Genomic DNA, 72089 nt, shown 5'->3' with positions numbered 1-72089 from the left:
CAGTGACATAATGATTTGAAGCAGGACCTCAAATTTATAAAATGAGCAGAAATATTTGCAATATTTTTGATAGAATCAGAAACCATCTAAACCCCAATAAATAAAGTTACCAGGACAATTATGGTTGTTTATATTGTTTGAATTTTCTTTCCCCCCCAAAAAAAAAAAATTGGTATGTTGTAGGTCTTACCACTCTTAACTCAGAATGTGGCCATTCATCATTGGAGATAGGGGCTTTGCAAAGGCAATCCAGTGAAAATGAGCCCTATTTGGTCCCACACCTGTATCCCAGTGTTAAGGGAGGTTGAGGTAGGAGGAACACAAGTTTGAGGTCAGCTGCACAACTTTGAGACACTGTATCAAAATATTTTTTTTAAAAGAAGTGGAAGATTTCTGTTATGTAGCTCAATGGTAGCGTTCCCCTGGATTTAATCTTAGTACTGCAATAAATAAATATATAAATAGGAACCCTAATATATACATGTGCTGTTCTTATGAAAAAGACAAATGTTGACAACAAGACAGACACAAAGGCAGAGACAATTATGGAAACAGATGGTAAAGGAAGATAGCCATCTAATGTCAATATCTGAAAGAGAAAACCAAATCCCAAAATAAGTTGGAGATGGTAGGATACCAAATATCTGCTCTCAGTGAGCTTGTTTCCTGGTTCATATGAGTTATTTCCCAGAGTACTGAGAAAACTCAACACTACTGAATTATTTCTCATGAATTACAGAAACAGACAAGTTTCTGAAAAGTTGGAGATAAATGAATGTACTACTTTGGTTTTTGTATGTATATTTGTTTGTTTGTTTTAATGAGGAGAATTAAATGATAGATATCATCAATGTCAGTGAATGTTTGTGGACAATAAGAACATGATTTAAGAATAAGAAAGGAGGAAATGAGCCATCAAAAATCCCTGAAAAAGTAAAACTTGTCAGATTAGTTTCTAAAACAAGTCTGATTTCAGAGTCATGTACACCATTTTTGATTCTTGAAGTTTATTCATTCAATTTTAATTTTTCCAAAAGTTATTAGAGAGTTCATTCTGTGTATGATATTGTCTAAGAGACTTGACAATATAGATATTTCTTCTACATCTCAGCACATGACCTAAAATTTTTCTCAATTTTTTCATTCAATCAAGAATAAATGATTGTATAATCAGAGATATCACTGGTGGTCATTTCAACCTGGTCTAAAATTAAAGAGTACCAATCCTGGAAACTAGATGCTGAGAGTTGAATCTTCACTCTAACAGAACTGCAATATTTGATCTCAAGTAAAGTATTTCACCTTTCTATACCTCAATATCCTCATTTATAAAAAAAGATTTTTATTTATATTATCCAGAAGGGTTGTTGTGAGAATGTACAAATACATTAAGAGAACTTAGTATAAAGTTTGGCACACAAAAATCACTCAAAATGTCATCATCATTATCAATTTATGTATTATTATCAAAATAATAAGACTGCAAAATTTGGCACATAATACTCATTCAAAATGCTGTGACATTTTTAACTAATTTATGTATCATTATCAATTTGAAAGGACAATATCTCAGGATATATATATATATCTGTGTGTCTGTTGTGTGTGTGTCACTTATTTTATAGAAGATATTAATAATCTATTGAAAATAAAATTAACCCCCTGAGGTATGTATTGGCATTAAAGAAAACTATTGTTTTAAGTTCACAAAGTATCACACTCAATACATACTATATTTCACAAGACAATCTCTCAAAAGTATAGTGGTTAGTAAGAAATTCTTAGATAACAAAAACAGAAAGAGAGCATCTGTAGTTTTGTCATTCAAAAAACTACTAAAAGCATCCTTCAGGATCAGGGAAACGAAACTATAGAGTAATGTGTACCCATCCAAGGAAGAAAAATCAGTAATAAAGAAACTACACAGATAGATATAAAACCAACAATGTTACATTTTTTAATTTGTCATTTTTCTATTTTTTTCTATATTATCTAAAGTCAAATATATACAAATAATTATTAGTCAATATCAATAATCAGAAAATATGTAAAGATATGATTTGTGAGAATGTCAATGTGAGTAGTAGGGATGAAAATGTAAAAGAACAGATATTTCATATTGATAATTTCATATGGATTCCATTTGATGGTAATAAAAATCATTCTAATCCTAAGCCCCAGGGAGTAATTTTAAAAAAGTGAAATATACTTTGAGAAAAAATATGGAGAAGAGAATTAAAATAGTATGCTGGAGGGGACCCTTATGAACTCATGCTATGTAACTAGTATCATCCTGATTCCAAAACTAGGCAAAGACACATCAAGAAATGAAAATTTTAGACCAATAACCCTGATGAACATTGATGCAATATTCTAAATAAAATTCTGACAAATAGCATACAAAAATATATTTAAAAAATAGTGGACCATGATAAGTGGGGTTCTTCCACTGATGCAAGTTTGGTTCAACATATGGAAATCAATAAATATAATTCATCACATCAATAGAATTAAAGATAAGAATCATATGATTATATCAATTGATACAGAGGAAGCACTTGACAAAATACAACACACTTTCATGTTCCAAACACTAGGAAACTAGAGACAGTAGGAACATACCTCAACATTGTAAAAACTGTCTATACTAAACCTAAGGCCAACATCATTCTAAATGGAGAAAAATTGGAAGCATTCCTTCTAAAAACTGGAGCAAGACAGCGATGCCCTCTTTCACCACTTCTATGCAACATAGTCCTTCAAATATTACCAGAGCGGTTAGACAGATGAAAGAAATTAAAAGGATATGAATAGGAAAATGAGAACTAAAACTATCATTATTTGCTGACAACATGATTCTATGCTTAGAGGATCCAGAAAACTCCACCAGGAAACTTCTAGAATTAATAAAGGAATTCAGAAAGTATAGGAATATAAAATCAATACCCATAAATCAAATGCATTTATGTACATACATGACAAATCTTCTAAATGAGATATTAGGAAAACTACGCCATTTACAATAGCCTCAAAAAAAACATAAATAAAATTCTTGGGAATCAACTTACACAAGAGGTAAAAGACCTCTACAATGAAAACTACAGAACACTAAAGAAATAAATTTAAGTAGACTTTAGAAGATGGAAAGATCTCCCTTGCTCTTGGATAGGCAGAATCAACATTGTCAAAATGGCTATACCACCCAAAGCACTATACAGATTCAATGTGATTCCAATTAAAATACCAAAAACATTCCTTATAGAAATAGAAAAAGCAATCATGAAATTTATTTGGAAAAATAAGAGACCCAGAATAGCCAAAGCAATCCTTAGCAAGAAGAGTGAAGCAGGAGGCATCACAATATCAGATCTTAAATTAAACTACCCTACTATAATTAAAAAATGGTATGGTATTGGCACTAAAATAGACATGTAGATCAATGGTACAGAGTAGAAGACACAGAGACAAACCTACATAAATACACTTATCTCATACAAGACAAAGGCACCAAAACCATACATTGGAGAAAAGATAGCCTCTTCCATATATGGTTCTGGGAGAACTAGAAATCCATATACAGCAAAATGAAAATAAGCCCCTGTCTCATCATGCACAAAAATAAACCCAGAGAGCCACCCCTCCCCCCATGCCTACAAGGTAGGCGGAACTGTGACCACCCACAGAACAGGCCCAGCGGCCTGCTGAGGGGCAGAGCCGCCCCCTCCCCCCGCGCCTGCAAGGTAGGTGGAACTGTGACCACCCACAGAACAGGCCCAGTGGCATGCTGAGGGGCAGAGCCGCCCCCTCACCCCGCGCCTGCAAGGTAGGCGGAACTGTGACCACCCACAGAACAGGCCCAGTGGCCCGCGGAGGGGCAGAGCTGCCAGCCACGCCTGCAAGATAGGCAGACCTGTGACCCACTGGCAGAACAGGCCCAGCATCCCACGGAGGGGCAGAGCTGCCCCACGCGCCTGCAAGGTAGGTGGACCTGCAACCACCAACAGAACAGGCCAGACCTGCAACCGACAGACAGAACAGGCCCAGCAGACTGCGGAAGGGTAGAGCCGCCACCACCCCCTGCGCGCCTCCAAAGTAGGCAGAACTGCGACCACCGTCCGAACAAGCCCAGCGGCCCGCAGAGGGGCAGAGCCACCGCCTGCGCCTGCAAGGTAGGCGAACCTGCTACCGAATGGCAGAACAGGCCCAGCGGCCTGCCGGCATGGGAGGCACATTGCCCCAATTGGAGGAGGGGCAGAGCCGCCGCCAGCGCCTGCGAGGGAGACTTTGCAACTATACAAGAGCAATATAAATATATAGGGGGAAAATTCAATAGCACAACAGTTTCACCAAGCAGAAAGAAATGCGAACAGTATGAAGAGACAAGGAAAGAAAGGACCACAAGCAATGCAGGTCAACTCAACGTTAGAAGAGGAAATATCTGTAGCAGATGGAATGTCAGATAAAGAATTCAGGATATACATGCTTCAGATGATCTGGAGTCTCAAGAAAGACATCAGACAGCAAAATCAGACAATGAAAGATCACTTCAACAATGAATTACATAAACAAATCCAAGAAGCAAAAGATCAAATATACAGGGAGATAGAGGTTATAAAAAACAAGCAAACAGAAATCCTAGAAATGCAGGAAGCTATAAACCAACTTAAAAACTCAACTGAGAATACTACCAGCAGAGTAGAACACTTAGAAGATAGAACATCAGACAATGAAGACAAAGTATTTCAACTTGAAAAGAACATAGACAGCTCAGCGAGACTGTTAAGAAACCATGAGCAGAACATCCAAGAAATATGGGATAACATAAAGAGACCAAACTTAAGAGTCATTGGGATACAGGAAGGTATAGACGTTCAAACCAAAGGAATGAGCAATCTATTTAATGAAATAATACGAGAAAACTTCCCAGACTTGAAGAATGAGACAGAATCCCAAATCTTATAAGCCTACAGGACGCTGAATGTGCAAAATCATAAGAGATCCACACCTAGACACATTATAATGAAGATGCCTAACATACAGAATAAGGAGAGAATTTTAAAAGCTACAAGAGAAAGGAAGCAGATTACATTTAGGGGTAAGCCAATCAGGATAACAGCTGATCTTTCAACACAGACTCTGAAAGCTAGAAGATCCTGGAATAACATATTTCAAACACTGAAAGAAAATGGGTTCCAACCAAGAATTGTGTATCCAGCGAAATTAAGCTTCAGGATGGAAGATGAAATTAAAACCTTCCACGATAAACAAAAGTTAAAAGAATTTGCAGCTAGAAAACCATCTCTTCAAAACATCCTCGCCAAAACATTACAGGAAGAGGAAATGGAAAATAACAATGAAAACCAACAGTGGGAGGTAGGAAACTAAAGGGGGGAAAATAATCAAAGAGGAAAACAAACCATGTTAAGTAACATAAATAAACAAATATGGCTGGAAGAACAACCGATATCTCAATAATAACCCTAAATGTTAATGGCTTAAACTCACCAATTAAGAGACACAGGCTAGTAGAATGGATCACAAAACAAGACCCAACAATATGCTGCCTACAGGAGACGCATTTGATAGGAAAAGACATACATAGGCTGAAGGTGAAAGGTTGGGAAAAATCATATCACTCATATAGACTTCGGAAACAAGCAGGAGTGTCCATACTCATATCAAATAAAATAGATTTCAAGCCAAAGTTAATCAAAAGGGATAAAGAGGGACACTACATACTGCTCAAGGGAACCATACACCAACAAGACATAACAATCATAAATATATATGCCCCAAACAATGGTGCAGCTATGTTCATCAAACAAACTCTTCTCAAGTTCAAGAGTCTAATAGACCACCATACAATAATCATGGGAGACTTCAACACACCTCTCTCACCACTGGGCGATCTTCCAAACAAAAGTTAAATAAGGAAACTATAGAACTCAATAACACAATTAATAACCTAGACTTAATTGACATATATAGAATATACTACCCAACATCAAACAGTTACACTTTTTTCTCAGCAGTACATGGATCCTTCTCAAAAATAGATCATCTATTATGTCACAGGGCAACTCTTAGACAATATAAAGGAATAGAGATAATACCATGCATCTTCTCTGATCATAATGGAATGAAACTGAAAATCAATGATAAAAGAAGGAAGGAAAAATCATGCATCACTTGGAGAATGAACAATAGGTTACTGAATGATCAATGGGTTATAGAAGACATCAAGAAGGAAATTAAAAAATTCTTAGAGATAAATGAAAACACAGACACAACATATTGGAATCTATGGGACACATTGAAAGCAGTTCTAAGAGGAAAATTCATTGCTTGGAGTTCATTCCTTAAAAAAAGAAAAAACCAACAAATAAATGATCTCATACTTCATCTCAAAATCCTAGAAAAAGAAGAGCAAAACAACAGCAAAAGAAGCAGAAGGCAAGAAATAATTAAAATCAGAGCTGAAATTAATGAAATCGAAACAAAAGAAACAATAGAAAAAATTGACAAAACTAAAAGTTGGTTCTTTGAAAAAATAAATAAAATCGACAGACCCTTAGCCATGCTAACGAAGAGAAGAAGAGAGAGAACTCAAATTACTAGCATACGGGATGAAAAAGGCAACATCACAACAGACACTTCAGAAATACAGAAGATAATTAGAAATTATTTTGAATCCTTACACTCCAATAAATTAGAAGATAGTGAAGGCATTGATAAATTTCTTAAGTCATATGATCTGCCCAGATTGAGTCAGGAGGATATAGACAACCTAAACAGACCAATATCAATTGAGGAAATAGAAGAAACCATCAAAAGACTACCAACTAAGAAAAGCCCAGGACCGGATGGGTATACAGCAGAGTTTTACAAAACCTTTAAAGAGGAACTAATACCAATACTTTTCAAGCTACTTCGGGAAATAGAAAAAGAGGGAGAACTTCCAAATTCATTCTATGAGGCCAACATCACCCTGATTCCTAAACCAGACAAAGACACTTCAAAGAAAGAAAACTACAGACCAATATCTCTAATGAACCTAGATGCAAAAATCCTCAATAAAATTCTGGAGAATCGGATACAAAAACATATCAAAAAAATTGTGCACCATGATCAAGTAGGATTCATCCCTGGGATGCAAGGCTGTTTCAATATATGGAAATCAATAAATATTATTCAACACATCAATAGACTTAAAAATAAGAACCATATGATCATCTCGATAGATGCGGAAAAAGCATTCGACAAAGTACAGCATCCCTTTATGTTCAAAACTCTAGAAAAACTAGGGATAACAGGAACATACCAATATTGTAAAAGCAATCTATGCTAAGCCTCAGGCTAGCATCATTCTGAATGGAGAAAAACTGAAGGCATTCCCTCTAAAATCTGGAACAAGACAGGGATGCCCTCTCTATCCAATTCTGTTCAACATAGTTCTCGAAACAATGGCCAGAGCAATTAGACAGACAAAAGAAATTAAGGCACAAAAATAGGAAAAGAAGAACTTAAATTATCACTATTTGGTGATGACATGATTCTATATCTAGCAGACCCAAAAGGCTCTACAAAGAAACTATTAGAGCTAATAAATGAATTCAGCAAAGAGGCAGGCTATAAAATCAACATGCATAAATCAAAGGCATTCCTGTATATCAGCGACAAATCCTCTGAAATGGAAATGAGGACAACCACTCCATTAACAATATCCTCAAAAAAAAAAAATAAAACACTTGGGAATCAACCTAACAAAAGAGGGGAAAGACTTATACAATGAAAACTACAGAACCCTAAAGAGAGAAATAGAAGAAGATCTTAGAAGATGGAAAAATATACCCTGTTCATGGATAGGCAGAACTAACATCATCAAAATGGCGATACTACCAAAAGTTCTCTATAGGTTTAATGCAATGTCAATCAAAATCCCAATGGCATTTCTTGTAGAAATAGAGAAAGCAATCATGAAATTCATATGGAAAAATAAAAGACCCAGAATAGCAAAAACAATGCTAAGCAGGAAGTGTGAATCAGGCGGTATAGCGATACCAGACTTCAAACTATACTACAGAGCAATAGTAACAAAAACAGCATGGTACTGGTACCAAAACAGGTGGGTGGACCAATGGTACAGAATAGAGGACACAGAAACCAATCCACAAAACTACAACTATCTTATATTTGATAAAGGGGATAAAAGCATGCAATGGAAGAAGGATAGCATCTTCAACAAATGGTGCTGGGAAAACTGGAAATCCATATGCAACAAAATGAAACTGAATCCCTTTCTCTCGCCATGCACAAAAGTTAATTCAAAATGGATCAAGGAGCTTGATATCAAATCAGAGACACGGCGTCTGATAGAAGAAAAAGTTGGCTACGATCTACATACTGTGGGGTCGGGCTCCAAATTCCTCAATAGGACACCCATAGCACAAAATTAATAACTAGAATCAACAAATGGGACTTACTCAAACTAAAAAGTTTTTTCTCAGCAAAAGAAACAATAAGAGAGGTAAATAGGGAGCCTACACCTGGGAACAAATCTTTACTCCTCACACTTCAGATAGAGCCCTAATATCTAGAGTATACAAAGAACTCAAAAAATTAGACAATAAGATAACAAATAACCCAATCAACAAATGGTCCAAGGACCTGAACAGACACCTCTCAGAGGAGGACATACAATCAATCAACAAGTACATGAAAAAATGCTCACCATCTCTAGCAGTCAGTGAAGTGCAAATCAAAACCACCCAAAAATACCATCTCACTCCAGTAAGATTGGCAGCCATTATGAATTCAAACAACAACAAGTGCTGGCGAGGATGTGGGGAAAAGGGTACACTTGTACATTGCTGGTGGGACTGCAAATTGGTGCAGCCAATTTGGAAAGCAGTATGGAGATTTCTTGGAAAGCTGGGAATGGAACCACCATTTGACCCAGCTATTCCCCTTCGTGGTCTATTCCCTAAAGACCTAAAAAGAGCATGCTACAGGGACACTGCTACATCGATGTTCATAGCAGCACAATTCACAATAGCAAGACTGTGGAACCAACCTAGATGCCCTTCAATAGACGAATGGATAAAAAAAATGTGGCATTTATACACAATGGAGTATTACTCTGCATTAAAAAATGACAAAATCATAGAATTTGCAGGGAAATGGATGGCATTAGAGCAGATTATGCTAAGTGAAGCTAGCCAATCCCTAAAAAACAAATGCCAAATGTCTTCTTTGATATAAGGAGAGTAACTGGGAACAGAGTAGGGATGAAGAGCATGAGAAGAAGAATAACATTAAACTGGGATGAGAGGTGGGAGGGAAAGGGAGAGAGAAGAGAAATTGCATGGAAATGGAAGGAGACCCTCAGGGTTATACAAAATTTTATACAAGAGGAAGTGAGGGGAAAGGGGAAAATAATACAAGGGGGAGAAATGAATGACAGTAGAGGGGGTAGAGAGAGAAGAGGGGAGGGGAGGGGAGGGGAGGGGGGATAGTAGAGGATAAGAAAGGCAGCAGAATACAACAGACACTAGTATGGCAATATGTAAATCAATGGATGTGTAACTGATGTGATTCTGCAATTTGTATACGGGGTAAAAATGGGAGCTCATAACCCACTTGAATCAAAGTGTGAAATATGATATATCAAGAACTATGTAATGTTTTGAACAACCAACAATAAAAAAATTAAAAAAAAAAAACCTCAAAGTGGATCATGGACCTAGGAATTAGTCCAGAGATCCTGTGCCTAATAGAGGAAAAAGTAGGCCCAAATCTTCATCATGTCGGGTTAGGCCCCAACTTCCTTAACAAGACACTGAAAGTGCAAGAAATAAAATCAAGAATTAATAAATGGAATTGACTCAAACTAAAAAGCTTCTTCTCAGCCAAAGAACCAATCAATGAGGTGAAGAGAGTGCCTACTTTTTGAGACCAAATTTTTGCCATATGCACTTCGGATAGAGCACTAATCTCCAAAAACAACTCAAAAAAATTTAACACCAAAAAAAAAAAAAAAAAACAAATAAAAAAAACAATCAATATATGGGCTAAGGAGATGAACAGACTCTTCTCAGAACATATACAATCAACCAACAAGTATATGAAAAAATGTTCAACATCTCTAGTAATTACAGAAATGCAAATCAAAACTACTATCAGATTTCCCCCCATCCCAGTCAGAATGGCAGTTATCAAGAACACAAACAACAATAAGTGTTGAAAAGAATGTGGTGGAAAAGGCACACTCATACATTGCAGGTGGGACTCCAAATTGGTACAACCAATCTGGAAAGCAGTATGGAGATTCCTAACTTGGAATGGAACCAACATTTGACACAGCTATTCCACTCCTCAGTCTATACCCAGAGGAATTAAAATCAGCACATTGTAATAGCACAGTCACATCAATGTTCATAGCAGCTCAATAATTCACAAGGGCTAAACTGTAGAAGCAACCTAGATGTCTTTTAATAGATTAATGGGTAAAAAAAAACTGTCATATATGTACACAATAAAATATTACTCAGTATTAAAAGAGAATAAAATCATGACATTTGCAGGTAAATGGATGGAGTTGGAGAATATGATACTAAGCACAGTAAGCCAATCCCCCCAAAACCAAGGTGGAATGGTCTCTCTGATAAGTGGATGCTCAATCATAATGGGGAGCATGGGAAAAATGGAGAAACTTTGGAAAAGTGGGGGGAGAGGGAAATGTCATGGAGGCCTGAAAGATGATGGAATGAGATGGACATCATTATGCTGTGTACATGTATGACTGCGCATATGGTGCAATGCTACATTGTGTACAACCAGAGAAATGGAATGTTGTTCTGCAATTTTGTACAGTGGATCAAAATGCATTCTGCTTTCATATATACCTAATTAAAATAAATAAATAAAAATTTAAAATAGCATTTTATAAAAACTCAGTTTAACTCAAAAGAAAGTACTAATGAAGAAATTTTTGTTATTTATATATGACAGCATTACAATTCTTATTACACATATAGAGCACTTTTTTTATATCTCTGGATGTATACATAGTATACTCACACCAATTCGTGTCTTCATACCTGTACTTTAGATAATAATGATCATCACATTCCACTGTCATTAATAACCCCATGCCCCATTCCTTCCTCTCCAACCCCTTTGCCCTATCTAGAGTTTGTCTATTCTTCTCATGCTCTCGCTCCATATCCTGCTATGACTCAGCCTCCTTATATCAACGAAAACATTCGGCATTTGGTTTTTTGGGATTGGCTAACTTCACTTAGAATTACCTTCTCTAACTCCATCCATTTATCTGCAAATGCCTTGATGTTATTCTCTTTCATTGCTGAGTAATATTCCATTGTGTATATATGCCACATTTATTTTAACCATTTATCTATTGAAGGGCATCTAGGTTGATTCCACAGTTTAGCTATTGTGAAATGTGCTGCTATATACATTGATGTGGCTGTGTCCCTGTAGTATGCTGTTTGTAAGTCCTTTGGGTATAGACTGAGGAGAGATACAGCTGGGTCAAATGGTGGTTCCATTCCCAATTTTCGAAGAAATCTTTATACTGCTTTCCATATTGGCTGCACCAATTTGCAGTCCCACCAGCAGTGTATGAGTGTACCTTTTTCTCCACATCCTCGCCAACACTTATTGTTGTGTGTATGCATAATAGGTGCCATTCTGACAGGAGTGAGATGAAATCTTAGAGTGGTTTTGGTTTGGATTTCTCTAATTGCTAGAGATGATAAACTTTTTTTCATATATTGGTTGATTGATTGTATATCGCTTCTGAGAAGTGTCTCTTCAGGTCCTTGGCCCATTTATTGATTGGGTTATTTGTGGGGTTTTTTGGTGTTTAGCTTTTTGTGTTCTTTATATACCCTAGAGGTTAGTACTCTATCTTATCTGTGAGGGGTAAAGATTTGCTTCCAACATGTAGGCTTCTTATTCACATCACAGATTATTTCTTTTGCTGAGAAGAAGCTTTTTAGTTTGAATCCATTCCATTTATTGATTCTTGCTTTTAATTATTGTGCCACAGGAGTCTTATTAAGGAAGTTGGAGCCTAATCCCACATAATGGAGATTAGGGCCTACTTTTTCTTCTGTTAGATGATTGTATTCCTAAGTCCTTGATCCATTTTGAGTTGAGTTTTGTGCATGGTGAGAGATAGGGAATTAATTTCACTTTGTTGCATATGGATTTCCAGTCTTCCCAGCACAATTTGTTGAAGAGACTATCTTTTCTCCAATGCATGTTATTGGCCCTTTTGTCTAATATAAGATAATTGTAGTTTTGTGGGTTAGTCTCTGTGTCCTCTATACTGTACCATTGCTCTACCAGTCTCTTTTGGTGCCAATAACAAGGTGTTTTTGTTACTATTGCTCTGTAGTATAGTTTAATGTATGGTATAGTGGTGTCACCTGCTTCACTTTTCCTGCTAGGGATTGCTTGAGCTATACTGTGTCTCTTATTTTTCCTAATGAATTCCATGATTGCCTTTTCTATTTCTATGAGGAATGTCATTGGAATTTTAATCAGAATTGCATTAAATTTGTATAGTGCTTTTGGAAATATGGTCATTTTGATAATATTAATTCTGTCTATACAAGAGCAAGGTAGATCTTTCCATCTTCTAAGTTCTACTTTGACTTCTTTCTTTAGGGTTCTGTAATTTTCATTATATAAATCTTTCACCTCTTTCATTAAGTTGATTCCCAAGTATGTATGTATGTATGTATGTATGTATTTAGAGCCTATTAAGAATGTAGGTAGCAGTTTTCCTCAATTCCCTTTCTGAGGATTTGTCACTGATATACTGAAATGCCTTTGATTTATGGGTGTTGATTTTATATCCTGCTACTTTGCTTAATTCATTTACTAGTTCTAGAATTTTTATGGTGGAACTTTTAGTGTCTTCAGGTATAGAATCATGTCATCATCAAATAGTGCCAATTTGAATTCTTCTTTTCCTAAGGGTATCCCTTTAATTTCTTTCATCTGTCTAATTGCTCTGGCCAGTGTTTCAAGAACTATGTTAAATAGAAGTGGTGAAAGAGTGCATCCCTGTCTTGTTCCAGTTTTTAGAGGGAATGCCTTCAATTTTACTCTGTTTATAATGAGGTTGGCTTAGGACTTAGCATAGATAGCCCTTATGATGTTGAGATATGTTTGTGTTATCCCTAGTTTTTCTAGTGTTTTGAACATAAAGGGATACTCTAATTTGTCAAGTGCATTTTCTGTGTCTATTGAGATGATTCTATGATTTTATTTACAAGTCTATTGATGTGATGCATTACATTTATTGATTTCCATATGTTGAACCAAACATGCATTCCTGGGATGAATCCCACTTGATCATGGTGCATGATCTTTTTTATATGTTTCTGTATTTGATTTGCCAGAATTTTATTGAGAATTTTTGCAACTATGTTCATCAGAGATATTGGTGTGAAGTTGTCTTTTTTTGACATATCTTTGCCTGGTTTTGGAATCAGTGATATTGGCCTCATAGAATGAGTTTGAAAGTGCTGCCTCTTTTTCTATTTCCTGAAATAAATTTGAGAGTACTGGTATTAGTTCTTCTTTAAAGGTCTTGTAGAACTCTGCTGTGTATCCATCTGGTCCTGGGTTTTTCTTGGTTGGTAGACTTTTGATGGCATATGCTATCTCATCACTTGAAATTGATCTAATTAAATTGTGTATATCATCCTGATTCAATTTGGGCAAATTATATGACTCTAGAAATTTATTTTGTATTTTATTTGAGTACAAGTTATCAAAATAATTTCTAATTATCGTCTGTATTTCTGTAGTGTCTGTTGTGATATTTCCTTTTTCATCATGTATGCTAGTAATCTGAGTTTTCTCTTTCCATCTCTTCATTAGCATGGCTAAGGGTCAGTCAATTTTAAATTATTTTTTCAAAGAACCAACTTTTTGTTCTGTCATTTTTTTCAATTTTTTTCTTTTGTTTCAATTTCATTGATTTCAGCTCTGATTTTAATTATTTCCTGTCTTCTGCTGTTTTTGGTATTGATTCGTTCTTCTTTTTCTAGGGCTTTGAGATGTAGTGTTCAGTCATTTATCTGTTAACTTTTTCTTCTTTAAGGAATGAACTCCATGCAATGAATTTTCCTCTTAGAATTGCTTTCATAGCCAGAGATTTTTATATGTTGTATCTGTGTTCTCACTTCCAAAATTTTTAATCTCCTCCTTGATGTCTTCAGTAACCCATTGTTCATTCAGTAGCATATTACTTAGTCTCCAGGTGTTAGGGTGGATTTTATTTCTTATTTTATCATTGATTTCTAATTTCATCTCATTATGATCTGATAGAATGCAGGGCAGTATCTCTACTTTTTTATATTTACTAAGAGTTCCTTTGTGGCATAGTATATGGTCTATTTTAGAGAAAGTATATTCTCTCCATGAAGGTTGGAATATTCTATATATGTCAGTTAAGTCTAAGTTATTGATTGTATTATTGCATCCTACAGTTTCTTTGTTAGCTTTTGTTTGGAAGATCTATCTAGTGATGAAAGAGGGGTGCTGAAGTCACCCAAAATTATTGTGTTTTGGTCTATTTGACTCTTGAACTTGAGAAGAGTTTGTTTGATGAACATAGCTGCTCAGTTGTTTGGGGTATATATATTTATACTTATTAAGTCTTGTTGGTGTATGGTTCCCTTGAGCAGTATGTAATGCCCTTATTTATTCTTTTTGATTGACTTTTGTTTGAAGTCTACTTTATTTGATATGAGGATGAAACCCCTGCTTGCTTCTGCAGTCCATGTGAGTGGTATGATTTTTCCCAACCCGTCACCTTTAGTCTATGAATGTTTTTTATCTATGAGATCAGTCTCTTGGAGGCAGCATATTGTTTTTTGTTTGTTTGTTTGTTTGTTTTTGTTTTTGTTTTTATCTAATCTGCTAATCTATGTCTTTGATGATTTTAGGGTTATTATTGATACATGATTTGTATTTCTAGCCATTTTTGTTTATTTTTGGTATTTAACGTGACTTGGTTTCTCCTCTGATTAGATTTTCCTTTAGTGTAATCCCTCCCTCTGCTGATTTTCATCATTGTTTTTCATTTTCTCTTCATGGAATATTTTGCTGAGGATGTTCTGTAGTGCAGGCTTTCTAGTTGTAAATTTGTTTAACTTGTGTTTATCATGGAAGGTTTTTATTTCATCATCAAATCTAAAACTTAGTTTTGCTAGATATAAGAAACTTGGTTGTCATCCATTTTCTTTCAGAGCTTGGTATATGTGTTCCCAGGATCTCTTGTCATTGAGGGTGTGGGTTGAAAAATCTGCTGAGATACAAATTGGTCTCCTCTTATAATGTGATCTGATTCCTCTCTTGCCGCTTTTAAGATTCTATCTTTATTCTGTATGCTGGAAATTTCCATTATAATGTGACTTGGGTGTAGATCTTTGTAATTTTGTACATTTGGTTTTCTATAAGCCTCTTGTATTTGGTTTCCCAATTCATTCTTCATGCTTGGTAATTTTTCTGATATTATCTCATTGAAGAGATTGTACATTCCTTTGGTTTGAAACTTTGTGCCTTCCTCTATCCCAATAACTCTTACATTTGGTCTTTTGATGCTGTCCCATTATCCTTGGATGTTCTGCCATGGTTCCTAACTTTCTTCACTGTGTGATCAACTTTATTTTCCAGATTGTATACTTTGTCTTTATTATCTGATGTTCTTTCTTTCAAGTAATCTGTTCTGTTGGTTATGCTTTCTATTGAGTTTTTTATTAGATTTATTGTATCCTTCATTTCAAGGATTTCTGACTTTTTTTTGAGAGTCTTATCTCTCTCTTGAAGTAATCTTTTGCTATTTGTATTTGCTCTCTTATCTCACTGTTGGAGTGATCAATTTTTGCTTGTATTTGCTCATTTAGGTGATTCTTTAATTCAAATATTATTTTAATTATGAACCTCTGAACACCTTCTCTGACATTTCATCAACTTTGTTGTCCATGGGTTCTGTTATTATAGTGTCCTGGTTTGTTTGGGGCACTTTCCTCCCTTGTTTTTTTCATGTTGTCTATGTGTCTTCCTTTCTTGCAGTGTGAACCTGAGATATTACAGTTTCTTTCCTGTATTATTGAAGTACCTGTGCAGATTGTCTGTACCTTACCTTGATGTTGGACTTCCAAACTCTGCTGGTATCCCTCAATGGATCCTACTGCATCCTGTGTCTGGGATCTGAGTAAGTTGGAGTAGGTAGATCTGGGCTGCTGGGCTTGACCTCCTGTGGTAGTCTGCTGGAAGGAAGGGGTGGTCCTGCACCAAAGGCTAAGCTTTGGAGTGTCTGCCCTGCTGGGGGAGAGGTGAACTGGGCCTAGTGAAATCCTGGATCCTGTGTGAGCTGTTGTGAGTCATCTGGGATGGATCTCGTCTCCTGCTGTAGTCCACTGGTCTGAATGGGCAGTCCTGCACCAAAGACTAGGCTCTGGTGAGTGTGTGCCCTGCAGGGAAAGGGGTGGATCCGGCCTGCTCTATGCCTGGGCCCTGCAAAGGCAGGTGTGGTTGGATCTACTAATGAAGAAATTGAGACAATAAAAAGTATAAGGCAAATATCAAAGTGGAATAAATAATTCCTTCCTTCTATGTAATTGTTTTAAATATAAGTAGTCTAATCTTTCTAATAAAAAGGCAGAGTTAAAAAAATATTATAATAACTAAGATCTAACTCCATGATACCAGAGATTTCCTTGAGATGCAAATATAAATGAAAGGACAAAAATCCTTCCCAAAACAGTTGAACTGGGAATAATAAAATAGATTTAAAAGTTGTTACAAGCAGCCTGGCTCATTGGCACATGCCTGTAATCCCATCAGCTCAGGAAGCTGAGTCAGGAGCATTGTGAGATCAAAGCCAGCCACAGCACAAGCAAGGTGTTAAGCAACTCAGTGAGATCTTGTCTCTAAATAAAATCCAAAATAGGGCTGGGGATGTGGCTCAATGGTGGAGTACCCATTAGTTCAATCCCTGGTACCCAACCCCCAAAAACGGTTGTTATGGAAGACAAAGAGAGACATTATATGTTTATAAAAGTGTCAATTAAGAAAGATAATAATCATAAACATGTTCACATCTAATGATGAAGTGAAACCAAATAATAACAATGAAAAAGTGCAAGCTAACCCCAAGTTAGGAGGAATTAAGTGATAAAGATTAGAGATAAAGTATATACAGAATAGAGAAACTAGAAATAGGTGTTTTGAAAAGACAAAGTTGACAAGCTAGGTAGATTGAAAAAAGAAAAAAACTCAAATTACTGAAATAAAATTGAGATTATCACAGTTGTCACAAAAATAAAAAAGGATAATAGAAGAGTAGTTTTAATAATTGTACACTGATAATATTAGATAATCAAGACACAATGAACACATTTCTATAAATAAACAAACTTTGAAAACATACTGAAGAAATAGAAATCTGAAAATAATTATAATAAATAGATGTAACTAGTGAATTATAACAATCACTTGAAGACATATTAACATTAATCCTTCACAAACTCTTTCAAAACATAATAGTAGAAGGAGCACTTCCTCACTAATTCTGAAAGGCCATCAGTGCTTTGATATCAAAATCAGATAAAGATATCACAAGAAAACTACAGATGAATATACCTTATGAATCTAGATGCAAAAATCCTCAAAGAATACTGGCAAACCTATTCCAGTAGCACAGTAAGAGGATTAAACATAGCAATCAAGTGGGATATATGTCAGGAATACAAGAGTGTTTCAACATATGAAAATCCACACGTGTCATACACTACATAAATAGCATGAAGGAAAAAAATCCACATGATCATCTTTCAGAGTTTCTTATTATGGTGAGAAAACAATTTAACATCTACTCTCTCACATATTCAAGCCTACAGTACAGTACTGTAAACTGTAGACACTATATTATACAGCATATGTTATGGTTTCGATATGAGTTATCCTCAAAAAAACTCATGTGTAAGACAATGCACAAAAGCTTAGAGTTGAAAAGATTGGATTATGAAAACCTGAACCTAATCAGTGCATTCATCACCTGATAGTGATTAACTGGGTGGTAGCTGTGGGCAGATAGTATGTGGCTGGAGGAGGAGGGTTATTGGGGCTTGTCTTTGGGTTTGTATTTTGCCTGTGGTAAGGTGTCAGTTTTGTTTGTCTTGTCAAATCTCTCTCTGTTTCCTGATTGTTGTGTCCTGAGCTGCTTTTCTGCTCCACACACTTCAGCAAAGCCTCCTCTTGTGTTTAAAGCCATGGAGTCAGCTATCTGGTATCTCTGAAACAGTTGAGCACCAAATAAACTTTTCCTCCTCTAAAATAGTTTTTGTCAGGTTTTTTTTTTTTTTTTTGGTCAGAGCAATGAAAAGGCTGACCAAAACAGTATACTTCTAAATCTTAAACTTTTGCATAACCAAAACTCTATTTTTGCATATCAACTTGCTGTTTCCCCTTTCACCCATCCACCTGCATGATGATTCAACTGTTTACTTCTATATAATTGACTATTTAAAATAATCATGTAAGTAGAATCATATGTTTGTTCTTCTGAGATGGCTTCTCTCACTTAGAATATTCTCAAAATTTATCTATGTTGACATATATGGCAGAAAAACCCTACATTTTAAAGGCTAAACAATATTACTTGGCATGTATACATCACATTTTCTTTATTCATTCATCTAAATGAGCATTGAGGCTGTTTCACATCTTGGTGATTGAGACAAGTGATACAGTGAGCTGGAGTGTCTCTTTCAGATCCTTCTTTTTTATATTTTACATCAACCATCAATCCATCAGGACATATTTCTAAATTTATTTTTATTGATATTTTTTAGATATTCATGACAGTAAAATCCATTTTAACATAATAATATAAGCATGGAATTTTGTGATTCAGATCCTTATTTCTATTCTTGTGAATAAAGGCCCATTATCAGTGTGTGGACAGCAAATTTCTCCACATCTACACGAGCACCACCTCACTCTGAAATAGCCATTCTCATAACAGTGTGGTGATATTTCACTGTGGTTTTATTTCCTATTTCCTAATAATTAGTGATGTTGAACTCTTTTTCATGTATTTGTCATTTGGATGTCTTTTTTTGAACAATATCTATTTAGGTCTTTTGCCATTTTTTATTGAATTGTTTAGTTGTTTGCTATTGATTTGTATAAGTTAATTATATATTTCTGATACTAATCCCTTATTGGATATATGCTTTGCAAATATTTTCACTCCTTACACTGATCACCTTTTCACTCTGCTAATTCTTTCCTTTGCTGTGCAGGTATGTTTTAGTTTGATATAAACCCATTTATCTGCTTTTATTTTTGTTGCTTGGGCTTTTGGTGTCATATCCAAAAAATAACTGCCAAGACCAATATCATGAAGCTTTTCTGGTAGGTTTTCTCAAATAGTTTTGTAGGTTTTTATTAAGACCTATTCAAGTCATTGATCTGTGTTGAATTAATATTTACATATGGTGTAAGATAAGGTCTAGTTCCATTCTTCAGTATATGGACAACCAGTTTTCTCATCATCATTTGTGAAAGATCCTGTCCTTTCCCCATTTTGTATCCTAGGCAAACTTGTCAAGAATTACTTGACATTATATTCATGAGTTTCTTTCTAGACTTTCTATTTTGTTCCAGTGTGTGTGTGTGTGTGTGTGTGTGTGTGTGTGTATGTGGTCTTTATGGTTTTCTTCACAGAAGATATGTCATCTGCAGGGAAAGGAAGTCATACTTCCTTCTGTCCAATTTTTTATATGCTTTACTTCGTTTTCTTTCCTCATTGTTCTTGCTAGTACTGCCAGAATGTTGAACAAAAGTAGAGAAAGTCTGTTTCCTTACCTCCTTCTGATTTGTAGGAAAAGCTTTAGGTTTTTCACCATGGTAACTATCACCTGTGGGGTTGTTATATACAGCTTTCATTATGTTAAGGTAATTTCCATCTATTGCCAGTGTGTTGAGACTTTATTATGAAACAAGTCATATTTATCAGACTTTGTTCTGCGTCTGTTGAATATGATTATCGAGTACATATCCTTTATTCTGTTAATGTAGTATAGCTCATTAATATATTTACTATCTGGAACCATCCTTTTATCCAAGGGATAAATTATATTTGGTCATGATTCATCACCTTTTAATGTGATATTGTATTTGGTATGTTAGTATTTTCTTGAGATTTTTTGCACCTAAACCCTCCAAGAATTTTATTTCAGTGATACACATACACACATACACACACACACACACACACACATACACACACATATTCTTTATTTTTTTCTTTTTTCCTTAAAAGAATCATTTTGTGGTTTTCAGTATAGGTTATCATGAAAAGAGTTTCAAATTATTTGTGCAGAGGTTCAGATTAATGTACATTAATTCTGCTTTTTAATGTTTGGTACTCTGTAGTACTCTAGTCCTGAGGAATTATTTTTTGGGAGGCTTTTGATTTCTGATCCAGTCTCCTTACTCATTATAGATATGTTCATGTCTTCTATTTCTTCATGATTCAGTCTGGTAGGTTGAATATTTCAAGGAATTTATGTATTGATTTTAGGTCATGCACTTTGTCTCTGAAGGTCCTTTTTATTCTGTGGCATCAGTTTTAATTCTCCATTTATTTTATTTATTTTTTATTAATAATACTAGCTACTTTTTTTGATGTTTTCTGGGGGAAAAAAAACTGTCAATTTCATTGACATTTTCTATGGTTTTTCATTCTCTTTATTTAGGTCTGCTAGAATCTGTATTTTTTTGCCTTCTAAAACTGGGTTTAGTTTGGTCTTCCCTTTCTAGTATTTTGAGGTAAAAGAGAAGCTGTTTATTTTCAATCCTGTTTTCTTTTCTTTTTTAATGGAAGTGTTCTTATAAACTTCCTGCTTAGCATTGCTTTATTGTATCCTGTAAGTTTTTGTGAGTTGCATTTTTGTTTTTTGTACCTCAACATTTTTAACTTTCATTTTAATTTCCATTGGTTTTTTAACCATCTGTTGCATAATTTTCACATATTTCAAACTGTCACATGTTTCTTTTGTTACTAATTTATCACATTGTTTAATTTTGGTCATAATTGAGAGTAGGCATCATTTCTATAACAACTTTGTTGAGACTTGTCTTGTCATGGAATTGCTGTAATCCCAGTGGCTCAGGAGGCTGAGGCAGGAGGATCAAGAGTTCAAAACCAGCCTCAGCAATTTAGGGAGACACTAAGCAATTCAGTGAGACCCTGTCTCAAAATAAAATACAAAAAAGGGTTGGGGACATGGCTCAGTGTTTAAGTGCCCCTGAGTTCAATCCCTGGTACCAAAAACCAAAATCAACAAACAAAACAAGACTTGTTTTGTGACCAAACAGGTAGTTTATCCCTAAAGAATGTTCCATGTGTTCCAGGAGATTGTGTATTCTGCAACTGTTCCTGAAATGCTGTCTACATCAATCCAGTCCATTTGATCTGTAGTATTATCATATCTGCAGTTTATTTAATTTTCTGTCTAGTTGATCCACACATAATCAAAAGAATTGAATTTCCTACAATTATTGCATTTCTGTCTATTCATCAGTTTTATCAGTTGTTTTGTGTTTTTTTTTTCAGATAGTTTGTTCGGTGATATCAGGTGTATAAATATTTATATTTTGTCCATTTAATTGTGAATTGACCCTTTTATTATATGAGATCACTCTTTGATTCTAGTTACAATTTTCAAGTTTTGTGTCATAAAGGTCTACTCACACCTGCTCTCTTCTGTTTACAAATTGCATACTCTGTCTCTTTCCATTCCTCTCTTTCATCTCATGTATGGCATTAAATTTTAAGGAAGTCTCCTGTATACATTATATGGTTGGGTTTCCTTTCTTGTTACTCAATTCAGCTATTTGTCTTTTGATTGAGAATTTTAATTCAGTTACCTTTAAAATAATTCTTCATTGTTAGGAGCAGACTTTTGCCATTTTGTTAATCATTTTCCATTTGGTTGATAGTCTGTTTTTCTCTCTTTGCTCACTTGCTGTCTTTCTGACTTTTTTTACAGAGAGAAAGAGAGAGAGAGATAGAGAGAATTTTTTAATATTTATTTTTAGTTTTGGGGGGACACAACATCTTCATTTTATTTTTATGTGGTGATGAAGATCGAACCCAGCGTCCCGTGCATGCCAGGCGAACTTGCTACCACTTTAGCCACATCCCCAACCCCATTGATGTTTTATGTTAATGTGCTTTCATTTGTTTTTCTTTTATTAATCTCCTATAGGTATTTTCTTTGTGGTTTGCTATGGGACTTGTATAAGGCAACCTGTAGTGATGACTGTCCATTTTAAGTTAATAACACCTTCCATTGCATGTAAAAACTCTACAATATTACTTCTTCCTGCCCATTTTATGTTGATGATATGCAATTTGCATCCTTTTATATTGTATATCAATTCATCTGTTCAGATAATTCTTTAACCACTTTTGTGTTTTGACTTTGTAGAATAATTAAGAGTTATTTACTTAGCACTATTAGAGTATTTGTACATACATTTGCCTTTGCCTGTGAGTTTTATATTTACTCACTTACCATGCTTTTATGTTGATATTTAGCTAGCAATGTCATTCCTTGTAATGCAGGTCTAGTAGTGTCAAACTCCTCAGGTCTTGCTAAGGTGGGGAAGTCTTTCAGAATAGTTTTTGATAACCTGCCTTTGATTTTACCAATTCTTGAACTAGATTGCCAGTAAATCCTTCTAGTCAGTTCTTCTGTTCAGTGATCATCCCCATCAGTTCCCCAATATCAGTTTGGTAACATTTTTCATCCATCACTTTGTTTAAATTCTCACTTCATTGTTTCATTGTTTTAAACTTGATGAACATATTTATAGTGTTTCATTTGAATTTTTCTGCAAGTAGATAAGCTACTTACAATATCTCAACATAATTCATTAAATGCCTTATATTTTTTTTAAAAAAAATTTATCACAGAATAGCAAAATGATCATGGTGAGATCACTGTTATCAAGGAAAGCCTTTCACTTTACTTCGGTATTAGTATCTAGATTGTTATTATTATTTTTTTCAATTCTGGAGAAATTTCAATAATATCATTGTGAGAAACAAGTAAGAAAAACTATGTACAACATTGTAAATTATAATGGGAGCTTTGTGTGTATACATCTGTGCATGTGATTGCATTCATGTAACCACACACATATGTACTTATGAATATCCATTATGAGTTTCCTATCAAAATATAAATGATTATTTCAGATAAATCAATCACTTTTATTAGCATAATATTTTAATATGTATGAAAATTTGGTGAGTTTATAAACTATATTAAGTATGCACACAGATATATAGATCAGAAGATTCAGAATTCCTTTTAAAAATTGGTAGTTGGGGGTGCTGGTGATATAGCTTAGTTGGTAGAGTGCTTGCCTTGCATACACAAGGCCCTGGGTTCAATCTCCAGCACCACCAAGATCAATCAATCAATCAATCAATCAATCTGTAGTTGTAATGATAGAGGCAGACATTAACATAAAAAGGAAACAATATATAAGTAACACTTTTGGCTTTTTCTGACTTTAAGTGGCTTTCAACAACTGAGACTTTCACTTAAAAATATTTTTAAAAAATAATCCTGGTATAACAATTAATAAAATGTTTATTTATTTTTTTTCTCTTTTGCTCTTATATGGCTAGATGGCAAGCCATAATAGTTTCAGTGCTACCATTTTTTTTACATCTCAATATATCTATATTAGCCATATTAAAGTTTTTTAATTAACTAATTGGGAAACAAGATTATGAAAAATTAAAACATTTAAAAGATAATGAAGATATATTTATATGTTTTTAATTTACTTAATGATATTGGAAATAATATATTTTTTCCAGCACTGCAATTTCCAATATATAAAATATTTATTTTTCAAAAGTTAACTCTCTTGTTTCTTATTAAAACATGCATCACATTTTCTTAGAGAAAATATTATAAATACAGTTTAATGATTAAAGTCTGCCCACATGTTTCTGTTCTGTTTCTGAACAGGACAAGTGTATTAACTCTAGTTTTACTGTGACATATTAAACTCAGCAATGTGATATTCATGTCTTACTGTCATCGTTTTATTAGGACATAAACTTCCTGTTGAAATATATTACTAAAGCAGCATTTCATACAACACTATTCTTATAGCAATGAATGAAGGAAATGCAATACTTCATTTAAAAAATTATCAATTTAGGCCCATAAAGAATAGCAATTCTGATAAAACTCTTAATACTGCCCAGGAAGTCAAAACTGAGCTTATTATCCATCCACAGTAGTTCTAGGAGGCAGTTTCTTCCTAATGTGAAGCCAGCAATGATAAATTACTTTTTCTGGGATTATGAGTTCTACTAACACAGGAATTACAAGAGGGTAAATGGAACATATGGAAGCCTGACTGGGGGAGAGTGGAAAGAAGAGCTAGCTGTAAGCAAGGGGAGGAAGAGATTTTCCACATGAGGTAATTCCCAGGGAACATATTAGGCTAAATGTGGATCTTGGATAGGGCCTGAATCTTTTCGCAACTTTACAAAACACAATCAGGTTTCAAATTCCTCTCTTGCCACTCATTTACCTATAAATATACAAAAATACATAAGGTTGATTGTATATGAAGCTCTTTCCTAAAACAGATTTCCCTTTTATTATTCATTTAAATCTTATAAGAGTACATAAAACTTTAATTTAGGACAATGGCAATACCATCTAGACACTAAAGTTTCATATGTATTATCAGAAAAACAACTCATCTTACCATTAGAACCTGGTAAGACTTCTTTGACAGAGATTGTGATGCCTCCAGGTATCACATTTATTTCAAAAATAGCTCTCAGGCTGTCAGCACTTATGTAATGTTAGCAGCAGACCCTGGGATTTCTTGGGATAGACTGGAATTACAAAGTGCCATATATCCAGGAAGCTGAGAGGAAAAGGGGAGAAGTTCTAAGCCCTGACCATTGATACAAAAGTCTCCAGGTGGAAATTCCAGGCCTAGGTTGTCTTTAAAATGTTTGGAGCTTTGCTGCATATGATTGCCTGGTGTAGGTCTTTGGGATTTCACTTTGTTGACTTGATTTTTTGTTTAATATTCTTTTTTCAAAGTTGACAATTTAATATAAGCAGGTTTCAAACATGTGGTAATAATGGTAAGCATATTTTCATTTTGTGATAACTAATATTAACTTGAGACAAAACCCAGTGATAAGGACATACATTTTCAGTTCAAATGTATGTGGAAGCATAATCAGTAGGGCTTTATGGCAAAGGACTTAACCCTTTTGATTTAGAAAATGATCTGTTGCCCCCCTCTTAAGAAAGCACAAAAATGTGTTTACAATTTGTTTTAATTTTAGAGATAAGGGAATTCATCTCTAACTGGCAGATATGGCATGGTTAGGGATTTTATAAAACTTAGGAAAATTCTCCTGGAGAAGAGACTAGTAATGGCTTCAACCATGATGCATGATCATGCTATGCATTTCAGCCACACATTTGCTAATTTTGGAAATAAAGATAGACGACTTTATGCCCATTTAACATTTGAGAAACTTTATGTAAATGAATTTTATGTGAGAGAAAAGTTCTACATGTCACAAAGCAAGTAAAGACATAACTAGGACATCAAAACACATTTTTGATCTTTATTAATGAGATTTCATTTGGCAATGTCTTTGGACCTCAACTGTCATATCATTAATGAAATCTAAAACAGGATCTGATCACAGTCAATCTCATATACTTTCCATAATGATTTAAATCTTCTTGTATTATCTAGTGCAAAGTAAGAGCTCAGTCAAGAGTACTTATTTATAGGATTAGAGGTTTCTCTTCTGTGGTTCAATTCACTATACAGTGTGTTTTAACATTTGTAATATACTTTTTGTATCCTTTTTAAAATTAACATGCTGCTTTTGAGAGAAAAGAAAAGGAAAAATAACTTTTCAGCAATAATTTACTTCTGAATTTGACAGATTGATGTTTTAGAATAAGCAAAGCTATTGTTGCTTAATATAGAAATAAAGGCATAGCTTTATAATAGCAGTCAGCCTGTCACTTCCCTCTATAGATTATTTCATAACCACATAAGACATAAAAACAAATATTTCCAAAAAGTCAAAATTGCTTAGAAACATTAATGTATAAAGTGTATTATTTAAATAAAATAGAAATATGTTTAAGAATAGAGTATTTATTTTCTTTAGTATTTATTCATATAACATAGTGAAAAGCCAATCATTATAGAATTTTGACTGTCAACAGGAATTAATAGTATTACCTAATTGTGTGACGCTGAAAATCCTGTTGAATTTACTACTCATTTTCAAGTTAAACATGCAAAGTATTGTGAATACCATTGTTAATAGATAAATAAATAGGATTCTAAACTTTTATCTATGGTTGCTGAGAATATTGACAGATTTTCTAGGTAGGTAATCAGTATCTGAATTTAAACTGTATGAAACAGCCTGAAGTTTTTATTTTTTTTTGCTTTCCTCAAAGGTATTACTTTAACCTGAAGGATTTTTTTTTGCAAATTGCAATTCAGAATTTCTTTATGACTTCATCTTAGAGTTTTGCTATAAAGCTGTACTGTATACAGGTAATCAAAAATGTTTGCATACTTTGGATATGAACTAATCAAAATACCCATTAAGCATGCTAACAAGCACACCTGTTATCATTAAAGGATTTATTCTCTAATTTTATATGATTAGCACAATCAAATTAAAAGGTGAAAACATATGCTGATAGCACCCTATTTGTAAAGTATGTAATTATTAGTGTAAATAGTATTAGTAGCAGTTACAAACATAATTCCCAGGAGTTTCAGGCTAACATGGTAACAGTACCTTCATTCATAAATTGTTTTTTTTTTTTTTACATAGTAAATAAGGCCTTTGCATTTTCATTTTTTTCATTAAAGTTCACAAATAGAAGTTTAAAAATTCCAGACATTAGAATTATCCAATATAACCTTCAATTTCCTGTATTTACATTTAGAAATATATACTATGGATTCTTCCTTGGTTTCCCGTTTTCTGTTGTGCTGAGGAAATTGCTTTCACTTTTTCTCTTCATATTATTTCAGGAATCAATTTGTGTTTGTTGTTTGGTGTTTCAGATAATCATTAATTTTCAAATATTAGCATGTAGATTTGTAATGCTCTATAGGGCTTTCTTGCTTGTTTATTTGCACTTACTCCAGATCTTGACAAATTAAATTAAAAATTAAAAAATGATTTCATGTACATGTGTCATAAGTTGCTTTATTTGGGAGGCTTCTGGAGGATAAAATATAGGAAGTTTTTAATCTGCTAATAAACTACAGGTTTATGAGGTGCTGTAATTAAAGTATTGATAGTTATTCTAGTACCAATGTTGTGATCCTAACAGAAGAAAACTAAAAACATCACAACTTAAGTGTGAGTTGGCACTACACAAGACTATAGTATAATTTTCTAATTTTAATGCATATGTTAAAATTAAAGAATAAAGACTTTTCTGAGTCTTGTGAGAGAAAAATGTTAATCAATCAAGATAATACCAAGACTCACGAACAGAGATAGGCTATGAAGGTATAGAGAAATGCAATCAATCAGTATCCAGAGGAAGAAATGAAAGACTAAGTGAACATTTCTCATCAAGGTGTAAAATAAAAGTAGGTTAGAAAAGAAGTTCTATTTGATACTGCAACGAGTTACAGTCTAGGTAGGAAAGATAAAAAGAGAAGGCAAATTTCCTGAGATACAGTGGTTGATGCCTAAACCTCCTGAGACTGGTTTGGGTCAACCCCTTGTTTTAGTCAGCTTTGTGATGGTGTGACCTAAAGATCTGACAGAAGGAATGTAGAGGAAGCAATGTTTATTTTGGCTCACAGTTTCAGAGGTTCAGTCCATGTATGATTGACACAATGGCTGTGAGCCCCCGGTGAGGCAGAACATCATGAGGAACAGCAGAGGGAAGAAAGCAGCTCAATTATGATAGCCAAGAAGGAAAGAGAACTCTATTCACCAGGAACAAAATAAACCCCCAAACCATACCTCCAGGAGCCTACTTCCCCAGCCACACCCTACCTGCTTACAGTTACCACCCAGTTATTCCATTCAAGTGGCTGAATCCACTGATTAGGTTACGTTCTCATCATCCAATTATTTACCTCTGAACACCTTGCACTGTCTCACACATGAGCTTTTGGGAGATGCCTCATTTCTAAACCCTAATACTCCTCCATTAACAGACTTCCTAATGGTTTTCATCTTCTCCAGACTGAATTGTTGGAAACATAAAATATCATCAATTTTTATTGATTTTGGCCTTGAAAACTTAGAATATTTGCCCATAAATTTTACCAGGAAGTTAAAAAATAATTAAAATATTTGAGGCTTATGCCGGTTTGATTGAGAGTATTTAGAAATAGAATTAATCACTTTTGATCAAAGGAATATGGATTGAATCAGTTTTAAACAACAATGGGTTAAATTTAACAGTGTGAGAAAGTCACACTTTAAAGATAAATATAGAACAAACTTCCATTTTCAACAGCACAAGCCTCTTTGTCTTCATGAACATGACAACAAACTATTCATATCAAAATTAAAGGTTACTGAAGCGCTTTATGAGCACAGAATGACAACTTCCATCAACACTAACATTTCTAACGCTTATGTGGTCTTAAAAGAAAGAAAATTTAAGTTTCATACCTGGCATGTCAATTGAAAATACAGTAAAAGGAAAAAGAAAACATTTTGACCATCAAAACTAATTAACCAATCCTAAATAATGCATGCAATTTTCGCTTTAAATTGGAATTGATGATTACCAATTCTTACATTGTGAACAAAAAGGAAAGGATAAGCTGATATAATTCCAAGATTTCTATGGAAGACATATAATGAAATAGCTAATTAAAGACTTAGGGCTTCCAATCACTCCTGCAAGGTAGGCGGGCCTGTGACCCACCGGCAGAAGACGAGCAGCCACCTGCTGAGAGGCTGAGCCGCCCCCTCCCCCTGCCCCGGCATAGTAGAGGGAACTGGGACCAAACACAGAGCAGGCCCAGCGGCCTGCTGAGGGGCAGAGCTGCCCCCCACCCCCCGCGCCTGCCAGGTAGGGGAACTGTGACCACCGACAGAAAAAGCCCAGTGGCCCGCGGCGGGACAGAGCTTCCAATCACTCCTGCAAGGTAGGCGGGCCTGCGACCTACCGGCAGAAGAGGAGCAGCCGCCTGCTGAGAGGCTGAGCCGCCCCCTCCCCCTGCGCCGGCATAGTAGAGGGAACTGGGACCAAACACAGAGCAGGCCCAGCGGCCTGCTGAGGGGCAGAGCCGCCCCCCACCCCCCTCGCCTGCCAGGTAGGGGAAGGGTGACCACCGACAGAAAAGGCTCAGTGGCCCGCGGCGGGACAGAGATTCCAATCACTCCTGCAAGGTAGGCGGGCCTGCGACCCACCGGCAGAAGAGGAGCAGCGGCCTGCTGAGAGGCAGAGCCGCCCACTCCCCCCCGCGCCTGCAAGGTAGTCGGAACTGAGACCACCATCAGAACAGGTCAGACCTGCAACCGAGAGACAGAACAGGCCCAGTGGCCTGAGGAAGGGTAGAGCCGCCCACCCCCACGCCTGCAAAGTAGGCGGACCTGCGACCCACTGGCACTACAGCCCCAGAGTCCTGCAGAGGGGCAGTGCCGCTGCCTGCGCCTGCAAAGTAGGCAGAAATGCGACCACCGACAGAACAAGCCTAGCGGCCCGTAGAGGGACAGAGTCGCCGCCCGCGCCTGCAAGGTCGGCGGACCTGCTACCGACTGGCAGAGCAGGCCCAGCGGCCTGCCGGCGTGGTAGGCACATTGCCCCAATTGGAGGAGGGGCAGAGCCGCCGCACGCGCCTGCGAGGGAGACTTTGCAACTATACAAGACCAATATAAACATATAGGGGGAAAATTCAATAGCACAACAGTTTCACCAAGAAGAAAGGAACGCGAACAGTATGAAGAGACAAGGAAAGAAAGGACCACAAGCATTGCAGGTCAACTCAACGTTAGAAGAGGTAATAGCTGCAGCTGATGGAATGTCAGATAAAGAATTCAGGTTATACATGCTTCAGATGATCTGGAGTCTCAAGGAAGACATCAGACAGCAAAATCAGACAATGAAAGATCACTTCAACAATGAATTACATAAACAAATCCAAGAAGCAAAAGATCAACTATACAGGGAAATAGAGGTTATAAAAAACAAACAAACAGAAATACTAGAAATGCAGGAAGCAATAAGCCAACTTAAAAACTCAATTGAGAATACTACCAGCAGAGTAGAACACTTAGAAGACAGAACATCAGACAATGAAGATAAAGTATTTCAACTTGAAAAGAACATAGACACCTCAGCAAGACTGTTAAGAAACCATGAGCAGAACATCCAAGAAATATGGGATAACATCAAGAGACCAAATTTAAGAGTCATTGGGATACAGGAAGGAACAGAGTTTCAAACCAAAGGAATGAGCAATCTATTCAATGAAATAATTCGAGAAAACTTCCCAGACTTGAAGAATGAGACAGAACCCCAAATCCTAGAAGCCTACAGGACGTCGAATGTGCAAAATCATAAGAGACCCACACCTAGACACATTATATAATGAAGATGCCCAACATACAGAATAAGGAGAGAATTTTAAAAGCTACAAGAGAAAGGAAGCAGATCACATTTAGGGGTAAGCCAATCAGGATAACAGCTGATCTTTCAACACAGACTCTGAAAGCTAGAAGATCCTGGAATAACATATTTCAAACACTGAAAGAAAATGGGTTCCAACCAAGAATTGTGTTTCCAGCGAAATTAAGCTTCAGGATGGAAGATGAAATTAAAACCTTCCACGATAAACAAAAGTTAAAAGAATTTGCAGCTAGAAAACCATCTCTTCAAAACATCCTTGGCAAAACATTACAGGAAGAGGAAATGGAAAATAACAATGAAAACCAACAGTGGGAGGTAGGACACTAAAGGGGGGAAAATAATCAAAGTGGAAAACAAACCATGTTTAGTAACATAAATAAACAAATATGGCTGGAAGAACAACCCATATCTCAATAATAACCCTAAATGTTAATGGCTTAAACTCACCAATCAAGAGACACAGGCTAGTAGAATGGATCACAAAACAAGACCCAACAATATGCTGCCTACAGGAGACGCATTTGATAGGAAAAGACATACATAGGCTGAAGGTGAAAGGTTGGGAAAAATCATATCACTCATATGGACTTCGGAAACAAGCAGGAGTATCCATACTCATATCAAATAAAATAGATTTTAAGCCAAAGTTAATCAAAAGGGATAAAGAGGGACACTACATACTGCTCAAGGGAACCATACACCAACAAGACATAACAATCATAAATATATATGCCCCAAACAATGGTGCAGCTATGTTCATCAAACAAACTCTTCTCAAGTTCAAGAGTCTAATAGACCACCATACAATAATCATGGGAGACTTCAACACACCTCTATCACCACTGGACAGATCTTCCAAACAAAAGTTGAATAAGGAAACTATAGAACTCAATAACACAATTAATAACCTAGACTTAATTGACATATATAGAATATACCACCCAACATCAAGCAGTTACACTTTTTTCTCAGCAGCACATAGATCCTTCTCAAAAATAGATCATATATTATGTCACAGGGAAACTCTTAGACAATACAAAGGAGTAGAGATAATACCATGCATCCTATCTGATCATAATGGAATGGAACTGAAAATCAACGATAAAAGAAGGAAGGAAAAAGAATACATCACTTGGAGAATGAACAATAGGTTACTGAATGATCAATGGGTTATAGAAGACATCAAGGAGGAAATTAAAAAATTCTTAGAGATTAATGAAAACACAGACACAACATATCGGAATCTATGGGACACATTGAAAGCAGTTCTAAGAGGAAAATTCATTGCTTGGAGTTCATTCCTTAAAAAAAGAAAAAACCAACAAATAAATTATCTCATACTTCATCTCAAAATCCTAGAAAAAGAAGAGCAAAACAACAGCAAAAGAAGTAGAAGGCAAGAAATAATTAAAATCAGAGCTGAAATTAATGAAATCTAAACAAAAGAAACAATTGAAAAAATTGACAAAACTAAAAGTTGGTTCTTTGAAAAAATAAACAAAATCGACAGACCCTTAGCCATGCTAGCGAAGAGAAGAAGAGAGAGAACTCAAATCACTAACATACGGGATGAAAGAGGCAATATCACAACAGACACTTCAGAAATACAGAAGATAATCAAAAATTATTTTGAATCCTTATACTCCAATAAATTAGAAGATAGTGAAGGCATAGATAAATTTCTTAAGTCATATGATCTGCCCAGATTGAGTCAGGAGGATATAGACAACCTAAACAGACCAATATCAATTGAGGAAATAGAAGAAACCATCAAAAGACTACCAACTAAGAAAAGCCCAGGACCGGATGGGTATACAGCAGAGTTTTACAAAACCTTTAAAGAGGAACTAATACCAATACTTTTCAAGCTACTTCGGGAAATAGAAAAAGAGGGAGAACTTCCAAATTCATTCTACGAGGCCAACATCACCCTGATACCTAAACCAGACAAAGACACTTCAACGAAAGAAAACTACAGACCAATATCTCTAATGAACCTAGATGCAAAAATCCTCAATAAAATTCTGGCGAATCGGATACAAAAACATATCAAAAAAATTGTGCACCATGATCAAGTAGGATTCATCCCTGGGATGCAAGGCTGGTTCAATATACGGAAATCAATAAATGTTACTCACCACATCAATAGACTTAAAAATAAGAACCATATGATCATCTCGATAGATGCGGAAAAAGCATTCGACAAAATACAGCATCCCTTTATGGTCAAAACTCTAGAAAAACTAGGGATAACAGGAACATACCTCAATATTGTAAAAGCAATCTATGCTAAGCCTCAGGCTAGCATCATTCTGAATGGAGAAAAATCGAAGGCATTCCCTCTAAAATCTGGAACAAGACAGGGTTGCCCTCTCTCACCACTTCTGTTCAACATAGTTCTCGAAACACTGGCCAGAGCAATTAGACAGACGAAAGAAATTAAAGGCATCAAAATAGGAAAAGAAGAACTTAAATTATCACTATTTGCAGATGATATGATTCTATACCTAGCAGACCCAAAAGACTCTACAAAGAAACTATTAGAGCTAATAAATGAATTCAGCAAAGTGGCAGGATATAAAATCAACACGCATAAATCAAAGGCATTCCTGTATATCAGCGACAAATCCTCTGAAATGGAAATGAGGACAACCACTCCATTCACAATATCTTCAAAAAAAATAAAATACTTGGGAATCAACCTAACAAAAGAGGGGAAAGACTTATACAATGAAAACTACAGAACCCTAAAGAGAGAAATAGAAGAAGATCTTAGAAGATGGAAAAATATACCCTGTTCATGGATAGGCAGAACTAACATCATCAAAATGGCGATATTACCAAAAGTTCTCTATAGGTTTAATGCAATGCCAATCAAAATCCCAACGGCATTTCTTGTAGAAATAGAGAAAGCAATCATGAAATTCATATGGAAAAATAAAAGACCCAGAATAGCAAAAACAATGCTAAGCAGGAAATGTGAATCAGGCGGTATAGCGATACCAGACTTCAAACTATATTACAGAGCAATAGTAACAAAAACAGCATGGTACTGGTACCAAAACAGGCGGGTGGACCAATGGTACAGAATAGAGGACACAGAAACCAATCCACAAAACTACAACTATCTTATATTTGATAAAGGGTATAAAAGCATGCAATGGAGGAAGGATAGCATCTTCAACAAATGGTGCTGGGAAAACTGGAAATCCATATGCAACAAAATGAAACTGAATCCCTTTCTCTCGCCATGCACAAAAGTTAATTCAAAATGGATCAAGGAGCTTGATATCAAATCAGAGACACGCCGTCTGATAGAAGAAAAAGTTGGCTACGATCTACATACGGTGGGGTCGGGCTCCAAATTCCTCAATAGGACACCCATAGCACAAAAGTTAATAACTAGAATCAACAAATGGGACTTACTCAAACTAAAAAGTTTTTTCTCAGCAAAAGATACAATAAGAGAGGTAAATAGAGAGCCTACATCCTGGGAACAAATCTTTACTCCTCACACTTCAGATAGAGCCCTAATATCCAGAGTATACAAAGAACTCAAAAAATTAGACAATAAGAGAACAAACAACCCACTCAACAAATGGGCCAAGGACCTGAACAGACACTTCTCAGAGGAGGACATACAATCAATCAACAAGTACATGAAAAAATGCTCACCATCTCTAGCAGTCAGAGAAATGCCAATCAAAACCACCCTAAGATACCATCTCACTCCAGTTAGATTGGCAGCCATTATGAAGTCAAACAACAACAAGTGCTGGCGAGGATGTGGGGAAAAGGGTACACTTGTACATTGCTGGTGGGACTGCAAATTGGTGCAGCCAATTTGGAAAGCAGTATGGAGATTTCTTGGAAAGCTGGGAATGGAGCCACCATTTGACCCAGCTATTCCCCTTCTTGGTCTATTCCCTAAAGACCTAAAAAGAGCATGCTACAGGGACACTGCTACATCGATGTTCATAGCAGCACAATTCACAATAGCTAGACTGTGGAACCAACCTAGATGCCCTTCAATGGATGAATGGATAAAAAAAATGTGGCATTTATACACAATGGAGTATTACTCTGAATTAAAAAATGACAAAATCATAGAATTTACATGGAAATGGATGGCATTAGAGCAGATTATGCTAAGTGAAGCTAGCCAATCCCTAAAAAACAAATGCCAAATGTCTTCTTTGATATAAGGAGAGTAACTAAGAACAGAGTAGGGTCGAAGAGCATGAGAAGAAGATTAACATTAAACAGGGATGAGAGGTGGGAGGGAAAGGGAGAGAGAAGGGAAAAAGCATGGAAACGGAAGGAGACCCTCAGAGTTATACAAAAGTACATACAAGAGGAAGTGAGGGGAAGGGGAAAAATAATACAAGGGGGACAAACGAATGTCAGTAGAGGGGGCAGAGAGAGAAGAGGGGAGGGGAGGGGAGGGGAGGGGTGATAGTAGAGGATAGGAAAGGCAGCAGAATACAACAGACACTAGTATGGCAATATGTAAATCAATGGATGTGTAACTGATGTGATTCTGCAATCTGTATATGGGGTAAAAATGGGAGCTCATAACCCACTTGAATCAAATTGTGAAATATGATATATCAAGAACTATGTAATGTTTTGAACAGCCAACAATAAAAAATTAAAAAAAATAAAAAATAAAAAAAAAATAAAAATAATAAAAAAAAATAAATAAAAAATAAAAACATGGAACTCATTAAGGAAAAAAAAAAGACTTAGAAAGAGGAAGGAGTTACATAAAGTTTTCTTTTTAAAAAAAATTGCTTTTATTTTTTAAATACATGTCAGCAGAATGTATCACAATTCTTATTACACATATAGAACATGATTTTCATATCTCTGATTGAACACAAGTTTTTTGTAAACAATTCTTTTTATACTCAATTCTAGGCTTACAAGTTATAATTTTACAAAAGTAAAAAGGAAACAATATCTTTGTCATCTTGATAATTTATTTCTTATCTAATAGAAATGTATTCAAATCTAGATACAATGTGTTTTTCTTGTGTTAGACATCTATATTAGATTAGCTCCAACCCTGGTTAATGTGTAAACCCAAAGTTGGTTATTTAATTTCATTCCTCATGTGTAATATGTGAATTGAAAATGCAAGTCAGTGATAAAAATATTTGGTTATATTATGGTCAGGTAACACAATTTTGTACTCTATGTGGATAAACCAGTCTATTTTTTTTGCCATTTATGTTATTGGCTAGATTATTGAATGTTCATGAGCTAAACAGTCTGTTCATGCAAAGTGTGACTCAGACACAGGTTTAATTAACTAGGTGCATGGGTTAGGCATTAGTGTTTTGCTTAAGCTTCTCAAATGTTTCTGATTATTGGGAAATGGGGAGAATTGATACATACTTACATAAAATTTTAGTTTCTTTCATTTGCAGCCATAGTTGAAAACTTTGATTCTTTCCCTAAATAAAATTTATTAGTGTTGGTAAATTTTTAAAATTTTTAAAAAGATGTTAAAAGTAATTCTTAAGGCTGGGCACAGTGGTACACACCTGTAATCCCAGTGGCTCAGGAGGCTAAGGAAGGAGGACTGCAAGTTCAAAGCCAATCTCAGCAAAAGCCAGTTGCTAAGCAACTCAGTGAGACCCTGTCTCTAAATAAAATACAAAATAGGGCTGGCATTGTAGCTAAGTGGTTGAGTGCCTCTGATTTCAATCCTGGTACCCTACACAAAAAAGTAATTCTTACAGAAGTTTTCAATATGAGTACTGCTAATGTCCTTAATGAGGTTCTGAATTTGAAAAAGATAATAATATGCTGTTGCTCATCATCACACAGTAAATATAAGCCACTAAACCAACTGTTTTTTTAATAGGCTACATTACCAGACAAGAAGATTTTTGTCCATGGTGTGTCACATAATTAGACTTTGAAAGTACTGAGAGAATCCCTTTGTAAGACTGAAGATAGTGATACCCTAGGAATTTGTTTCCTCAACAACCAACAAAAGACTGAACAAGGAGAAAAGTAGAACTTAACAATATGTGCATTTTCTGAAAATTACTGGATGCTAGTCATCCCCAAAGCACAAGCTGAACTGTCATTAGCAGTAATAGAAAATGTGCATGCATATGGAATTTGAAGAGGATATGCAATCAAACTGTCTTGATGATTATGTAACATTTTATACAAATGTTTTCTTTATGGCTTTAGTGAGATTAAAATAGAATTGTCAATTGTAAACACAGTTCACATAGTTAGTTATAGACAAAACAGAAAGATTTTGGAAAGGTAAATTGAGACAATAATCACATATAATCTAAAACACTCTGCCAAAATTTTAAAATGCATATGGTATTTTATATTCAGAAATAAAATGTAGTACATTATTTATTTTACTTTATAGATCCACTTAAGAAAACACAATAAAATGATACATTCATCCATGTCCTTTTACCACTACATGTATGATCCTATGCCATTAGTCTGTTATATCTAAGGTTTTAAAAACCATAAATTTTAGCAAAAAACAACAGCAGTGTATCAATATTTTAAATTTTTATTTCATTTATTCAAAAAAATTTATTGAACTTTAACTGTGAAACTGATAAATATTGTGAGGATTGATGAGTACAACAAAGTACTGTTCCTAATCTCAAAACCAAAAATATGACTATTATTTATTACTCTTAAACAAATTCTGTTGAGTCAACATTTATTAAGGACTTACCTATATTGAAAATATGATATAAAAGAGAGTAAATTAAAGGTCACAAATAATAAGCTCACAGTTCTGGAGGTTGGAAATCCAACTAGTATGGTGCTGCCTCTAGTATGGCAAGGGACCCTTTGCTCATCCCATATCATGGTGGTTAATGTCATAGTGGAACACACATGAGGTGGAAATATTAGACAGCAAGACAGGAAGCCAGAATGAATTCATGGCCAGATTCACATTTTTATAATTTAGTCATAGAAACGAATGGGGAACCACCTTGAATCCCTTTGGAAGACAGTCCCCACCCACCCATGTCCTACCCACTTGCCTCACCTCTCAAAGGTCATACCATCTAGATACTGTCACCCTGAGATGCAAGCTACCTACACATGAACCTCTGGGGAACAAACAGCCTTAAAATTTTCAAACTGTAGCATTCATAGAACTTTACAATTCTCTCTTTAGAACTGAGTTTTGGAGAAATATATTATGTTAAAAGAATGAGGCTTTTTCTTACATTTTTATAGACTTGTCTTTTCTATATTTCTTATTTACTATATATTTTAGTTTGTTTTCTTTTATTTCAGTCATCCATTTATTATAAACCTCACCCTGTTTCTTTGTTGTAGATTTATAGAAGGCATAAGCACTTAAACTTTAGAGATAGCAATTGTGATTTTTCTGAACTTTTATTTTTTATGATAAAATATTTTCAAAGATATTTATCTTTTTATTCAGGAAAGTTCTCATAGCTTCTGATTCTTGTTTAAACTTTTTTTACATCACAGGGTTTTTTCCAATGTTTTAAAGAAGTGATTTATTTTTTTTTATCTTGTTCCCAGCAAAGATACAGTATAGCTAGCACCATCAGGTAGTTCAAGGGTGGACACTGAAATTATTTTTTTAAGCTTTAAAAGTGTGACAGTTTCATGTCCCAATCTGTTAGGTATTTCAATATTTTAAAGGGAGAGTAATTCCACCCTTAGGTGGTCACAGTGCAACATAGTACATGAAAGAAAATGAGCATTCTGTTTGGATTGCTGCTGTCTGCTTCCTATCCAACCAGGTTTATAACTTTTCCTGAAATAAAAAAGCATTCTGAATGAACTGTCTTGAGGCTTTACGACCCTGTTCCAATAAAATGAAGCATCATGGGGTTTGTAGTTTCTGAAGAAAAAAAGAAAGAAATGGATGAAAGTGGGTAGCAGATGGTAACAAGTGGAAAGTACCTATTGTTTCCTAAGAGTATGTTGAAATCTGTTGATTTCTGGAATTTTGTTCATTTCAGTTCTTATAATACATTATCACTTGTACTTATTGATTAGTAAATTCATTACATTCTGTTAATTTCACATTAAATTAACCCTTTTATTCACTATCCAAAGAACCAAAAGAGGTATGCTTGATAATCAACAAATGATATAAGAAACAAGGTTCTCTTCTCAAGGGATCCTCTCAAATACTTCCTATCTACTGAAGAGATACACTGTGTTCTGGATCCACATCTCAGCTTGGATTGCGTAAAATGGCTGCCATTTTTATTCTCTCAGCTGCCTCCCAGTCCAGTCACCATGGGTTTGTTGCTTCTTCTTTTAATGGCTACAACTCCTATCTCATCCCATATTAGGAGACAGAGGTTATTGACCCATCCTCACTATTATTCTTAATCCATCCTCATATTTGTAAATAGTCCCTTCATTTTCGGTTCCCGGATTATCTGTAAATATATCATGAATTTCTTGCAAGTTCCTCAGCTGACAGAATTTTTAAAGAGATTACATGCTACCCAATAGCACGATCCTTACTTTTTATGACGTAAGGAACCTTGTTGAATTGCTTAATATCATGGAATTTATCTCTTCATCTATAGCTATGTTGTAGATTTTATGAATACAACTGAAACATTTCACATGTATTTACATATTTGTATTTTAAAGATCGCTGCCATAAACTGTTTAGATTGAACTGAATTGCTTATATGCATTTTATTTAAGATTACAATAGTGATAGGATATTGGGTATCAAATTAGTTATAAAGTTATAACAGATCTCCATTACCAACTCACTATTGAAATTCAGAGGTGAAAAATCAAAGCTCTATTCATGCATCTCATGAATGTGTAACACATATTAATAGAATCCACGCCAATGCTAATATTTAAGTGTACATTACATATATTGACTAAACCTAATGCCAATATCAGAATTATGTTACTTGAGTGGTAAATGCTGCAGAAATGGTTCATGTCTGGAAATGATTGGAAGAATATAACACTGTATGAAGGTAAAAATCTGTATTGCCTTGTGAAATCTTTGCAAAGATTTTACCCAAAGTTTAGACTTTCCTTTATTCATCTGCTCAATGAACATTAATTTCAATTTAGTCAAGGAGTTTCTGCCAGGAAATGTGTTAAGTGCATATTTTGAATTAATAAATGCTTTAATGCTTTACAAATTATAACATTAAGGAAGGGAAGGAGGGCAGGGAGAGAGAAGAGAAATAGATTGAATCTTTTGTACAAGGCGGTAGAACTAGTAGCACGGAAGACCAGACAGGACAGCTGCAAAGCCTACCACATAGACTATTATGTTGTACTGTGCTCCCCAACCCAGCCCTTTTATTTGAACTTTATACTATTTCAAAATTAAAAAGAAATAATGTTTCTCAAGTCACAAAATATGTTAATCCCAGGTTCTGTGGTATACTATAAAAGTCATTCAACTAAATGTTCTAATTGAATTATAGTAAAATGATTATCATTATTTTGATAATTCCAAGAAGTATAATTTAAGCAAAAAGTTACAATGTATTCAGTATAGCTTGGGGGATAACTTTTAATATTCTAAATTTCTTAAATTCACATTGGAAGCATTTTCTTATTTTTCATCATTTACAAAATTGGCTTAGATTCAACACACATTTCTTAAGTAATTATATGCCATCTTAGCTAAGGAAATAGGAATATTTTGTTTAAAAATGGCAATGTAAAAGATACTACATATTGGCAGCTGAAAGTCTACATCTCTGTATTGAATCTTAGGACAGGGAAGTATCTCTTGGGATTTAAAACTGAAGATCTATTTATTTTTTTCGGTGCTAGGTTTTGAATCCAGGATCTCACATAAAAATCAATTGAAACTAGTATGGAAATATGTATAATGGCCCAACACTGGAATAAAGTCTTTCTTATACCATAGAAATAGAACATTTTCATAGTTTTTTTTCTTAATTGGTTCTTTTTAATTATACATGAGAGTAGAATCCATTTTGATATAATTATGGAATATATCTTATTCTAAATCAGTCTCCTTTCCCTTCCCTCTATTGATTTTTCTGCAATCTACCCATAGTTATTTTTTAAAATGATGTTCAACCTCCTCAATCATTGTTAACTTTGATTGATTATAATTTTTTTAATCCAACAATAAAAAAGATAATCAATAGAAGATCAGGAACTTAGATGCTACTAAGGAATATCCAACATTTAAAGCACTTTTAAGCAATTACTCTTAACAACTATTGGCATTTTTTTTTGGTAATTTAGAAATATTCCTTTTGTTTATTTTGTACTATTTTCTCCATTTTTCTGATTAAATACCAAATAGTCAATAATGAAGAATTACTTATCACTGTGGTGTAATCAGATACTGCCTTTATAGTCATTATCAGAAGCAGGCAATATAATTATTTCTTCAATATTAAAGATATCAGTGCTTTAAGAAGTTTGTGGACTTCCAAGACAACATGGCTAGTATGTAATGGAGGAAGAATATTCTAACTGGCTTTCAATATTTTTATATGTTATTTAAATATCTACTTCAATAACTATATTAACAATGTAATTATTTTTAGTAGTGATTAAGAGGTAATAGAAATTATAATCCATAGGAATTAATGGACATTCTCAAATGTTCCATTTATAACACAATTCATTATGTTTCTAGGCTCATTTTAGAATTTAAATGGTACTGGGAATTAAGAAACAATGAAAAAGTACTTGTCTACTATCAAAATAACTTTTTCATGCCTCAAAACCACATTCATTTCAAAATATCTCAAAAAAACTAGTTTTTTCTCTGTTCCTTTTTTCCCTTCTGCACATCCCAGATCTTCACTCTCTTTGCCACTGCTGAGGACAAAGACCTAGGGAACTAGCTTTAGCTCTTCTCTAGCATCTAACCAAATATGAATGCCTCATTTCCACTCACTTCCAAATTCTTCATTTCTACTCATTCCTAGCATATAGTCAGTCACCAATTTCTATAGATAATTATGTTTAATTATGTTTAAATTAAATTTAAACTTTAATTATATTAAAATTCATTTAATATCTCTTAAGGCCCAAACGTGAAACAATGGTCTATTAGTAATGGCTTTGGTGCCACAGAATTGAAAAGTAGAGGCACTATTCTTTTTTTGGGGGAGGGGAGCAGCTACCAGGGATTGAACTCAGGGGCACTCAATCACTGAGGCACATCCCGGGCCCTATTTTGTATTTTAATTAGAGACAGAGTCTCACTGAATTTCTTAGCACCTCGCTTTTGCTGAGGCTGGCTTTGAACTCATAATCCTCCTGTCTCAGCTCCTGAGCCACAGAGATTACAGGCATGTGCCACAGCTCCCAGTGAAGAGGCATTATTCTTGTGTAGTTTTTTCCCTTTGCTTTATTTTCCATTCTGAACAATATTCAGGCAGATATTTGTAATGATTTCTCTGGAATATAAGCTTGTTTGTCAATTTCATTAATAGTATTAATATTTAATGCTAGAATCATAACTAAGTACAAATAAATAACATTGAAAATGAATATTTTAATGCCATCAATATTTATTTAAACTGGTAGATTCATATTTCAAAATTAATCAATTTAATTAATCACATTAATAGATTAAAAGATAAACTATATATGATTATCTCCACAGGTTCATAAAAACATAATGATAAACTCCTGTGTATTATTAAATTTGTTTTCAAACTGGGAATAAAGGTACCCTCCATAATCTGCTTAAACAGTTTTTAAAATTACAACACACATAATATTTTAAGATAAAATATGAGTCTCATTGTTAATGTCTGTTACCATCTTTTTATTTTATATTTTACCAGAAATTATAGACATTGCAATCAGTTAAATAAATAACAGGAAACGGAAAGATTTAACTGTAATTATGTACAGAAAACTCAAGTGTCTATGAAGATAATTTATGTAAACCTATGGATAAACTATAAGAATTAGTAATTTACTGTAGCAAGTTTACTAGATACAAGATTGATACATAGAAATATTTTTATATACAAGGAAGAAATCATTAGCAAATTATAATTTATAAAAGCAGATTTTATACTAGCATAAAAGCTGTAAAATTCTAGAAATAAACCTAGTAAAGAATATATAAGTCCTTTCCAAAGATTGCTATAAAATATTAAAAGAAATTAAAGTAGACCTTGGTAAATATAGTGATAAATCATGTCAATATTTGTGAAGATTCACATTACAAAATTGTCAGTTGTCCCCAGATTTACAGAGATTTAGTGATAAGCCTGCATCTTTTGTGTGTGCTATTTAGGAAAAAAATGATTTTAAAATTTATATGGAAAAATATAGTCAAACAATCTTGAAGAAATAGTATGAATTATAATGATACAAAATTTTGTAAAGCAACAGTAATTATGACTTTGGGCACTAGTACAAATTGTGTGATAAAAATTAAACCAATGGAAAGAAAAAAGTGTTCAAACACTAACAGATACACTGATAGATATTCAGGTTGGTTGTGAAAGAACTGTGTTGTCTGTAATTGGCATTGGGTAAATTAATTAGATACATAAGAAAAGAAAAGAAGAGCTTCAACTCTTATTTATACCATGTAAAAAATCAGTTCCAGGGGAATTATTGATCAAAAAGTGAAAAATTGAATAATCAAGGTCCTATAATCAAAAATATCTATTTGCCTATATATAGTGAAACTTTTTTTTTTAACTGTGAAGTGGTCAGACTCAAAAAATATTCACCATAAAGAAAACTGTTGAATTGGTCACCATTAAATACTAAACTACTAAAATGAGGGAACAAGATATTTAAAATACATAAAAAGAACAAAAAGATATGTAACAATAAATAAGAAAAAACAATTAAAAAAACAGGAAATAAACTAAAAAATAGGTTGAACATTAGGCTAAGTAGTCAACCTCATGGAGACAGAGTAAAGTTGTGTTTGCTAGAGGCATGAAGTTGTCCAACAGAGTTCAGATGAGATTCACAGAATCAGTGCATGCAAATCAATACAAGACACACAGCTAGTCCTTACAATTGCAGAGGAACCGCAACATATAGAAGCCTAAACAAAACCATTGTACACTCTCAGAAATGTGTTGCAAACCATATGGGAAGTGATTCAGTTTGATCAATATAGGTGTTCAGGTCATCAAAATTTGACCAAAAATAATAATCCAACTTTGGGCAACATATTAGTTTCCCTTAACTTAATATTGCTTATTAGAGGATGTAATTTGAAGGATTCTGATCTTATCCCTTAGAACGTCAAGTCCTGTCAGCTCTATTTTCTCGGCACATCTTGGATCCCTCCACTTGTCTGCTCATTAGTTCAGCTCTATGTTCCAAGTACTACTCTTGTCACTGGGAATATAATGATGAAAGGGAGAGACAAGTTTCCTGCCCTTATCATTTCTTGCTTCAACTATGACAACCTCTTGATTGGTTTCCCTCCATCTAGTGTCTTCATTCCATCTTAACAGTGGAATCAGACTGAATATTTTTTTCAGTCTACAAAATAATGACCTCATTCTCCTAATTGTATTTCATAAAATTCCCTCAATATTAACTCCTGCCTGTATCTGTTTCTACCCTTCCCCGCTAGAGTCATACTTGATCTCTGCTCACTTCCTGAACATATGATAAACTCAGTTCTGTTTCCTTTGCACATGTTACACATTCTTCCTGAAATGCCTTTCTCATCTTACCATGGTAAAAAGTCCCTCCTTACAGTACAAGAACCAGCAAAATAATTATACCATTTAAAAGCCTTTACCTAACTTTTTTTTCAGAAACATTTGCATTATTAATTGCCCATCCATATATTCTTAGTCATCTCTAGGCAATTATTCTTGTTGCAAAAGAACATCATACTGCTATGCAGTGAGTGCTACACAGATTCAGGACATTCCATTCAGAGAAGAGTCTATGTTATGTTTATATAGTGCTAATCATAATTTATATAAATGATGCCCTCTAAAGATTTTTAGCAACCCTGATAAAATATTTTCCCACAAAATGTGAACTCGCCATATAAAAAGACTGCTTTGTCCATTTGTAGAACATGCCAACAATAGTGAATTTTTACTGAAATGACTTCCTGAATCTATAAAAGCAGTATTTACCAGCCAACATGAATATGTACTCTTAATGATGTCACCACTCAAGGCAGTAGGTACTGATGTGCACTAGTATATAATCTACCATGATGCAAGCTCTTGATTGAAGTATTTTTGGTTTTTAAAAATGACCATTTTTTTCAGTATGTTGTAGTTTGTTAGTGCTTTATTAGCTCTTACATGTATCTAGATTTATATAATTGGCATGTTGTGAAACTGTTCCTTGTACCTAGAAGATTTTCATACAGCAACAGACAATAGTCTCTGATGAAGCTTTGATTCACAATTAATTAGTACAGCAAAGGTTTTGCTTTTGCTCTGTCCCTTCAGTAAATTGTAATGTGACACATATTTGCATTTACTCAGCACAGCTGGTATTCATGAAAAGAGCATTTGCCCTCAGAATAATTTAAAGCACATGCAGAATAGTTATATTCCTAAAAGAAAACCAGGGAGTAAAGCAGGTGGTTTAACTATGTTGTAGACAAATTATCTTGTCAATACATATTATCTTAAGAAATCTTTTTAAAACAGCTTTCCTTATTCACCAGTTGAAAAAATCCCATAATAAAAGATAAGCATCAGGCAAAATTCTGCAATACCATATTACATTATTCTTTGAGATGCAAATTTTATACAGTACACTAAGGCCATTCTATGCTACTTTATCAGATAATTATTCTAATCAAGGCCCCATTGGAGAAAAAAATCTTATGGTAGTTTAGAGAATATTAATTTTTTAGAGAATATTAATTTTCTGATGTTTTAAGTCTGATTTGAATACATATATGACCCATATAGAAATTTTAAGTGCACAGATGTTCTTGATATAAAAAATTTCAGTATTTATATAAAATTAATTTTTTCTCATATATGTTCTATAGTGTGTGTTTTTATTTCCATTAAAACATGAACCTAAGATTTTACTGTTATAATTTTTTTGCACCCTATAATTTCAAGAAACATTTAGATACAAGAAAAATGATGTGTAGGTGTGAAGATATGTTTCTACTGAAACTGAACTAAAAATATCTTTGGAGATCTATAATTTTCCAAAGGCTTTGAATAGTAATCACAGGATGATTTAATATTTCATCCTAATAATATGTATAATCCTACCAAACCACTTTTTACATATGTTAGTGTTATTATGGCTCAATATATTTGCATAGCTTTAATGTTTAGAATTATTATATTTAAAATTATTTGGAAATATTTAATATTTGGAATATTATTCACTGTTCTTTTGTATACCATATGGACCCTTACTAGTGCAGAAATATGCAAGAAAACATCCACTAAATCCAACTAAATGATAATTTCTTATATTAATACTACCATAAATTAGAATAAACTAAACACTAAAACTCAATTGGATGAAGTCTAACCATCCTTTGAGACATGGTCAAATAGCATCCAGAATTTTAAATTTATTCAATTTTTTCATCTGACAGGTTAATTACTTATAGGATAATATATTATTAATATGGACTGTAAATTAATGGAATTCTTAATTTTATTAAGAGATAACTTAGGATTACTTGTCCTGCCAAATATGAACACACTTATTAAACAATTTTGCATTGTAGATTTACACACGCAGTCATTTGGCCATGTCAGTTTATGCTATTAAAGTCACTAACCAACTTGTTAAAGTCACAGCTGAGATCCAAATACTTGAGGGAGAATGCTAGGAGTGTTTTCATCTGGAATATTGCAAAAGGGGGTTAGAAAAGAGATCTTGAGTTACAGGGTCCATGATTTTTAACTTCCTGGATATCTACCTTCTATGTTTCAGAATCCTTGAGTCTGTTGCCCAGAGCATACCAAGTTTGCCATGTATAATTCCTTGGCCATTCTTTTAGCAACTTGAATGTAAAGTCCCTATCTTATTCCATTTTGTCAAAAAACAATTAAAAAAAAAAAAACCTACCAGTTTACACATCTGTTATCTATCAACTTGTGTGGTAGTCAGCTTTTGTTGTGTGACAAATGCCTGAGAAAAACAACTCAGAGGAAAAAAAGATTGATTTTGGTTCATGGTTTCAGGGTACTCAGTAGTCAGCCAGGCTGAGTAAGAAGCACATCATGGTAAAAGGGCTAACTGGAGGGAAGCTGCTCACTTCATGGCAGCCAGGAAGCAGAAAAAGAGAGAAAACAGAAGGGAACAGAAACAAAAAATGCCCTTACTGGGTAAACCCACAGTGAACTATTTCCTTCAACTAGGCCTCACATTCTAAAATTTCCACCATCTCTCAAATTGAATCAAATTATTAATACACCAGTGAACTAATTCACTGATGTGGTCAGGGTCCTCATGGTCCATTCACTCCCCCAAAGCCCCCACATCTGGACATCGCTGCTTTGGGAAATAAGCCTTCCACAAGTTGTTGGGGTATACTTCATTTCCAAACAATAATAATATGTTTTTACTGGGAATATATAAATTTCCATCACTCTTTCCCCTCATCAGAGTCACATATTTCTTGTCATATGAAGTAAGTCAATGTCCACTTTATTTTTTTTATTATCTATCTATCTATTTATTATTGTGCCAGGATTGAATTCAAGAACATTTTAACACTGAACCACATCTCCACACCTTTCTTATATTTTATTTTGAGACAGGGTCTCAAGGAATAGCTTAGAGCCTTGCTAAATTGCTGAGAATATCAAACCCTGTGCAATTTCACGTGTAACGTCAAGTCCTGTCATCTCTATTTTCTCAACACATCTTGGCTTTGAACTTGCAATCCTCCTGCCTCAGCCTCCCAAGTCACTGGGATTTTAGGCTTGCACCACCACACACCTCCACCTCCCTTTCCAGGTTATAGAAAAGTCAGCAAATGATTGTTGCATTTTTTTCCTCCGATATGGTTGCATGGCCTTGAAGAAAGAAATTTAGTTACCCAATACTCCAATTAATGAAGTGTTCACTTGATTTTCAATGAGATATTTAGTGTGAACTTAAAAGAATCTGAACATAAATTCCATTTGAGCAGAGGGAACTGTTCCATTTCAAAGGAGGGAGGAGGAAAGTTTGGCTGGGCCCTCAAGGTCCTTGGGCCAGCAGAGCTGAGCTCACAGACTTGCTCTGAGAGGAATAATGAAAGCTGTGCTTTTCCACAGTTAGCAGGCCAGACATAATTTTAAATTAACAGTCCAATGTGTTTTGAAAATATTTGTCTGACACAGTATTTAAAAATGTGTTCCCACAATATGGTGAGATTTTATTTTACTTTGAAAAGAATTTCCTGCTAAAAGAAATATTTTGTGTAAAAAATGTATCCAATATGTTAAGAGATTACATATTTATACTTATCCTCTAATTGTAAAATTATGTGTGGAAAAATATGTCATTCAAAATGGACCAGGTTTTTGGTGAAACGGGTAAGATATGTTTCAAAATAATTCATCTTTGGGTCTTTGAAGAGAAACATCCACCCAAAGGGATATTTATCTCCATATATTGTCTTAAGTGATGTATATTTTTATTATATCTATGAGGCTAAATAAATGACAGCATAATGACACTCTAGCAAACCTAAAGTTCTGAGAATAGGGTAAAGCAATGTCTCTTAAATTCTTTGGGCCATTTTTCTGTAAGATATCCCAATAAAGATCTTACTGAACATGTTATTGTCTTGAAAAAAAATTATAATTAAAGAAAAATAATTAATTTTAATAGTAATTCATACTATGACTTTCTCCCTCTAGATGGATTGAGAGACAGATTGATGTATATGTCATATATTTATATATAAAACATAATATGAATGCTGACATATATATTCCACTAAAGATGATTTGAATTTATAAAAAATTTATAAAAAATTATAAAATTTTTGGAACTAAATAAGTTAGGTTATTTATATATTTGAATAATTTTTAAGAAACCCACAACTAAAAATTTATCATAAAGATCAGCATTGAATATTTTCAGATTTAAAATTGTATAGCATATAAAATCTTAACAACTTTTATGGTGCTATCAAATTGACTTTTCTCCATTTTATTGCTGTATATATATTGAATGACAAAATGGAAAAAGACTAGATAGATGCTTACAGTTAAACATGACTAGAAAACATGGTATTTAAGCATATTGAGATAATAAAGTAAGAAGCATAGGGAATAACAATGGTATTTATTTGTAAACTCTCCAACTCATTACATAACTAATTATATAGCTTAAATATTCTATTACTTAGCTCAGATTGCCATAACAAAATACTATAGACTGGGTAGTTAAAATTTCTCATATTTCTGGAGGCTAGAAGTCTAAATCCAAGTGGTGACAGATTCAGTTCCGGATGATGGCTCTCCTTCAGACTTGCAAATGGCAGATGGCTGTCTTCTTGTTGTGTCTTCACTTATGGGAGAGAATATGAACATTTTCTATTCTCCCCTTTTTGTAAGAGACAAAAATCTCATCAAGGGGAGTCTACCCTCATAACTTATCTATAACTAGTTCCTTTACAAAGCCTTCAAATATCATTTGTTGGGATTAGGGCTTCAACGTGTGAATGTTGGGAAGACATTAAATTTTCATTCTATAATATGGCATATTTTTTCATAATATTCTTGCAAATGTTTACTAACAGCTGAGCATTAAAAAGAAATATAGGGAAAAGCGTAGATTGAATAATTTAGTCTTGAGATAGGAATTAAGAACAAGCTTGGAAGCTATACTTAGATGTTTACTTATTATATGTATATATAAGTATATGTTTTACATATATATTTTATTATATATAAGTTTACATAGTAGCTTATATATAAATTTATTTTATAAGTTTATAAACTTATATAATAAGTATATATATAATGCCTATATTTTTTCATCTTCTATAATATATATTAATAAGTATATATTTTCCTACTCTGCTATGAGGAAAATTTCAAAAGGAAGTAAAACAAGTTTTCTGCTGTCAAATGGTTACACTCTTATAAAATAAGAGGCTAGTAAATCTATAAAGAAAATAAATGACAGATTCTAAAATAAATGACTACTGAGGTATAGCCTGTGCTCAGAGAGATTATGGAGAATTCAATAAGTGGGAATTGAGGGACTGCTCAACAATGTAAAGCTTGAGCTAAGCAGAGTTTTTAAAGAGAACTAATCTTAACCAGGCAGCCAGAGCCTATTTATTTATTTATTTATTATTATTTTTTTTATTGTTGGTTGTTCAAAAACATTACATAGTTCTTGATATGTCATATTTCACACTTTGCTTCAAGTGGGTTATGAACTCCCATTTTTAGCCCATATACAGATTGCAGAATCACATCAATTACACATCCATTGATTTACATATTGCCATACTAGTGTCTGTTGTGTTCTGCTACCTTTCCTATCCTCTACTATCGCCCCTCCCCTCCCCTCCCCTCCCCTCTTCTCTCTCTACCCCCTCTACTGTCATTCATTTGTCCCCCTTGTATTATTTTTTCCCTTTCCCCTCACTTCCTCTTGTATGTAATTTTGTATAACCCTGAGGCTCTCCTTCCATTTCCATGCAATTTCCCTTCTCTCTCCCTTTCCCTCCCAACTCTCATCCCTATTTAATGTTAATCTTCTTCTCATGCTCTTCATCCCTACTCTGTTCCCAGTTACTCTCCTTATATCAAAGAAGACATTTGGCATTTGTTTTTTAGGGATTGGCTAGCTTCACTTAGCATAATCTGCTCTAATGCCATCCATTTCCCTGCAAATTCTATGATTTTGTCATTTTTTAATGCAGAGTAATACTCCATTGTGTATAAATGCCACATTTTTTTTATCCATTCGTCTATTGAAGGGCATCTAGGTTGGTTCCACAGTCTTGCTATTGTGAATTGTGCTGCTATGAACATCGATGTAGCAGTGTCCCTGTAGCATGCTCTTTTTAGGTCTTTAGGGAACAGACCACGAAGGGGAATAGCTGGGTCAAATGGTGGCTCCATTCCCAGCTTTCCAAGAAATCTCCATACTGCTTTCCAAATTGGCTGCACCAATTTGCAGTCCCACCAGCAATGTACAAGTGTACCCTTTTCCCCACATCCTCGCCAGCACTTGTTGTTGTTTGACTTCATAATGGCTGCCAATCTTACTGGAGTGAGATGGTATCTTAGTGTGGTTTTGATTTGCATTTCTCTGACAGCTATGGTGAGCATTTTTTCATGTACTTGTTGATTGACTGTATGTCCTCCTCTGAGAAGTGTCTGTTCAGGTCCTTGGCCCATTTGTTGATTGGGTTGTTTGTTCTCTTATTGTCTAATTTTTTGAGTTCTTTGTATACTCTGGATATTAGGGCTCTATCTGAAGTGTGAGGAGTAAAGATTTGTTCCCAGGGTGTAGGCTCCCTATTTACCTCTCTTATTGTTTCTTTTGCTGAGAAAAAACTTTTTAGTTTGAGTAAGTCCCATTTGTTGATTCTAGTTATTAACTTTTGTGCTATGGGTGTCCTATTGAGGAATTTGGAGCCCGGCCCCACCGAATGTAGATCGTAGCCAACTTTTTCTTCTATCAGACGGAGTGTCTCTGATTTGATATCAAGCTCCTTGATCCATTTTGAATTAACTTTTGTGCATGGCGAGAGAAAGGGATTCAGTTTCATTTTGTTGCATATGGATTTCCAGTTTTCCCAGCACCATTTGTTGAAGATGCTATCCTTCCTCCATTGCATGCTTTTAGCCCCTTTATCAAATATAAGATAGTTCTAATTTTGTGGATTGGTTTCTGTGTCCTCTATTCTGTACCATTGGTCCACCCGCCTGTTTTGGTACCAGTACCATGCTGTTTTTGTTACTATTGCTCTGTAGTATAGTTTGAAGTCTGGTATCACTATACCGCCTGATTCACACTTCCTGCTTAGCATTGTTTTTGCTATTCTGGGTCTTTTATTTTTCCATATGAATTTCATGATTGCTTTCTCTATTTCTACAAGAAATGCCGTTGGGATTTTGATTGGCATTGCATTAAACCTATAGAGAACTTTTGGTAATATCGCCATTTTGATGATGTTAGTTCTGCCTATCCATGAACAGGGTATATTTTTCCATCTTCTAAGATCTTCTTCTATTTCTCTCTTTAGGGTTCTGTAGTTTTCATTGTATAAGTCTTTCACCTCTTTTGTTAGGTTGATTCCCAAGTATTTTATTTTTTTGAAGATATTGTGAATGGAGTGGTTGTCCTCATTTCCATTTCAGAGGATTTGTCGCTGATATACAGGAATGCCTTTGATTTATGCGTGTTGATTTTATATCCTGCCACTTTGCTGAATTCATTTATTAGCTCTAATAGTTTCTTTGTAGACCCTTTTGTGTCTGCTAGGTATAGAATCATGTCACCTGCAAATAGTGATAATTTAAGTTCTTCTTTTCCTATTTTTATGCCTTTAATTTCTTTCGTCTGTCTGATTGCTCTGGCCAGTGTTTCGAGAACTATGTTGAACAGAAGTGGTGAGAGAGGGCATCCCTGTCTTGTTCCAGATTTTAGAGGGAATGCCTTCAATTTTTCTCCATTCAGAATGATGCTAGCCTGAGGCTTAGCATAGATTGTTTTTACAATATTGAGGTATGTTCCTGTTATCCCTAGTTTTTCTAGAGTTTTGACCATAAAGGGATGCTGTACTTTGTCGAATGCTTTTTCCGCATCTATCGAGATGATCATATGGTTCTTATTTTTAAGTCTATTGATGTGGTGAATAACATTTATTGATTTCCATATATTGAACCAGCCTTGCATCCCAGGGATGAATCCTACTTGATCATGGTGCACATTTTTTTTGATATGTTTTTGTATCCGATTCGCCAGAATTTTATTGAGGATTTTTGCATCTAGGTTCATTAGAGATATTGGTCTGTAGTTTTCTTTCTTTGAAGTGTCTTTGTCTGGTTTAGGTATCAGGGTGATGTTGGCCTCGTAGAATGAATTTGGAAGTTCTCCCTCTTTTTCTATTTCCTGAAGTAGCTTGAAAAGTATTGGTATTAGTTCCTCTTTAAAGGTTTTGTAAAACTCTGCTGTATACCCATCCGGTCCTGGGCTTTTCTTAGTTGGTAGTCTTTTGATGGTTTCTTCTATTTCCTCAATTGATATTGGTCTGTTTAGGTTGTCTATATCCTCCTGATTCAATCTGGGCAGATCATATGACTTAAGAAATTTATCTATGCCTTCACTATCTTCTAATTTATTGGAGTATAAGGATTCAAAATAATTTTTGATTATCTTCTGTATTTCTGAAGTGTCTGTTGTGATATTGCCTTTTTAATCCTGTATGCTAGTAATTTGAGTTCTCTCTCTTCTTCTCTTCGCTAACATGCCTAAGGGTCTGTCAATTTTGTTTATTTTTTCAAAGAACCAACTTTTAGTTTTGTCAATTTTTCAATTGTTTCTTTTGTTTCGATTTCATTAATTTCAGCTCTGATTTTAATTATTTCTTGCCTTTTACTTCTTTTGCTCTTGTTTTGCTCTTCTTTTTCTAGGATTTTGAGATGAAGTATGAGATCATTTATTTGTTGTTTTTTTTCTTTTTTTAAGGAATGAACTCCAAGCAATGAATTTTCCTCTTAGAACTGCTTTCAATGTGTCCCATAGATTCCGATATGTTGTGTCTGTGTTTTCATTTATCTCTAAGAATTTTTTAATTTCCTCCTTGATGTCTTCTATAACCCATCGATCATTCAGTAACCTATTGTTCATTCTCCAAGTGATGTATGCTTTTTCCTTCCTTCTTTTATCGTTGATTTTCAGTTTCATTCCATTATGATCAGATAGGATGCATGGTATTATCTCTACTCCTTTATATTGTCTAAGAGTTGCCCTGTGACATAACATATGATCTATTTTTGAGAAGGATCCATGTGCTGCTGAGAAAAAAGTGTAACTGCTTGATGTTGGGTGGTCTATTCTATATATGTCAATTAAGTCTAGGTTATTAATTGTGTTATTGAGTTCTATAGTTTCCTTATTCAACTTTTGTTTGGAAGATCTGTCCAGTGGTGATAGAGGTGTGTTGAAGTCTCCCATGATTATTGTATGGTGGTCTGTTAGACTCTTGAACTTGAGAAGAGTTTGTTTGATGAACATAGCTGCACCATTGTTTGGGGCATATATATTTATGATTGTTGTGTCTTGTTGGTGTATGGTTCCCTTAAGCAGTATGTAGTGTCCCTCTTTATCCCTTTTGATTAACTTTGGCTTGAAATCTATTTTATTTGATATGAGTATGGACACTCCTGCTTGTTTCCGAAGTCCATATGAGTGATATGATTTTTCCCAACCTTTCACCTTCAGCCTATGTATGTCTTTTCCTATCAAATGCGTCTCCTGTAGGCAGCATATTGTTGGGTCTTGTTTTGTGATCCATTCTACTAGCCTGTGTCTCTTAATTGGTGAGTTTAAGCCATTAACATTTAGGGTTATTATTGAGATATCGGTTGTTCTTCCAGCCATATTTGTTTATTTCTGTTACTAAACATGGTTTGTTTTCCTCTTTGATTATCCCCCCCCCTTTACTGTCCTACCTCCCACTGTTGGTTTTCATTGTTATTTTCCATTTCCTCTTCCTGTAATGTTTTTCCGAGGAGGTTTTGAAGAGATGGTTTTCTAGCTGCATATTCTTTTAACTTTTGTTTGTCGTGGAAGGTTTTAATTTCATCTTCCATCCTGAAGCTTAATTTCGCTGGATACACAATTCTTGGTTGGAACCCATTTTCTTTCAGTGTTTGAAATATGTTATTCCAGGATCTTCTAGCTTTCAGAGTCTGTGTTGAAAGATCAGCTGTTATCCTGATTGGCTTACCCTTAAATGTAATCTGCTTCCTTTCAGCCAGAGCCAATTTAGAAGTTCTGCATTTTATTTAATGCTCTGGTGTGACCACCTTGAAATTTTTTATCATTTTATCCCTAAACTCGTGTTTTTTAAGGGACCTCAGAGCATGGATGTCAGAGATACATAGAGTGTGTGAGTCCATTGTTCCTTGTAACTATATTTGTATGTAGCATTCACAACACCCCCAGAACACAATATTCTGGTGAAACTATGTTGTGTTGGAATACAGCAAGACTCAGTAAATGAAGGTAATCACATTACGTTGATACTTTGCTTTCCCTCCAACCCAGAGCTTGATTCAAATGCATAAAGAGAGAGTATTACAAGAAACACAAATTATCAGAGAACACTACATTTTTTATTACATGTGTTACTATTCAGTAATACCCAACTTCTTATGCTTAAAAGCATGGCATAAGGAAAAACTTAAAGAGAGCAATCATACTTCCTATTTCTTTCAGTGCTTCCTTAGTTATCAGTAAGCCAAAGGCAGAATGATAGTAGAACCTGTGCATATCAAAGAGAGAAAAATAAAAACAGCTAAATTACCTTCATGCAACTTTCCCATTATTCTAGTAAAAGTGAGATACATGAGCTACAAAATAAAAATTGTGTAATCTTGGTGATCTCTCTCTCTCTCTCTCTCTCTCTCTCTCTCTCTCTCTCTCTCTCTCTCTCCCCTGAGATAGTAGCCATTGAACCCAAGGCCTTGTGCATTCAAGACAAGCACTCTACCAATTGAGGTATATCCCTAGCCCCTTTTGGTAATTCCTTAGAGTAGTCTTAAGAATTAATATTGTACAATAGAAAGATGACTCATAAAATTCCTTTTACTAACTTTTAATTTAACTTTTTCGTTACTTAAAATGATGTCTAATAGAAAATTAAAATGATTTCACATGTATGGATAGAGGCCATAGAAGAAAGAAAACCTTTATGTGTTAGTGCTACTAATAGCACTTTTTTCTTGCTTTTTGAAGAAGTGGCTCTGAATTTTCATTTTGCACCAATCCAGGTAAATTATGTAGCTGGCTCTGCAGGTGGTCAGAAGATTGTAGATGGAGGAAACAAAGGCCAAGAAAGGATATAGGCAAGACTTTAACATAAGAAGAATTCAGTCTGTAAATGTTCTCAGGCTATGTTGGAGAGAAGCCACAACTCAGATGGCCTTAGCTGTAAGTCATACCAAGAGGTTTCTAGGTTTCTGCTTGATTCCACAGAAAACTCTGAAGAATGGTCAGTAGAAGAACTTAAGAGGAGAAACAATGTTATATGGACTATTTTAGAAATGAGATGGAGCTGGTTTCAAATTCTAGATCTATATTCTGGTTTTCCTGTAACTCTGGTTTCATGATTAAAAATATGTGCTTGATTTGTGTCTTCCTGCCAGATGTACACATTTGTAATACCCATATGTAATGGAACACTGGGATGGTTAAGTGAGGCAAAGTATTAAAAAATAATTCATGTTTGTATAAATACGTCAAAATATACTCTAGTGTCATGTATAACTAAAAAGAACAAAAATAAATAAATGCACTTCAACAACAGCATATTAATAATCTTAATAAAGAACAGTTATTATTTTGGCTAGATCTGAAAAAAGAAGTCAGACTTGTATTTTAGACATAAATTAGAATACAATTTTAAAAATTATCTACAGTTTTTGAGGAAATTATGTATACATAAAACCCACACTGTATTAGACACTGGTCAGAATTTCCTGGAGAACTCTTAGATCTCTGAGTTGGATGACCAGGCAGAAATACAAATTTAGAGACAGTGAACAAAGGATAAAAAGAGGGTATTCAATTTTGCACATATTAAGATTGAAACCTTTTAGGTTGACCAGATATAAAAGTAGTGATTACAATAGACAACTTTATAATTGTTTGGGAGTTTTAGTAGAGAGATCTGGGGTAAAAAATAGTTGTAACTCTTCAGGAGAAGGTGTTAATTAAAGCCACTATGTGAATGTTAGACCAGGTTAAAAGACTTTATTCAGAGATATGTCATACATTTTTACTTTGAGAACTGTAGTATGTTTAAGACTGATAGCAGATCAGTAAGGAGGGTGTAACAATATAATGTATTTAATACAGTCTGGAGTACAGAACTTTCTAGTTTTAGATTAGCTCTTCCACTACAATTCCAGAACAAATAACTTCATCTTGATCCTTCTGGGCTTCAAGAAAAAAAAAAATTTTTCTTGGTACTCATTATGACTTGGATATTCGTTTATTTATTTATTTATTTATTTTAGATTTTTTTCTTTCTTTTTTAATTTTTATTTTTTAATTTGTTTTAATTAGTTACACATGAAACAAACATTATTGTTATTGTGTGTATATATGTGAATGCATAACCAATGTGACTCTGCAACCTATATACTCAGAAAAATGAGATATTATATCCAATCTGATTCAAATGTATGATATGTTAAGGTCATTGTACTGTCATGAATATTCAATTAAGCAATTTAAAAGTGCTAACTCATTCAATCTTTATAAAATTCTATGAGATAAGTACTATAATTACAAAAATTATACCCTTAAGGAACCTAAGTTACAAAAATATGATGTAATTTTCCCTCAGTGAAACATGTAGGACACAGAATATGGAAAATAAAAATATCTGCAGACTGTGTATCTGATTAGAGACTAACATCAAGACTATCTAAAAAAGACACTTTCAGGTCAATATCATAAAACCAAATGATCCAATTATAAAATGTTAATCATCAAAAGGTGGAAACAAACCAAAAGTCCATGAACTAACATATAGATAAAATAAAGTGATGAAGCATCATTCAGTCACAAAAATAAATAAAGTACTAATGCATGCTAAAATTCAGATGAATATGCTAAGTGAAAAAAGCCAGTCTCAAAGGCCACATATATGTATGGTCCCATTCATATGAAAAGTCAGGAGTTAAGGAGTTGAGATGAAAGTAGATCAGTGTCTGCATAGAGGCTGGAGAAAAAGGAAGAAAGAAGAGCTTAAGGTGGTTTCTTTTGAGATAATAAAAATGTTCTAAAATTGTCTATGGTAATGGTTGGACATACCTGTGAATATAGTAAAAGTCATTGAATTATATAATTTAAATGCATAAATTGTATTTGAATATTCATTTCATAAAGCTATTAAAATATGCAAATTTTAAAAAATTGAAATATGGTCAATTTAGACATGCTTTTGCAACTACTGACAAAGAAAGGAAGTAAGATAAATACACAAAAATATTACAGAATTACAAATGTGATTACATGAACACTCCCTATGAAATACAAGCTGACATCTTCCTGTTGCTCACTTTACAGGACGAAGTCCAGATATTTTATTATTGCAATCACTTTCTCACACATCATTGTCTATTGCCAGATAAATATGGGTTTTGTTTCAAGTAACCATCCAGTCACCACACTGTCCCTGTTCTCCAGTGTTGAGACATGGTCTTGCCAGTGGTTGATTCAGAAAAGTCAGGCCTAAACCAATGACTGCACACTTTCTCATAGTTATTGGGTTATTAGAGAAAAAGACATCAAATATAGTCTGGGGTTGAGACACACAGGGGAATTTTATTGGGGATTCATGGGAGTCAAGAGTCTTTCTTTATCTTTATAGAAAGTTGCTTGAAGAGCCTATAGAATATTATACTTGGAACACAATAATTAAAAAAAAACATAAAGGGAAGCAAGGTATACAAATTATTTTAATCATTTACACTAATATGAGCTCAATTTTTCTTTACAATCAACTAGAAGCAAAAATTGAGTCCCAATTTATTGTTCTATCCTCTGGCTCTCCTCTACCATTAATCTCTAATTCTATTCTGCTTAATGGTATACTACTCTTGACGAATTCTCCTTGAATTGCTCTGGGCCCTAGCAAATCCAGCTTCTACATTCATTTCCCAGGTAGAAAAAATTTCCCTAAGGGAGGATCTAAAAATGTTAATGGGATCATTTTGATCAAGTCTTCTTCTGTCATCACTCTGTAATTAAAAGTGCACTTTTAAATTTTTTCTTGGTGCATCAATGAATATTCTTCTGACCTCCAGTCTGCCTCTAGAGAGTAGCAAACAACACAAGAACAAAAAGCCATTTTGTACATCAATATTATAGAATAGTATCTAATAATTTGTAGGAACCAAGAAAACATTTGTTGAATTAATCAATTAAGTAATAACTATAAGTAAAATGAACAGAATCTAAATTCAAATTGTTATTTTTGGGTACTCTTTCCAAACAAAGTATTTTAAATTAGACAAGAGTGATCATCCTATTGACCTATCGGTTTTAAAAAATGAAGATTATAAAATTTGTTACATTTTCAGTAAATGAATATGATGATGTAATATAGCTTACCAAAGAGTGGTCCATATGTCACTGTTCTGAATTTCCATCATAACTTAAAGGGAAACTTTCAAAATGTTCAGATCCCTGAATGTCCTAGAAATGAAGGAGGACATCCTCAAATTTTTTGGAGCAAAAACCAACTTAGTTGGCACCAATCTTGATTTCCAGATGGAATAGTACATCTACAAAATGTAAAGTGGTGGTATCTACATCATGAATTTGAAGAGGATTGGGAGAAATTTCTTCTGGCAGCTTGTGGGTTGAAACCCCTACCTTTGTTGGTGTCATATCCTCTAGGAATTCCAGTCCAGTGTGCTGAAGCTTGATGCTGCACTGGAACCATTCTTTTTGCTGGCTACTTAACTCCAGGAAACTTCACCAGCCTCTCACCAAGGAGTCTCATGTTAACATGCCTAACGTTGCTCTGTGTATTGCAGATTCTCCTTGGCACTGTGTGGACATTGTCATCCCATGCAACAAAATGGGAGCTCTCTCAGTAGGTCTGATATGGTCTCTATTGACCCCAGAAGTTCTTTGCAGCCATGATATTATCTCCTGTGAATAATCACAAGAGGTTATGCCTGATCTCTACTTATACAGAAATCTTGAAGAAATTGGAAAGGAAAAGCAGAACATTGCTGAGAAAGCTGCAAACATGAAGGAATTTCATGGTGAATGGGCTACCCCAGCCCTGAGTTCATTTCTATCAATCTGAAGTTGCAGACTGATTTGTGGGTGAGTAGGTACACTCTGTGCCTTGTCAGTAGTTCCCCTCTGAAAACCAGAGCACCAATTCCCACCACTGATGACATCTGAAATTCCTACAGTTCAGGCCATTGAATGGGCAAGAACAACCACTGAGTAGTCTTAAGTAGTTCTTCAACAGGCTCTAAATGGAAATAAGGTTGAAGAAAATTATATCCACTTCAGAAAAAGTAAATAATATAGTAGAAATTCATAGCTATATATCATATCCTGAAATAGAAGATATGTTTGTTTAAAATTCAACCATAAAACACTAACAGTATGCTGAAAAAAAGAAACTGATAACAACAAGCTCATATATGTTTATAGTTTAATCTCTTCATTATGATGGAAGAATCAAAAATCTATCTAAATCAATCTATGCTGAAATACAAAAATTTAATACTGATACCCTTGAGAACAGTAATCATTTATTTTGCTTTATCCAGGATACTCAATCTGTATTTAAAGAAAATTCAACCAATGTTTCCAGAGAAGATCTTAATCAGCAAAGTTAGTTAATTATAGATTAATATTTTGTATGGAATAGTAAAGGAAACAGAGCTTCAGCATCTTTAATATGTTTAATTTTTTCACTTGTTTGTAAGAGGAACTTAAAATATATATGTCCATAAATATATAAAAATTCACCATATGAACACCTCAGTACACAATATGAACACCTTAGTTAATAACAACTACTTGCAAGGCAAATCTGGCCTGCCACTTCATTTTGTACTTCTCACAACTTACTGAATTTTGCAAATTCAAATGACTGAAAATCAAATAAGAATAATGTTTTGACACATGAAAATTAAAAACCGTATTAGGACACAACCATATTCATTCTTAGGCAGTATCTATGGGGTCCTTCATCAGAATTAAGCAGTTTGATAAATTGTATACACAACAAAACCAAGAATATTTACCATCTATTTCTTTACAGTAACATATCCTCTATCCTACATCAGATAAATATTAATTATAAGCTACAATTTCCAAAGAATTTATACAGTCTGGGAATTACTGTATTTTGGTGACAAAATTATTCAGGTTGATGTCTTAGAAAAATCAGAAAACTCACTGGGAGGTACATAGATAGCTTTGGGTAAAAAAAAACAAACAAACAAACAAAAAAAAAACTATTGTTCTTAGGGTATACAGGTAATATGGTTTTGGAATCAGTAACTTAGGCACTCCTTTATTCAACATTAGGGGAGAAAGTGAGAGGGTTGTATGCCAGGAATTTTTTAGACTGCAAGACTAAGTAATGAATACAGTTTGCAGACCCCTTTCCATCACCCCTTTTCCAAGAATCAAGATTGAAATTTCAGACTGTACTTAAACAAAACAAAGTTATTTTGTTTTGTTTTGGGGGGAAACCCAGGGTACCAAAATAATGCTGTATTACTAGTCATCTAAAAATCCTGTTTTAAGCCACCTGGTGAACAGATATTTTGCTGTATTGTTACACTGTTGAAAAAGGATGGAAATGAGTAAGGAGATTCTTAACATGACAGGTAAACTGTTCACCTATAGATTTATTAATGATGTGCTCATTCTTTCCATTTAAATGGTGTCACCCTTCAGAGCTTATAGATGATGCTCTTATTTTTAACTCTTCAGGTCTATGGCTTTGGTTGATTTCTATAATAAGAGGTTCTAAGTACAATAATGAGGAATCATTCTTAAATTCTATGGTATTAGAAAGGGACTAGCAAGAGATAGGAATCCATTATGCCTGACATACACTTATTCAAGACAGGCTCTGAATTTGTAAAAGTCAAGTTCAAGGTAGATCATTTTCACCATCATTGATTTTCACTGAAGGCAGACTGTTTCCACCTCATTGATTTTGATGTTGATTGAGTCATGTTCATCTCGTTGGTCAGTATTTGGAGCTTGTTCTTTTTTGATGGGTTAATTTGCCTAGGATCACTGATCATTTGCCTGATCCAGAGCTACCATTATTTAACACCTTCTCAGGCCACATATTAAGAAACTTAAATAGGTATTTAATTGAATAGAATTTAATTTCCTAAAGAATTTACAGAATTCCAAATAACTGTTTATTTACCTTTAATAACAAAATTTGAATCAATTGAATAAATTGCAAGGCTGTATATAATATACATCTATAACCTACTTTATCATTCATATAAAAGCAGGAACTTTGTAGACAAGATGAATTCCACAAAACTCTAATTTACAAAAGTCACAAAATTATGATTGATCATTCATGCCTTAAAAAGGAAAGCATATTCTAAAGCCAGATGCAATACTCAGTATCCAAATACATCTACAAATCTGAAATCATGCTTCTACTATGGTCCAGTTATTATCACCTTTCTCTACATACTGCATATATAACCCATCAAATAGATTCGGTGTAAACAGAACTGTGAATATTAACATGCAGCTCACAGGAGAGCATCTGGCTTATATGTGAGATAATAATTATCTTTTTCTGACACATTTATGAGATTTCCTTTCATTAATTTTTATTTCAGAAGTTTTCATTGTTCTGGTATTCTGGTTATAGAACAAACACCTGTTTTTTATAATTCTTAGCTGAATCCTTTTAAGATATTATATTTAAAAGATCTGACAATTCTATATAAGATTTTTGATCCTTTGTTATTCCTGCAGAAATTTTTCCATCTATCTTCCCTTTGTTTTAGCTCTTTTATAAAAATATAAATCTCTAAGTGGTTTGGAATGTAAGTTAAATAAAGAATTTGGTTTTGTACTTCACAATATATCTCCTAGTTTGCTTTTGTCCTATAACGTGCAAATGGTTTAATTTTCCTATAAAAATATTTCTGAAATCTCCTTTCCAGGTAATGTCATTTGCAGTGGAACCCATAGTGCTCTTCTTTAAGCTATTAGCAAGTGGCTCCTACTACTGGAAACATACACTAGACATTATTTTTAGTAGGAGCATAGTTTACCATCTACTTTATTTGGCAGAAGTAAAATCTGAAATGTCAAACTAATTTTGTGGTTGAAAAAAAGATGGATTAGCCAACAGACTCTTGAGAACCTACATAGTCTCTAATGTGATATTAGGTGTTCAGTGAAACATTATATTTCTGAAACACTTGGAAATGCATGTCTATTATTCCAATATTATACTAAATCATGGAAGCAACTACTTTCATTGTGTCATTTCCTTCATATATTGAAAATTTTATGTGCATATCTGCTATGTATATACTTTGATTATTATTGCTAAGTCCAAGGAAGTGTTGCATCTTTAATTTAATGGAACTTAGAATCTATTTATGTATAGGAATATGTGCAAATAGAAAAATATAGCTACAAAATATATCATAGAGATACATACAGTTAATTGCCAGGTAAGAATATTAGACTATTAATATTAAAAGAGATGAGGTCAGTGAAGGCAGTGTGTATGGTATATGCCATAAAAATAATATTGGATTTTCCTCTGAAAAAAAGTGAAAACTATTGAATAATTATAAATAACTATGTGCCATGATATCAATTGCTCTTAAAAATAATAGTCAGCATTTCAGTTAAGGTAAATGCATCATGCTAGATGATTTGTTTGAAAGTTAATAAAAGAATACATACAAACATTTGTAGAGTATGTGTGTGTGTGTATGTATGTATGTATGTGTGTGTAGAATGGATTTCTGCATACCTAAGAAACACAGAAGCATGATACAGAAAATCAGAAAAATTAACAGAGAATCATTAAGGTCGTATATATCAAAATTTAAAAATGTTTCAAAAAGGCCAGTGCTATGTAGAAAATTAATATGAACATATACCGAAGGAGAGTCAGGTCTTAAAAAAAAGAGGGCAGTTATTTGTGGTTATTCACATCTTCAAAATATAGTAAATGATCATTAAAAGTTGACCAGTTAAAATGAATTACCTCTGGAAATATGACCATAATGTACCCCTGTAATATTTTTTACAGATAAAATTTTATTTTCAGCTTTATTTTATTTTGGTTTGTTTCTTTTATTTTTTTCCACTATTTTAAATTGTGAACATTATTTTTTTAATTTGCTATGACATATACTTCATCTTCCCATCATTTCCAATATTACATAACTGTAAATTATGTAAAGACTTTTAAAGAATATTATTTTATGCTTTTGTTTGCGAATTGACTCTGCCAAAGTGCATTATTACAACGCTGACTTTGTGCTTAAGTATCTGTGTTTCTCAATTTTTCTTCACTGTAGGAGACCTGATAAAGAACAACTTAAAGAAGGTAGTTTATTTTGGTTTAGTTTCAGAGGTTTAGTCTATAGTCTGCCACCTCTATATCTCTACATTTGTAAGACAAAACATCATGGAAGGTGTGGCAGGAAAGAAATCTGCTTAGTACCTGACAGTCAGGAAGCAGAGAGAAATCTGCTTGCCAGTGACAAAATAAAAACACCCAAGACACATCCCCAGTGACTTACGGCATCCTACCAGGTCCTATCTTCCTGGAGATACCACTCATTAATCCATTCAAATTATTAACCCATCAAATGGGTAAATCCACTGTTTAGATGGCTTTGATTATTTATCTAATATGATTACATTTGTGAACTAATCATATTACCTCTGAATATTCTTGTGTTGTTTCACACATGAGCTTTCAGGGGACACTTTGTATCTAAATTACAACAGCATTGTACAGGTATGTAAAAACACTGAAACTTCCTCAATAAATAAAGAGATATCATAAATTTGCATTTGTGAAGGACAAAATTTTGAGATTATTTTCTTTGGACAACTGCTTATGTGGAAGTGATCCATTGTCATCTTTGACATATGTTGGCAAAAACCTTAGATTCCTTGTCATAGTATTTTAGATGACACTGGTTTTAAAGCTGTGTGCGCATAATCACCAATCATAGTGATATGTGTTTATATATTGTATATTTTGACTTATTTCCTTATAAGAAGTTTAGCTCATAATTCTTAACTCATGTGAATGTCTTAAATATGCCTGAGTCTGTATGCTATTGCCTATTTTATTGTGTAAAATAACCTCTGATGTCTTTTGTTTCTCAAATAAATTCCATTTTTAAAATATAAGCAAGTATCTTTTAGAGAACTTTCAAAATTATTTTTTTCAGAATTATATTTTTTGCATTTTGATCTTTCATGATTTTAGGCATTAGACATTTTTATCTTTCTAGATTTCAACACTTGGGATTATGGCATATGAGAATGTGTCATTTAGGGATTATGGCTAAAATCCAAGAAGTATACTATAATACAACTAAGAACTCTATATAAGACATGAGTTTCTCCCCTTAAATCTGATAGTGTACACTCAAGTAACTATCTCCCACAGTCTACCTTATCTCTATAAATATTAACTCCATTCTTACATTGTTCATGCAGATTATCAATCTTGACTTCTTTCCTTTTCTCCAAATACATTCATTAGCATATTTTGTGGGTTTTATACTCAGGTTAGAGAAAAATGTGACCATTTCCCAAGATGTCTACCTTCAACACCTCAGTTAAACTCAAGACACCTTTGTACTATAGAATATCCACTCAGTAAAAATCTTAGGTTTCCTTAAAGTTTACGATAGATCACATGACTATGCTGCATAAAACAGACCATTATGTTCAGCTCACTCAGTATAAAAAATATATATCTACTTCTAGACACTGAACCTTAGAGAAATTTGCTTCTTTCCAAATACTATACAATTTGTTTTATCCTTCCCTTCATACTTATATTAAATATTAATATTAAGAGAGTTCTTCAATAGCTATTATATAGATAAATAAATGAAATCTTTGTGTGCATATATACATGTGCATATATATACATATGTCTGAATATATATAGTGTTAAATAATTTTTTAAATGTAAAATAAGGTGAAACATTATATATAGTGTTGAAGTCCTGATTGCATTTTTAAATTTGAATTTTAGTTCCTTATTTTATTTCTACTGTTATAATTTTAATATTTAAAATAAAACATAGAAAGAGTAATGCTGCAAGGCAAAAGTATTTATTAGAGTTTTACTTTATCTCTTCACACTTAAAACATAATCAGAAGAAGTATAGAAATATGAGCTACCTATAAAGTGAAGAAGTTTCTCTAACAGATTATCATCACCAATGGAATTGTTATCTTAACAATGTTCTAGTGAATGTACTGACCTCATCAAATGGGACCTAGATTCTGTTTTTGCTCTTAATGCACTACCATCCATACCCATGATGTTAGATATAATTTCATTCTGTCTATGCATATTTAACATTCCTGTTTTACAGAATGAATGAGAGGGTGATAGGCTCTCTGAAAAACTGAACATCAGCTTTCTTCCAGAGAGGCAGCCATAAACATCAGTATTATTTTCAACTCTTGTTTTCATCTTGCCAAAGTGGGCTTCGACATACTCTTAAATTATAAATTTTTAATAAGCATATTTCCACTTCAGTTAAAAAGTAAAATAATATTAGAATGGTTATATAGAAAAGAAAGGAATCATAATAAGTATATTAATAGTTTCATGAAAAATATATTTTTAAAATACAGTCACATATTTTATAATATGACCTGAATTTATAAGATATGCTCTCTTTAATAATAATAATAATAATAATAATAATAATAATAATATCAATGAAGACTCCATTCTGGAAATCTTTTCCACAAGAAAATGTATATCATTCTAAAGTAGAGTATAATTAGTAACATTTCTGAGATAAGGAGCAAAAAGAAGGAAAAGAAGTAAGGAAAGTAAAGAAAAAGTAAAAAATAAGTTAAACAAATGATAATAACAAGTACTTCAGAACTATAGTCTTTGATATCAAAAGACAATAAAGTGTTTAGGATGGAATATGTAGCCCACAAAAATATAAAACCAAGCTAAATAATACATTTAAATATATGAATGTAATTTTGAAAGTTTTCCAGATCTCTGTTAGTTTAAAAAATGAATTGCATTTTCATCTTTTCATTAAAATATTAGCTATAAATTTTAATATAAAAGACACTAAAATTTAGTATGAGTTTTTATGTATTCACATTATCAATATAATGAAGACAATCATTAAAATTAGCTAAAGAAGTAGAAACTAATGGTCTATGCGAAGACTTAATTATATTGAATTGGAAACACATAAGCATCTATCAATTTGTAATACAAACAAAGTCTGACTATACTAACTGGATTGCATGTACAACGGAATTCTTAATTTGGTTCATTCTTCATTCATTCCTCCTCTATTTTTTTTTTTTTTTGTCAGTGTTAGAGTTCAAACCCAGTGCCATGATCATGGTAGGCAAATGCTCTACTACTGAGCTACAGCCCCAGAAGCAATTTTTAAGTTGGATCAATAACACTTTACATAGATTCCTGACTACCCAGACAATAGGGATAATAAGCAAATGTAGTATTCAATTAATATTTGTTCAACAAAATAGAATGTAAAGTTTTTAATGTAGAATTCCATTGAAATTAACATTTGTTTAAAACTGTGTTTTCTTAGGTAATTTGCATAACATTTCAAGTAATTTTCAGAGGAACTCTGCAAGGAAGTTAAACATTAACTGTATTGTTTCCATTTAAAGATGAGAAGACACAGAACATAATATATTCAAAATCAGTGAGCTTATAAATGGAGAGCGAGGATATGAAAATATAGAGATATTTTGAAGACCCTTGATCCTCTTTTACCACTGGAAATCACTGTAGTGTGTCAGCTTGGAATTTGTGTGGAGTAGATAGTAGTCAGAAAAACTTCTGTAAGGGGATAATTTATATTGAATACTGCAAGTATAAAGGACATGAAACAACTACGTTATTCCCATCCTAAAGGGCTCAACATTGAGCTACAGGTATGCAAGCAATTTACTGGAGAAATTCAGAGTGTCCCTGTATACACATAGTGCACATTCTGGGGACCTTTATAGAGGACTCTAGCAATTCTGAATGACTAATTTTAATCAGATCCCCTTTTACTCCAATTTTTTTAATGTCAACCTTTCACTTCCTGAGGAATTCTCATTGTACAAATGCACACACAAATGCATACAAAACAATTGAAAGACATTTGAAATGTTTTCCTGGAAGTTTGGAAAAAGGTGTTGCTATGGGCCTTCGGGTTCCCTTCTGACTATGTGCACTGACTCTTTTTTTTCATATTTCCAACATCTGGCTTAACTGGCAAAGAAAAGTTGAAATGACAGACTATCTTGGGGACCAGAGAGGGTCTGAAATTAGTAGGTTTTTATTTCTACCTAGAAAATATGTTCGCTTTTTCTGAAGCTTTTCCAAAATTCGAACAAATGATAATCACATATACTGTAATATAGAGTATTTGTGTTTTATGTTTGCATTTATAAGTAATCTCAAAACACATAGAAGTGAACATACATATGCCTAATTTCTCCTTATCAGAAGGGATTCACACTGCCAACTGCAGAGACCAGGGCAAGGGGAATGTTCCTCTGATTCTTTTATTTTCTCTCTTTTCACTCTTACAACTGTTGCACTGAAAATATAAACAGGAGATGCTCACTCTGATAGAGCTCAACAGAGCTGCTAAATCTACTCCTGTAGGTCACACCCATGCCTAATTTAGTCCTTGTCATTAATCAGTCCAAATGCCTTGCTTACATTCATAGGATAAACATATACAAAATAAATAAAAGAATAAATGTCACCACTACTCCAAATGAGTATCTATCCCCTGTAAAGCTATCTCCTGAATATCTCTTACACTTAAAACAACTAATCTAGAGTCTCATATAATCATATATTCTCCATTATAGACTTTGTGGCCATAAAATGGCCCTAAAGAGTCACTTGATTCTATTGTTACATTCATTCACACAAGAAAGTGGAGAATTCTCTCTCTAACTTAGCTTCATACTACAATTGACTGGTAGCTTTCTCCTGAATGTATGTCATGTATTAATATACACATGCATTGACTAACTATGCAAATGGGTGCAATAAAAATGATTTCCTGCTTTGCACAAGTAAGCAAGAATTATTATCCAGAAACTGGATGGAGTGAAAGAAATAATAATGATCAGGATGTTCAAATGAACCAGAATAAAAAATATTTGTGTCTGTTTCTTTGTATTTTTTTCTGGTATTTTCTTCTTCAATTCACCAAAATGAATCCAAGAACACAAAAGTATTTTTGCTTTTTACCAGAAATAAAGTAAGCTATATATGACACTAGACTATACATTTCTGAAAAGAAATACCTAGATTTTGAGAAAAATATTTTCTTCTGATAAACTTTTTGTTCAAGCTTAAACCTGAATTCTAAAATTATCAAACATCCCAGTTTACAATACATTCCCATTACCAATAATACATTTGGAGAATTTGAGAGGTTCTGCTGAATATTTCTTTCAAAAAAACTAGTGAGATCATTTATTTCAGTAATTAATTAGATACATATTTGTGTCTGCATCTGTGTGTATATGTATGTGTGTGTGTGTCCATGTCTGTTTGTGTAAGAGCAAGAGAGAAAAGAAAATGAAGAGAGTGTGGGGGAAAAACTGGTGTCATTTTTTCTTTATATACTTGAATTTTAAATATGTTGTCAAGTTAAATCAGGAACATTAACATTAGAAGAAAAATTCAATTTATTATTGATAATTTTTCATTGGCTTGTTTTATTTCTTGTGCTATTATAGATGTATTAAATAAAGAATGAAGGCTTCATATTTCCACCATTGCTTTTTTACAGGCATAATGCTAGTTTTCATTCTGCAAAAAAGATCCAGGACTGCTGTGTTACAATAGCACCACATGGTGACCAATGCCCCGTGAACAAACCCAGTCTTTGGAATATGAGCCAAGTTCTAGGTCAATGATCTCCTACTGCTTTATTCTGATCTTCCTGGTACTGATTTCATTTCTAACTGGGAAAACGTCATTCAAAAACAACAACAAAGTCTTTGCCTTGAAGATTTAACCCAGATAAACCCAGTTGCACATGTCTTCAACAGAGTGATAAAACTCTTGATCTTTTGTTATTTAAAGTCTTATGTTCACATAACTTCAGATTATTTTATATTATATATGTGTTAATTGATTATTGTATAGGAACATATAAATTAAAGTCATGGTGATGTAAAAGCATTTTAAATAGATGATAAGATTAAGTTTTGAATATACATTCACATAAGACAAAAAATAAGAAATGAAAATGGAAAACTCCAGTACATAAAGTCATAAGAATAAAATACTATCTTGAAACACTAACTATAGATATAATAACATATGCACCCAAGAAAAGTTGCAAAGATATGATAAAGTAAATCTACAATTATGCCTGCTCATGATTATGTCAAGTTAACTATAGTCTGAATATTATTCTGTCTGCATTTAAATGAGTTGAATATCTAGAAGATTTGTCCCATATAAGTTTATTTCTCGTATTTCTGTTAAACTAAAATATTGAAAAGTGCCATGTAAGTGTACATTGGTAAGAGGAATTCTTTTTTTTTGGTCCTTATATCAGAAAACTAATTTGAGGAAGAAAAAAAATACCGGTAATGAAGGAAATTTATTTGTGTACCCAATTTTCAGTGTTTATTTTCCATCAGAAAACTTAATTGATATTATGTTTCCTTTATTGATTTCATATGAAAAATTAGATGCCTTTAATTCTATCAAAAATAAATGCCAGAAAGTTTTAGATAATATGCTTCTTTTCATACATTGTAAAGGACAATGGAAATGTAACGCTATTTTATATAGGACACACTGAAAATATGCCTCAAAATTATTCTTCGTACTAGTCATTGGGTGCAAATATAATTTCAAAAGTAACTGTTGATTAGAAGCTACTAAAAGTATTTATTTAAAGAATAGGTAAAATCAAAGCAGTTGTTCCTTTTTAAAATAAAGATCTATGTTGGGAAAAGAAGGATATGTGAGAACAGTAATTTTTATTGGAGAGGTCATACATATTTAGGACATTTGCAGTTTTTCTGCTTTATTTTCCTTGCTCTGATTAAAATATTAATGAGATTTGGCACTTGCAGATGGTTTTGTTGTTTATCAAATTCATCACGTTGAATATCAGATGTGGTTATGCCAAACATTTTTGGATATATCCCTTGCTATTTCTAAAATGAGGAAAAGGAAGCCAGATAGTCAGTAGGTAATGGATAGCAGGGTGTTCCAAACACCACATCACATGTTCTCTAAATGATATTGCTTTACATCCTGCATTGTATTGCAGTTTTGCTCATAGACAATACACAGAGATAAGCAATATCATAATTATTGTTCCAATTTTAAAGGATTTTCAAGTGATAATAATGAAGTGAAAATAAGATAGTGACAGGATTTATGTGCAATATGTTTCCCAGAATATATATTTTTTTAAATATCAGAAAGGCTAACAAACTATTATGCATAATATATTTTTGTGATAACTAGAAGAGGTAACATAGAGTAGGTCTAAAGTTTGGAAGATTAGTGTATGACCTTTTCAGAACAGATGTGTTCTTTATGTTTGGGGATTATTATAGCAACAATTGTAATATTGGGCAAACATTGTTGAAAACACCTCTTTTTAGTTACTTTACTTCTTATGTACTGACAACTACTAGTAATTTTTTCCATTAAAATTTGAAAGAGAAAATGGAGCACAGTCTTATATATTTTAATCAGAAATGGTTTGGAAGTTTTCAAAGAGTAAGATAAGTGCTAGGAATCCACTTTGGCAATCAATCCCCATGGGGAGATGACTAGAAAAAGAATAGAAAAGCTGGACTCCATCAAGAATGAATTTGCAGCTGATAATGTACTTGCAGTCCTGTCCTATTTTAGAGAAACTTCTTGACTGAAAAGCAAATGTGGAAATCTGCTCAAGGTTAGGAGATTTCAATCTAAATGCTCTTGAAAAACTACAACATGTTTTACCAACTTTTTAGTGGAATTTCCATTCTGAAGTCGAATTTGCTCAAAAGATTGGGATTTTGAGACTAAATATGGAAAAGACACTGTAAAGAAGAAAATAAAGAAAGAAAATTGTATCACCAAAAATCATACCTTCATAATAAGGGTTTCTTTGGGTTCTAATTTTACACATACGGCCATTAAGTAACCAAATATAAATTAACCATTTTAAGGCATATTTTGCAAATGAATGATCTTCTTTCAGATAATAATGTAATCAAAACTGTTCAAACTGGTTTTCACAAAACTCAGAAGTTTTGATCCAGTTTCAAGAGCAATGAACTAGCATCCACAGTTCAGTGGTTTCCAACATATTCACATTTGGAGAAAATACTCAATTTTATATGTATGCC

The sequence above is a fragment of the Marmota flaviventris genome, chromosome 1, assembly GCF_047511675.1.
Source record: "Marmota flaviventris isolate mMarFla1 chromosome 1, mMarFla1.hap1, whole genome shotgun sequence".
In the NCBI taxonomy this organism is placed as follows: domain Eukaryota; kingdom Metazoa; phylum Chordata; class Mammalia; order Rodentia; family Sciuridae; genus Marmota; species Marmota flaviventris.
Note: the sequence above shows the minus strand (reverse complement) of the source record.